The 69,807-nt window shown below is 48.2% G+C and overlaps 2 protein-coding genes and 2 long non-coding RNA genes across 12 annotated transcripts in view; 3 read left to right on the top strand and 1 right to left on the bottom strand.

Moving 5' to 3' along the window:
• Positions 1–1,069, top strand: part of ATP5IF1 (ATP synthase inhibitory factor subunit 1) — a 2,009-nt gene extending 940 nt beyond the window's left edge. Inside the window, exon 3 of one of the 2 annotated variants that reach the window (NM_001260663.1) lies at positions 805–1,069. In NM_001260663.1, the coding sequence (NP_001247592.1) occupies positions 805–946 (142 nt within the window). In that variant the 3' untranslated portion in view covers positions 947–1,069. Of the gene's footprint in view, positions 1–728 lie in introns of both variants that reach the window. The other variant, XM_077995257.1, reaches the window with a different exon arrangement.
• Positions 1,070–26,359: 25,290 nt separating this feature from the next.
• On the top strand, positions 26,360–68,659 carry SESN2 (sestrin 2). Of its 8 annotated transcripts, none has more exons than XR_013414724.1 (10): positions 26,360–26,880; positions 36,237–36,302; positions 39,038–39,235; positions 39,637–39,819; positions 39,934–40,146; positions 40,666–40,816; positions 41,349–41,467; positions 42,134–42,324; positions 47,304–47,752; positions 67,893–68,659. XR_013414724.1 is itself a non-coding variant. In NM_001261068.1 (10 exon segments), coding segments are annotated over 10 exon segments (1,443 nt in total). In that variant the 5' UTR covers positions 26,786–26,790; the 3' UTR covers positions 48,379–50,059.
• On the bottom strand, positions 26,463–30,784 carry LOC144334749 (uncharacterized). Its single transcript, XR_013404942.1, has 2 exons — positions 30,047–30,784; positions 26,463–28,266 (listed from the first exon to the last, which is right to left on the bottom strand). It is a non-coding gene; the product is annotated as an uncharacterized LOC144334749 (long non-coding RNA).
• On the top strand, positions 43,357–47,147 carry LOC144334759 (uncharacterized). Its single transcript, XR_013404953.1, has 3 exons — positions 43,357–44,317; positions 45,204–46,455; positions 47,022–47,147. It is a non-coding gene; the product is annotated as an uncharacterized LOC144334759 (long non-coding RNA).
• Positions 68,660–69,807: the final 1,148 nt, after the last annotated feature.

Here is a 69,807-nt window from a genome sequence, read left to right as displayed (position 1 = left end):
TGCTTAGAAGTATGGAGTGGGCTGGGCCTCCCTTTACCAGCCCTGAGTTATCTTTAACTGACTTCTGTCCACTCTGGAGAGCAGTGAGGAATTAATCTTGCTTTTGCTTGTCCTTTGGCCTTTCACTTCTGCCTTCTGTTGAGAATTATCACCATGACACCTGCCATACCGTATAGAGAGCCAAGGTACTGCTGTTAGAGACTATCTAATTGATCCCCTTCATTTTGTAGTTAAGGAAAACTGAGGCCTAAATGTGGCCAAACCAACATTGTAATCCAGTCCCTTCTTGGTACCTAAATTGAACTGCCAAATACTGCCCATGCAGGAGACCTTTTATTGGCCTTACAGCGGGCCATTCATTTCTATAGGCAAAGAAAGCTCTAGACAGATTGGAATAGGAAATGGATATTTGCCTTTTAACCACACCCCTTTGTCCCCATTTTGTTCCTTTTTTTTTCCCCCCCTAAAGGGGTTCCCTGGGTTGTTCCCCTCATAAGGTATTAGGGACTTGTGTCACATCTCTCTGGAGTTTTCTATTTTAAAGAGGAATCTGAAAGCAATAAGATCTTAATGATGGAATTTAAGCCACTAGCACCAGTGAAATCATTTTGGTCTTCTTAAGATGACTACACCTCAATTTAAGATGGGTTATTCTTTCACTAGTTGAGGAGTAGAAGAGGATGACCAGCCAGACTCCCATGGAACTGGGACTCCTATTCCTTGCTTAGACATTACGGGTTATGCTTAGAGATCTCTTTGGGGTGAAGGATTGAAATTAAACCCTGAGCCACCGTGTCCTTGTAGAGCACAGAGTAGAGAACAACTGGCAGCTTTGAAAAAACACCATGAAGAAGAAATCGTTCATCATAAGAAGGAGATTGAGCGTCTGCAGAAAGAAATTGAGCGGCATAAACAGAAGATCAAAACGCTAAAACATGATGATTAAGTGCACACAGTTCCCCATAGAATGGCACATGTCACTGCCCACTTCTGTGTAGACATGGTTCTGGTTTAATTAATATTTGTCTGTGTGCTACTAACAGATGATAATAAATTGTCATCAGTGAACTGTGTTTGATGCCTTCTTCTATCTGGAAGAGATAGACGGAAAGACACTAATGGACTGCTGAAATGGATTAGAGGGGTCCCTGCATCCAGGAGCCCACAGAAACGCACAGTGTGATAAGTGCTATGAAACAACATGAGTTGGGGGGATAGGTGTGACACAGACAAGGTACCCCCCCAGTCTAATTAGAGGTGTTCAGAGAAAGCTTCTTGAAGGATAAATCCCAATCTAAAGCATAAAGATCAGGAGGAGCCTGGAGATCCGAAGGAGTCATTGCTTCAAAAGATACAATTGGGCCAGGGGCGGTGGCTCATGCCTGTAATCCCAGCACTTTGGGAGGCCAAGGTGGGCGGATCACCTGAGGTCAGGAGTTCAAGACCAGCCTGGCCAAAATAGTAAAACCCCGTCTCTACTAAAAATACAAAAATTAGCCAGGTGTGGTGGCATGCACCTATAGTCCTAGCTACTCAGGAGGCTGAGGCAGGAAAATCAGTTGAACCTGGGAGGTGTAGGTTGCAGTGAGCTGAGACTGTGCCACTACACTCCAGTCTGGGTGACAAAATGAGACTCCGTCTCAAAAAAAAAAAAATACAATTGAAAGTACCATCAGTGGCCGGGCGCGGTGGCTCAAGCCTGTAATCCCAGCACTTTGGGAGGCCGAGACGGGCGGATCACGAGTTCAGGAGATCGAGACCATCCTGGCTAACACGGTGAAACCCCGTCTCTACTAAAATACAAAAAAAATTAGCCGGGCGAGGTGGCGGGCGCCTGTACTCCCAGCTACTCGGGAGGCTGAGGCAGGAGAATGGCGTGAACCCGGGAGGCGGGGCTTGCAGTGAGCTGAGATCCGGCCATTGCACTCCAGCCTGGGCAACAGAGCTAGACTCCGTCTCAAAAAAAAAAAAAAAAGAAAGTACCATCAGTTAAAACAGCATTTTGCATGTTTAAAATGGTTTAGAGGAACCTAATATGAGCTAGTCATCCATGTTCTAATTTTGTAGATTGAGAGAACTAGAATTAGAAATCATGTGATTTATACAGTCACTTAGCACCTTGGCAGTAAGACTTGTGTCCAGGTTTTTTGACTCCTAAACCAAGTCTGTTAATAGCAGTAAATCAGAATTATTTCTTAGGTTATATTTTGCTTTGCCAAGTGTGTTTTTGTTTCAAATTAGACTTGAGGGCCTAGTATGACTAAATTATTATACGAACTAGTTATGTAACTCCTCTAGGCAAAAAAATTTTAGGTGACATTTGGGCCATTAGCAAAACGTTTTCAGTTCACCAGTTCAGTAGAGTATTTGCCCAGGATTGTAATGAGTTATTTCTAAGACCCTATCTATCTCACAAGGGCCTCTAGGACCATTGAGTGATAAAAGCTTGGAGAAGTTGCATTGACCTTGTCCATACAGACAAAATACTAGATGATTTGACCTGCCCATGAAACTGAACACAGCCAGGTGTGGTGGTGTGTGCCTGTAGTTCAGCTACTTGGCAGTCTGAGGCAAGACGACTGCTTGAGCCCAGGAGTTCCAGACATGCCTGGGCAGCGTTTTAACCCCATCTGTTTTAAAAAAGAAAAAAAAAAAGAAACTCTAAACTTTGAATTATGATGATTATAATGTTGCTGAATCTCAGTTCTTACTGAGGCCTCAGGAGTGCCTTGCAAGTGGCCAGCAACAAAATAACCTGAAAAGATGAAGTTCAACAAACAATCATACTAAATCAAATGCCTTTTATTTTAACATTATTAACAGTACAACACTTGAAAAGTTTAAAAATTGGAAACAAGTATTAGCAAACATCCTTCATTTTGCATATTTGTAACCAAAAAAAGGTATACAAAATCCCCTAATTTGTACATGATAGTGTTTTTTTGACTTATAATCAACAATTGCCTTACTAAGAGTGATGTTCCTGAATTGTTTCTTCAGTAAAGGTGTACCATAGGCTGTGTGCGATGGCTCATGCCTATCATCCCAGCACTTTGAGAGGCTGAGGTGGGTGGATCACCTGAGGTCAGGAGTTCAAGACCAGCCTGGCCAACATGGCAAAACACCATCTCTACTAAAAAACAAAAATTAGCCGGGTGTGGTGGTGGGCACCTGTAATCCCTGCTGCTAGGGAGGCTGAGGCAGGAGAATCATGAACCTGAGAGGCAGAGGTTGCAGTGAGCTGAGATTGTGCCACTGTACTCCAGCCTGGGAGACAGAGTGAAACTCCATCTCAACAACAACCAAAAAAAGATTAAATAGGCTAATTTAAATATATCTGAACTTTGTGAAAATGGTAACTCATGAACTTTTTGTTATGATATACCTGTGGTTAATTTTTCTATCATGCTGCAGTAAAAGCAAGATGTAAATACTGAGTAATGTCACAAACATGTTGGAATCCTAAAAGAATTTATGTGACATGAGCCAGTAAGCACAGTAGGAATAGCACAGGTCATAGGTGGTTCTTAGAATCAGGATAATTTGGAAAGTACTACAGCAGTGGTTCCATAAGCCAGCAGTGTCAGCAGCACCTGGGAACTTGTTAGAAATGCAAATTCTCAGCGGGGCATGGTGGCTCATGCCTGTAATCCCAGCACTTTGAGAGGCTGAGGTGGGTGGATCACCTGAGGTCAGGAGTTCAAGACCAGCCTGGCCAATATGGCAAAACACCATCTCTACTAAAAATACAAAAATTAGCCGGGTGTGGTGGTGGGCACCTGTAATCCCAGCTACTCGGGAGGCTGAGGCAGAAGAATCGCTTGAACCTGGGAGGCGGAGGTTGCAGTGAGCGAAGATCACGCCATTGCACTCCAGTCTGGGCAACAGAGTGAGACTCCATCTAAAAAAAAAAAAGAAAAGAAATACAAATTATCAGGCCCCACCACAAACCTGCTGAAACTGGGGGGTTTGACTCAGCAATCCTTTAACAAGCCCTCCAGTTGGTTCTGTTACATATGCACTGAAGTTTGACAATAATTGTAGTACAGGTAGTTTCTCATGGAATCTGCTGGCATTTTTGGGTAAACACTTTTATAAAGACAGATTATTAGGTATAATAAAAGTAACTATATAGTTTAATGTAGTTCATAATATGATTGTGACTTTAGAATTTAGAAATAAATGGTTCTTGTATGGAGCTTGTTAACATTTGAGAACATAGCATTACACAGAATACAATTTGGGAAATACTTCACTTGTATAATATGTTTATGCCTTAGTCAAAATTATTTTTGTCCTCCACCTCCCACTGCTTCACTTGACTAGCCTAAAAAAATAAAAAATAAAATCCTCTTTGTTTACATGTAACAGAAACCAACAATCGCTGTCTAAAGGGGAAGAAAAAGAGTAATTTACTGTAAATTAAATTGTCTCACAGAATCTCAAGAAGACTTCTGCAAACTAGACTCAGGAAAGAAAGGGACCGCAGTAGTCAGAGGAGTTCTGTGAACTACAGAAGCAGGTCTGTCTAAGAAACTTCCAAACCCTCTGTGTCAGAATCGTGCTGTCTGGGCTTGGTGCAGTGGCTCCCCCTCTAATCCTAGCACTTTGGGAGGCCGAGGCAGATGGATCACTTGAGCCCAGGAGCTTAAGACCAGCCTGGGCAACATGACCAAACCCCGTCTCTGCAGGAAAAAAAAAAAAAAAAAAAGCCAGGAGTGGTGGTGCAGGCCTGCAGTCCTAGCTACCTGGGAGGCTGAGGTTGAAGTGAGCCATGATCACAGCACTGTATTCCAGCCTGGGCAACAGAGTGAGACCCTGTTTCCAAAAAAAGAAAAAAGAATCATTGGGGTGCTTTTTATATTTATATATATATATATTTGAAAGAGTTCTATAGGATTTTATGCAGTGAAGTTATTTAACAATCGCAGAATTAATGGAGCACTTTAAAATTATTTGTTCATTAAATCTCATATTTTTAGCAAATAAATCCATTCCATTAGTTTAATTTTATAACCAAAGTAACCGAAGCAGGGAATTGTGAAACAACTTTCACAAGGTCGTATGATCAGGTTTGCGCTGATCAAGGTCTTCAGTACTCTTGCTCCTACAACCTTGAGTTGCAGTTCCAATCCAGTGCTTCAGCTGCCTATTAGCTCTCTCCTCAATGTGGGGAAGTGGGAGGTACATGGCTACCAGGGGATGGGTGGTAAAGGCAAGGGCTCCTGGAAGTAAATATAGAAATGCCAGTGGTTGGTGTTGGCATTAGCTTTTTGGCTGTGACATAAACCCCATCAGCATGTCCATGCATGCCTAGATGATGCAAACACATGTTTGCAATAGAGCCTAGTTTGAGATTTTCACGACGGTAAGTTTAAAGTTGTAGTTCTCAGGCCGGGCACAATGTCTCATGTGTATAATACCAGCACTTTGGGAGACCGAGGCAGGCGGATCACCTGAGGTCAGGAGTTTGAGAGCAACCTAGCCAATGTGGTGAAACCCCATCTCTACTAAAAATACAAGAATTAGCCAGGCATGGTGGCACACACCTGTCCAGCTACTTGGGAGACTGAGGCAAAAGAATCACTTGAACCGGGGAGGTGGAGGTTGCAGTGAGCCGAGATTGCACCACTGCATTCCAGCTTGGGCGACAGGGAGACTCCAACTCAAAAACAAGTAAAATAAAATAAAATAACAAAGTTGTAGTTCTCAGCACAGGTGGCACATTGACATATGTGGAGAGCTTTAAAACCTCTGCAGCTGAGCGCGGTGGCTTACGCCTGTAATCCCAGCACTTAGGGAGGCTGAGGCGGGTGGATCACGCGGTCAAGAGATCAAGACCATCTTGGCTAACATGGAGAAACCCCGTCTCTACTAAAAATACAAAAATTGGCCGGGTGCGGTGGCTCAAGCTTGTAATCCCAGCACTTTGGGAGGCCGAGACGGGCGGATCACGAGGTCAGGAGATCGAGACCATCCTGGCTAACATGGTGCACGGTGAAACCCTGTCTCTACTAAAAAATACAAAAAAAAACTAGCCGGGGCCGGGCGCGGTGGCTCAAGCCTGTAATCCCAGCACTTTGGGAGGCCGAGACGGGCGGATCACGAGGTCAGGAGATCGAGACCATCCTGGCTAACACAGTGAAACCCCGTCTCTACTAAAAAAAAACTAGCCGGGCCGGCCGGGCGCGGTGGCTCAAGCCTGTAATCCCAGCACTTTGGGAGGCCGAGACGGGCGGATCACGAGGTCGGGAGATCGAGACCATCCTGTCTAACACGGTGAAACCCCGTCTCTACTAAAAATACAAAAAACTAGCCGGGCGTAGTGGCGGGCGCCTATAGTCCCAGCTACTCGGGAGGCTGAGGCAGGAGAATGGCGAGAACCCGGGAGGCGGAGCTTACAGTGAGCCGAGATCGCGCCACCGCACTGCAGCCTGGGTGACTGAGCAAGACTCCGTCTCAAAAAAAAAAAAAAAAAAAAAAAAAAAAAAAAACTAGCCGGGCGAGGTGGCGGGCGCCTGTAGTCCCAGCTACTCAGGAGGCTGAGGCAGGAGAATGGCGTAAATCCGGGAGGCGGAGCTTGCAGTGAGCCGAGATCCGGCCACTGCACTCCAGCCTGGGTGACAGAGCGAGACTCCGCCTCAAAAAAAAAAAAAAAAAAAAAAAAAAAAACTAGCCGGGCGAGGTGACAGGCGCCTGTAGTGCCAGCTACTCGGGAGGCTGAGGCAGGAGAATGGCGTAAACCCAGGAGGTGGAGCTTGCAGTGAGCTGAGATCTGGCCACTGCACCGCAGCCTGGGCGACAGAGCGAGACTCTGTCTCAAAAAAAAAAAAAAAAAAAAAAATTAGCCAGGCATGGTGGCACGCGCCTGTAGTCCCAGCTACTCAGGAGGCTGAGGCAGGAGAATTGTTTAAACCTGGGAGGCAGAGGTTGCAGAGAGCCAAGATCATGCCACTGCATTCCAGCCTGGGAGACAGAGTGAGACTGTCTCAAAAACAAAACAAAACAAAAACCTCTTCTGCTTCCCAGAAATGTAAAAAATAAACAAAACCTCGAGAGCAACTAAATCCAAATCTCCAAGAGTGAGGCCTGGGCATTGGTGTGAACATACTTTGTTTCATAGTGCTTCATTTTATTGAGCTTCACAAATACTGCCTTTTATAAAATTGAAGGTTTGTGGCAGCCTTACATCGAGCAAGTCTATTGGTGCCATTTTTCTTTTTTTTTTCTTTTTTTTTTTTTTTTTTTTTTTTGAGACGGAGTCTCGCTCTGTCGCCCAGGCTGGAGTGCAGTGGCACTATCTCGGCTCACTGCAAACTCCGCCTCCCGGGTTCACGCCATTCTCCTGCCTCAGCCTCCCGAGTAGCTGGGACTACAGGGGCCCGCCACCTCGCCCGGCTAATTTTTTTGTATTTTTAGTAGAGACGGGGTTTCATTGTGTTAGCCAGGATGGTCTCGATCTCCTGACCTCGTGATCCGCCCGTCTCGGCCTCCCAAAGTGCTGGGATTACAGGCTTGAGCCACCGCGCCCGGCCTGGTGCCATTTTTCTAACACTATATGCTCACTTCATGCCTCAATGTCATATTTTGGCAATTCTCTCAATATTTCAGACTTTCCCCCTATTATCTATTAGGGTGATTTGTTTTTTTTTTTTTTTTTTTTTTTTTTTTGAGACGGAGTCTCGCTCTGTCGCCCAGGCTGGAGTACAGTGGCCGGATCTCAGCTCACTGCAAGCTCCGCCTCCCAGGTTCATGCCATTCTCCTGCCTCAGCCTCCCGAGTAACTGGGACTACAGGCGCCCGCCACCTCGCCCGGCTAGTTTTTTTGTATTTTTTAGTAGAGACGGGGTTTCACTGTGCTAGCCAGGATGGTCTCGATCTCCTGACCTCGTGATCCGCCCGTCTCGGCCTCCCAAAGTGCTGGGATTACAGGCGTGAGCCACCGCGCCCAGCCAGGGTGATTTGTGATCAGTGATTTTTGATGTTACTTTTGTAATTGTTTTGGGGTCATGAACTTAATCGATAAATGTTTTTGTGTTCTGACTGTGACACCAACCTGCCATTTCCCTGTCTCTCTCCCTCTCCTTGGGCCTTCCTATTCCCTGAGACACAACAGTATTAGGCTAATTAATAACCCAACAGCAGGCTCTAAGTGTTTAGATGAAAGGAGTCATTTGTCTCCCTCTTTTTTGGGTGCTCTCACTTCTAAGTCAAAACCTAGAAATGAGTAAGCATAGTGAGGAAGGCATGTTGAAAGCAGAACTAGGCCAGGCACAGTGGCTCATACCTGTAATCCCTGCACTTTGGGAGGCCAAGGCAGGAGGATCACTTGAGACCAGGAGTTTGAGACCAGCCTGGGCAACAGAGCGAGACTTTGTCTCTACTAAAAAAAAAAAAAGGAAAAAAAAGGCCAGGCGCGGTGGCTCAAGCCTGTAATCCCAGCACTTTGGGAGGCTGAAGCGGGCGGATCACGAGGTCAGGAGATCGAGATCATCCTGGCTAACATGGTGAAACCCCGTCTCTACTAAAAAATACAAAAACATCAGCTGGGCGTGGTGGCGGGCGCCTACAGTCCCAGCTACTCGGGAGGCTGAGGCAGGAGAATGGCGTGAACCCGGGAAGTGGAGCTGGCAGTGAGCCAAGATCACGCCACCACTGCGCTCCAGCCTGGGCCACAGAGCGAGACTCTGTCTCAAAAGAAAAGAAAAAAGAAAAGAAAAGAAAGAAAGAAAAAAGAAAGCAGAAATAGGCCAAAAGCTAGGCCTCTTGCACCAGTCAAGTTGTGAATACAAAGAAAAAGTTCTTGAAGGACATTAAAAGTGCTATTCCAGTGAACATACAAATGATAAGAAAGCAAAACAACCTTATTGCTGATACGGAGAAAGTTTGAGTTATCTGGATAGATGATCAAGCCAGCCACAACATTCCCTTAAGGCAAAACCTAATATGGAGAAAAGCCCTAAATCTCTTCAATTCTAAGAAGGCTAAGAGAGGTGAGGAGGCTGCACAAGAAAAGTCTGAAGCTGACCAGGTACAGTGGCTCACGCCTGTAATGCCAATACTTCAGGAGATGAAGGCGGGAGGATCCCTTGAGCTCAGGAGTTCGGTCATGCCACTGCACTCCAGCCTTTATTGCAGTAGCGTTTTTAATGCTACACGAATGATAAGAAAGCAAAACAGCCTTATTGCTGATAGGAAGAAAGTTTGAGTGATCTCAAACTTTGATAAAAGATCAAACCATCCACAATATTCCCTTAAGCCAAAACCTAACCCTGAGCTCAACCGAAACACCTGCCTCAGTCTCCCAAAGTGTTGGGATTACAGGTGTGAGCCTGTAATTTTTAACTTTTTTTTTTTTTTGAGACGGAGTTTCACTCTTGTTGCCCAGGCTGGAGTGCAATGGTGTGATCTCGGCTCACTGCAACCTCTGCCTCCCAAGTTCAAGTGATTCTCTTGCCTCAGCCTCCTAAGTAGCTGGGATTACAGGCATGCGCCAACACGCCCGGCTAATTTTGTATTTTCAGTAGAGACGGGGTTTCTTCATGTTGGTCAGGCTGTTCTTGAACTCTTGACCTCAAGTGATCCGCCTGCCTCGGCCTCGCAAAGTGCTGCGATTACAGGCGTGAGCCACTGCGCCCGGCCTAAAAAAATATTATTATTATTATTATTTTTGAAACAGAGTCTCAGTCGCAGCTCACTGCAAGCTCCGCCTCCCGGGTTCATGCCATTCTCCGCCTCAGCCTCCTTGGTAGCTGGGACTCCAGGCGCCCGGCACCACGCCCGGCTAATTTTTTTTGTAGTAGAGACGGAGTTTCACGGTGTTAGCCAGGATGGTCTCTATCTCCTGACCTCGTGATCCGCCCGCCTCAGCCTCCCAAAGTGCTGGGATTACAGGCATGAGCCACTGCACCCGGCCTTAAAAAAATTTTTTTTAAGTAGCTAGACATGATGGCACTCATATGTGGTCCCAGCTACTCCAAAGGCTGAGGCAGGAGTATAACCTGAGCCCAGAAGTTTGAGGTTACAGTGAACTATGATTGCACAACTGCACACCAGCCTAGGCAACAAAGCAAGAACCTGTCTAAAATAAGAAATAAAAGAAAAGCACAGTGACCAGTATAGCTGGAGCAGAGTGAGCAAGGGGGAGAGACATAGGAAATAAGGGGCAAGAGGTGTATGTGAAGCTGCACACCCTGTAGCAAAATTTCTACCTCCGGACATTCCATTCCATTTGGTTTGATCCAATTGGCTGACTTTGGCCTGGTCTTATCAAGAAAAATAAATGCCTCAAGTTAATGAGTGAAGAAGCAAATGTGTTAGTTAAGAGAGGCTGGATATTGAGATAAGAAATGCTGGTTGTAAGTCTCATTCTGCCACTGCCTTATACTTTTACCTTGAGGAAGTGTGTGTGTGAGCAAGGGTGAGCAAGAGTGGAAGGAAGCAAAGATGAAAGGGGGAAAGCACAAGACTGTCATGGAGCTTTTTTTTTTTTTTTTTTTTTTTTGAGACGGAGTCTTGCTCTATCCCCCAGGCTGGAGTGCAGTGGCATGATCTCGGCTCACTGCAAGCTCCACCTCCTGGGTTCACGCCATTCTGCTATCTCAGCCTCCAGAGTAGCTGGGACTACAGGGGCCTGCCACCACGCCTGGCTAATTTTTTTGTATTTTTAGTAGAGACGGGGTTTCACCGTGTTAGCCAGGATGGTCTGGATCTCCTGACCTCGTGATCCGCCCGTCTTGGCCTCCCAAAGTGCTGGGATTACAGGCGTGAGCCATCGTACCTGGCCTTTTTCCTTTTTTTCTGAGACAGAGTCTCGCCCTGTCACCCAGGCTAGAGTGCAGTGGCACGATCTCAGCTCACTTCAACCTCTACCTCCTGGGTTCAAGCAATTCTCCTGCCTCAGCCTCCTGAATAGCTGGGACTACAGGCATCTGCCACCACGCCCAGCTAATTTTTTTGTATTTTGAGTAGAGAGGGGGTTTCACCATGTTGGCCAGGCTGATCTCGAAGCCCTGACATCAAGTGGTCCTCCCATCTCGGCCTCCCAAAGTGGTGGGATTACAGGTGTGAGCCACCGCACCTAGCCAGTCATGGAGCTTTGAATACCATGTTAAGGAATCTTGACCCTGTCCAAGAGTTTTGAACTCAAGTTGCTACAGGGACCAGGCAGGTAATGTAAATGATCAAGTCTTCCATTGGTTACTGTTACGGAAAGTGAGAAACCAAGTCTGGTTTGTGGGACCCTCGAATGCAGTCTCAGTGTTGCCACATCTTCCTGTTTTCGAAGGGAAATGATAAATTGGAGATTTTAAAATCTTGGTAAATTCTTCAAACCCCGAGGACTGAATAATATATATTAAGTAAACCAAATTCTGACCCATCGCATGTCCAAGTACAACCAGGACAATGCAAGGCAGAAAGAGTTTTGTGCCTGGAAGTGTCTGGGTCAGAGTATTTTTGGATGTCTTTACTTATCTGAGCTATTTATATTTGCCTCTCTTTGTCACCTGTCTGATCCTGGCAGCCAGATTTTGGCCACTACTCAACTCTGTTCTCACCCGCGCCACCACCCCCACAAGGATAGCACCAGGCCCATCTTAGGCATCAATAATGTTCACAGAAACAAACTTTTTTTTTCTTTTTTTTTTTTTTTTTTTTTGAGACCAAGTCTCGCTCTGTCACCCAGGCTGGAGTGCAGTAGCCGGATCTCAGCTCACTGCAAGCTCGGCCTCCCAGGTTTATGCCATTCTCCTGCCTCAGCCTCCCGAGTAGCTGGGACTATAGGCGCCCGCCACCTTGCCCAGCTAGTTTTTTGTATTTTTCAGTAGAGATGGGGTTTCACCATGTTAGCCAGGATGGTCTCGATCTCCTGACCTCATGATCCGCCTGTCTCGGCCTCCCAAAGTTCTGGGATTACAGGCTTGAGCCACCGTGCCCAGCTACAGAAACAAACTTTTAAAAGTTTTGGCCGGGCACGGTGGCTCACGCCTGTAATCCCAGCACTTTGGGAGGCCGAGGCAGGCGATCACGAGGTCAGGAGATCAAGATCATCCTGGCTAACATGGTGAAACCCCTCACTACTAAAAATACAAAAAATTAGCCGGGCTTAGTGGCATGTGCCTGTAGTCCCAGCTACTCGGGAGGCTGAGGCAGGAGAATCACTAGAACTCGGAAGGTGGAGGTTGCAGTGAGCGGAGATCACGCCACTGCACTCCAGCCTGGGCGACAGAGGGAGACTCCATCTCAAAAAAAAAAAAGTTTTACAATTAGTATTAAGAGTCTTTTGTTGTCCGGACGCGGTGGCTCACGCCTGTAATCCCAGCACTTTGGGAGGCCGAGGCGGGCGGATCACGAGGTCAGGAGATCGAGACCATCCTGGCGAACACAGTGAAACCCCATCTCTACTAAAAATACAAAAAATTAGCCGGGCATGGTGGTGGGCGCCTGTAGTCCCAGCTACTCTGGAGGCTGAGGCAGGAGTATGGCGTGAATCCGGGAGGTGGAGCTTGCAGTGAGCCGAGATGGCGCCACTGCACTCCAGCCTCGGCAGCAGAGCAAGACTCTGTCCCCCTCCCAAAAAAAAAGTCTTTTGTGTTTTGTTTTTGTTTTGTTTTGTTTGGAGATGGAATTTTGCTCTTATAGACCAGGCTGATCCGCCCGCCTCAGCCTCCCAAAGTGTTAGGATTACAGGTGTGAGCCTCTGTGCCCAGCCCAAGAGTCTTAAATAAAATCTGGCACAGTGGCCTGTTTTACGCTTTTACAATACATCCATGAACAGCAGTAACGCCAGCTCAAGACAGAAAGCCTGAAAAACTTGAAAAACACAGAGAGGAAAACACACACACACACACACACACACACACACACACACACACACACACACACAGAGGGGGAAATATAATTTTGGGTTATTTCACTTTCACCTTTATACTTTTTTATATTCCACATTTTTTGCAATAAATATAAATTTGGAAGTAAAAGCATAAAACGAAAACCAAATGATTGATTGATTGATTGATTGATTGACTGATTGATTGATTGACTGAGACGGAGTTTCATTCTAGTCGTCCAGGCTGCGGTGCAGTGGTGCGATCTCGGCTCACTGCAACCTCCGCCTCCCGGATTCAAGCGATTCTCCTGCCTCAGCCTCCCAAGTAGCTGGGATTACAGGCGTCCGCCACCACGCCTGGCTAATTTCCAAACGTATATTTAAAACAAGAAAAAGGAAAAGGAGGGGGGGAAACAAAGAAATGAAAAGCATATGGGGCAGTCCAGCCTCTTCTCGCGGAGGCGGGGCTAGGCGGAGTCAGGGGCGGGCCGCCACAGTCTGCACCAATCAGGACCCGGTTGATAGGCAGAGCCTGGAGACTTCCAAGACACACACACCCGTCAAAGAGCCACGGGGATTCGTTTCCGTATGCAGCCTGTAAACCAGTCTAGGCCTATCCTGCCGCCGCTGCGGGCTACTATTGGCTGCCAAGAAACCCCGCCCGTCTTCCTGCTCATTGGCCGGTGCGGTTTACGTAAGAGGAGCCTGTTGCTGAGCGAAAAGTCTGTTCTGCAGTTTTCGCTAAGGTGTTAACGCTGAAACCGCACTGGGCGTCCTGGGGTCAAAAAAAACAGTACTGACCACAGTTTGTTGTTGTTGTTGTTGTTTTTGAGACGGAGTCTCGCTCTGTCGCCCAGGCTGGAGTGCAGTAGCGTGATCTCGGCTCACTGCAACCTCCACCTCCTTGGTTCAAGCAATTCTCTGCCTCAGCCTCCCGAGTAGCTGAGATTACAGGCGCCCGCCACCACGCCCAGCTAATTTTTATATTTTTAGTAGAGACAGGGTTTCCCCATTTTGGCCAGCCTGGTCTTGAACTCCTGACCTCGTGATCCGCCCACCTCGGCCTCCCAAAGTGCTGGGATTACAGGCGTGAGCCACCGCACCTGGCCCGCCACAGTTTATTAAGCTGCTACTAAATGCCAGGCTATGTGCGCCAAACTTTTAATATTAATGGTTGTAGTCACCTTTCTTGAACACCCACCACTACCAGCCAGTCACTGAGCCAGATCCTTCAAAATAATAGTAAAAATGTAGATAATCTACAGTTTATTGAGCACTCCATCTGCATCAAGCCTTGTTAAGGGGTTTCCATGAGTAAGCTCTCATTCTCACAACAGAACGGTGGAGGTAAACTATTGCCCCATTTGACATTTAACACGCAGTCCTGCAGACCCAGCTATTCGGGAGGCTGAGGTGGGAGGACCCAGGAACTCCAAACTTAAGTGAGTTATGATCGCGCCACTGCACTCCAGCCTGGGCAACAGAACGAGACCTGTCTCAAAAAAACAAAAACATAATAAAACAAAACAATAAAACAGGAAACAGGTTCAGAGAAGTGAAGTGACTTGCTGAGGTTCACAAAGAAAGGGTTGAAACTGGAACCTTCAACTCCGATATCCTGATTCCAAGTGTGGCCTTTTTAGGGAGGGGGTCGGGGTTCAGAATTCCGCTGGGGATACGCAGAGGTAGGACAGGATGGGAGCGGGCCAGAGGCGTTGCTCCGGGGACAAGCCTCAGGGTGAGAATAGGATGTATAGAGCCTCTAGGAGTGGAGGGTTGGGGAAGGAAGGGAGACCAGAGGAAAGGGAGAAGTTGTTCTTTCTGAAAATGTGAGGCTCCTCTCCTGGGGCAGCCTATTAAGGCGTAGGTAGCCCTGGACCTCGAGATTCTAGTCTCCACTCCGTGGCCAACTTTCTAGGGGACCTTGAGTAAATTCCTTCCTCTCTCTCGACCTGAGGCTTCCTGCCTTGTAGGAGAGGTAGTGAGCCAAAGCAATGGGAAGTGCATTCAGGCTGTGAAGTATTTTAGGGCTCTGGTCCTTGCTGGCAGCAGGGGGAATATTCAGCAACCACAAGACCTTTACTTAGCTGTTGCCTGGCCTCTTTTCAAGACCTTCAGGCGGTTACATGGACCCTGACAATCCTATAAACTCAAAACGGTTTGGGCCAGCCCTTTCCCATTCCATTCTGACTGAGCTATAGCAGGATCTGGCCTGCAGGGGGCGTTGAGGAACCACTCGGCCGACAAAACTGAACTAAACTAAGCAATTTGCCCAAAAGCACCCAGTGCGTTACTTTTTGCATTTTATTTAAGAAGGGTAAACGTTTCCAAACCTGAAGATTTCTGTCCTCAGTATGCAATCCAGGAAGACGAATTCTATGCACTGCCAGTTCTCTGTGGCACCAGTTCTCTCCATAGAGGCTCTGGAAGGTTAGAGCTAATTTCTATTTCTTTGTTTTACAGATAGGGAAACAGATTCTTAGAGCTGGAAAAAAAAAATTCGGTTTGGGTTACTTGGCTAAAAGCTGGCACCTGGGTTGCCTGACTCCTGGGAAGTGCTCTTAGGAGATAGTTGGCTTTGTTTCTGGGAGTCCGTGGTTGAGTACAACAAGCCTGCTAATGCACAACTCCAGAGGACAATTTTGGTTGTGTAGCTTGGCAGCTCCGCACCTGTCAGCTCTGTGCAGGAAGGACCTCCCTCCCCACCTAGCATAATGCCTGCTTCATGAGTAATTGAATTAATGTGTGACTAAGCCTTGAAGGGTGGGTCTCCTTTGGCTTTATCAAAACAATTGGAGTGGAACTTCTTTCCTGAAAGTTCCCCCTGGGCAGGAATTGTATCGGACATTAGCCGGTGGTGGAGGAAAACAATAAGAGCTCAGAAAATGACATCTGGGGTGATAAATCACAGCCCCCAGAATGATCCCATCACAAGGTCATTATAGTAAAGTGATCTCAGAATTTGAGACTAGAAAACTGCTTCAGGAAGAATGAATACAGAACAGATGAGAATCATATTAGGGTCATAATCTGAAAAAGGATCTAAGGCTGAAGACATCTCAAAAACATTTCAAATCCAGTCTAGGCAGGTGTATCTCTGGGACTGGAAGGTGACTGAGGAATAAAAATAGCTGACCAATCAGTGTCCTCAACATAGCTGATGCAAGAGTTGAGAGTGTGGCAACAGAAGAAGAAGATCTTTACCCAACCAAAAATACAAGGCAGTGGGGAGGGGAGGAATGTGCCCAGCCAGTGGCACCCTGCCATGGCCCTGCTGGGCTGCTAGCTTCACCACTGGATTTCCCAGAGCCAGGCACAGTGCCTGGTACAGACAAGAAGGTAAATAAATATTTACTGAATGAAAGAGGGAAGGAAGGAAGGAACTGGAGCCTCGATCAGCAGACACTTGCTGAGTAGAGCAGTTCAATAATTCGTCTTTTCACTTGCTCAGATTCCAGCTGCCTTAGCCACCTTCAGATGATAAGTTTGGCTTTCAGTAAAAGCTCTACTACAAAGAGGAATGCCCTGGCCTCTCAATTACAGGTCGCTTGACAGTTATGTTTCTCACTCCCAATTAATATATCTGCTTTAAGCATCAGTTCCTATTGCCAGTCTGCTTCTTACATATTCATGTGCTTGTCTCATCAATGGAGTGGTGGAGTTTCTGCATAGGAGTCATTCCTGCCTGGGTTGGAATCCTTACTCAGCATATTACTATGCTAGCCGACCTTGGCCCACACGTGTTACCTCTTGAGCCTCAGTTTTCTCATCAGTCAAATGGAGACACAATAGCCTATTTCACAACATTGTGGTGAGAATTACCGGAGACAGTGATGTATCCTGAATTCTTGCTGGAGCTCAGTAACTCTTAATGTCTGTGCTTCTTCCTGGCTTTTCTTTCTTGGAGACCAGGTCACAAAAGATAATATCAAGGCTGGGCGTGGTGGCTCACACCTGTAATCCCAGCACTTTGGGAGGCCGAGATGGGCAGATTGCTTGAGCTCAGGAGTTCAATAGCAGCCTGGGCAACATGGTGAACCGCCCCCCCACCCCCTACCTCGTCTCTACAAAAAAATACAAAAATTAGCCAGGTGTGGTAGTGTGCACCTATAGTCCCAGCTACTTGGATGGCTGAGGTGGGAGAATCACCTGAGCCTGGGAAGTTGAAGCTGCAGTAAACAGTGATTGTTGGCCGGGCGTGGTGGCTCACGCCTGTGATCCCAGCACTTTGTGAGGCCGAGGCGGATGGATCATGAGGTCAGGAGATCAAAACCATCCCGGCTAACACAGTGAAACCCCGTCTCTACTAAAAATACAAATTAGCCGGGTGTGGTGGCGGGTGCCTGTAGTCCCAGCTACTCGGGAGGCTGAGGCAGGAGAATGGTGTGAACCTGGGAGGCGGAGCTTGCAGTGAGCCGAGATAGTGCCACTGCACTCCAGCCTGGGCAACATAGCGAGACTATGTCTCAAAACAAACAAACAAACAAAAAAAAAAACAAAAAAACAGTGATTGTACCATGTAAAACAAAACAAAACAAAACAAAGCCGGGCGCGGTGGCTCATGCTTATAATCCCAGCACTTTGGGAGGCTGAGCCTGGGAGGTTGAGGCTGCAGTAAACAGTGATTGTACCACTGTACTCCAGGCTGGGAGACAGACTGAGACCCTACGTTAAAAAAAAAAAAAAAAAAGGCCGGGCGCGGTGGCTCAAGCCTGTAATCCCAGCACTTTGGGAGGCCGAGACGGGCGGATCACGAGGTCGGGAGATCGAGACCATCCTGGCTAACACGGTGAAACCCCGTCTCTACTAAAAAAATACAAAAAACTAGCCGGGCGAGGTGGTGGGCGCCTGTAGTCCCAGCTACTCGGGAGGCTGAGGCAGGAGAATGGCGTAAGCCCGGGAGGCGGAGCTTGCAGTGAGCTGAGATCCGGCCTCTGCACTCCAGCCTGGGCGACAGAGCGAGACTCCGTCTCAAAAAAAAAAAAAAAAAAAAAAAAAAAAAAAAAAAAAAAGCCGGGCACAGTGACGCATGCCTGTAATCCCAGCACTTTGGGTGGATTACCTGTGGCCAGGAATTCGAGACCAGCCTGGCCAACATGGTGAAACCCCGTCTCCACTAAAAATACAAAAATTAGCTGGGCCTGGTGGCATGTGCCTGTAGTCCCAACTACTCAGGAGGCTGAGATAGGAGAATTGCTTGAATCCAGGAAGCAGTGGCTGCAGTGAGCCAAGATTGCACCACTGCACTCCAGCCTGGGCAACAGAGCAAGACTCTGTCTCAAAAAAAAAAAAAAAAATAGAATTTTGGGTCAGATTCAGTGGCTCACACCCGTAATCCCAGCATTTTAGGAAGTTGAGACTGGGAATTTGAGACCAGCCTGGGTAACATGCTGAGACTCCTGTCTCTGCAAAAAATAAAAAGAAATTGGCCGGACAGCATAGTGCACACCTGTAGCTACTTGGGAGGATAGTTTGAGCACAAGAGTCTGAGGTTACAGTCAGCTATAATCACACCACTGCACTCCAGCCTGGGTGACAGAGTGAGTACAGGGAGACTGTCTCAAAAAAGAAAAAAAAAATTCCAAGAATTTTTTGCTTTTTCTTCTCACAAAGTTACTATGTAAGTGAAGCTTTGGGAATGATTTAGTGCCTTAAAGATTCTAAGGAGTTATTCAACAGAGGAGAGTAACTGATACACATTCATTCAAAAATATTCACTAAGGGACTCACTACAGGTGTATCTTGTTTTTTTGTCTTTTTGTTTTGAGACGGAGTCTTGCTCTGTCACCAGGCTGGAGTGCAGTGACACAATCTTGGCTCACTGCAACCTCAGACTCTCTGGTTCAAGCGATTCTCCTGCCTCAGCCTTCTGAGTAGCTGGGATTACAGGCATACGCCACCACGCCCAACTAATTTTTTTTTTTGTATTTTTAGTAGAGACGGGGTTCACCATGTTGGCCAGGATGGTCTCGATCTCAACCTTGTGATCCACCTGCCTCGGCCGGCCTCACAAAGTGCTGGGATTACAGGCGTGAGCCACTGCGCTTGGCCAGCATATCTCGTTTTATTGCGCTGCACTTTATCATGCTTTGTAGATAGTGCATTTTTTTTTTTTTTTTTTTTTTTTTAGACAGAGTCTTACTCTGTCTCCCAGACTGGAGTGCATTGCTTGAGCAATCAATCAAGCCCGGCCCACTTTATTTATTTATTTATTTATTTATTTATTTTAGACAGAGTGTCGCTCTGTCGCTCAGGCTGGAGTGCCTTCCTCAAGCAATCCTCCTGCTTCAGCTTTCCAAGTAGCTGGGATTACAGACATGCATCACCATGCCCAGCTAATTTTCTTTTTTTTTTTTTTTTGAGTCAGAGTCTCGCTCTGTCCCCCAGGGTGGAGTGCGATGGCACAATCTTTGGCTCACTGCAACCTCTGCTCCCGGGTTCAAGCAATTCTCCTGCCTCAGCTTCCCGAGTAGCTGAGATTACAGGAGCCCACCACCACACCCAGATAATTTTTGTATTTTTAGTAGAGATGGGGTTTCATCAAATTTGCCAGGCTGGTCTCTTGGCCAGGCTGGTCTTGAACTCCTGTCCTCGTGATCCACCCTCCTCGGCCTCCCAAAGTGCTGGGATTACAGGTGTGAGCCACTGCACCCGGCCAATTTTCTTATTTTTTGTAGAGACAGAGTCTCGCTATGTTGTCCAGGCTGATCTCAAACTCCTGGGCTCAAGCGGTCCTCCTGCCGTGGCCCCTCAAAGTGTTGGGATTGTAGGCATAAGCCACTAAGCCCAGCTACATGTCTTTCACTTTAAATCAAAACCTAGAAATCATTAAGCTTAGTGAAGAACGCATGCCGAAAGCCAACACAGGCCAAAAGCTAGGTCTCTTGAGCCAAATAGCCAAGTTGTGAATGCAAAGGAAACATTCTTAAAGAACAATTTTAAATGCTACTCCCATAAACACACGAATGATAAGAAAGCAAACAGCCTTATTGCTGATAGGAAGAAAGTTTGAGCGGTCTCAAACTTTGATAGAAGATCAAACCATCCACAATATTCTCTTAAACCAAAACCTATTCCAGAGCAAGGCCCTAACTCTCCTCAATTCTAGGAAAGCTGAGAGACATGAGGAAGCTGCAGTACAAAAGTTTAAACCTAGCATAGTTTGCTTCATGAGGTTGAAAGAAAGAAACCTTCTCAATAACAGAAAAATGCAAGGCGAAGCAGCACAGGCTTATGGAGAAGCTGCTGCAGTGAGTTATCCGGAAGAGCTAGCTAAGATAACTGATGAAGGTGGATACACTAAACAACAGATTTGCCATGTAGACAAACAGCCTTCTATTGGAAGAAGATGCCATCTAAGACTTTCATAGCTAAAGAGAAGCCAGGGCCGGGCGCAGTGGCTCATGCCTGTAATCCCAGCACTTTGGGAGGCCAAGGCAGGTGGATCAGGAGGTCAGGAGATTGAGACCATCCTGGTTAACACGGTGAAACCCTGTCTCTACTACAAAAATACAAAAAATTGGCCAGGCTTGGTGGCAGGCACCTGTAGTCCCAGCTACTCGGGAGGCTGAGGCAGGAGAATGGCATGAACCTGGGAGGCGGAGCTTGCAGTGAGCTGAGATCGTGCCACTGCACTCCAGCCTGGGTGACAGCGAGACTCCGTCTCAAAAAAAAAAAAAAAAAAAAAAGCCTGGCCTGGAGCAGTGGCTTATGCCTGTTATCCCAGGACTTTGGGAGGCTGAGACACGTGGATCACGAGGTCAAGAGATCAAGACCATCCTGCCCAACATAGTGAAACCCCATCTCTACTAAAAATACAAAAATTAGCTGAGCGTGTTGCATGTGCCTGTAGTCCCAGCTACTCGGGAGGCTGAGGCAGGAGACTCGCTTGAACCCGGGAGGTGGAGGTTGCAGTGAGCTGAGATCATGCCATTGCACTCCAGCCTGGTGACAGAGCGAGACTTCATCTCAAAAAAAAATAAAATAAAAGAGAGAAGCCAATACCTGGTTTCCAAGTTTCAAAGCACAGACTGACTCTCTTGTTAGGGGCAAATGCAGCTGGTGACTGTAAGTTGAAGCCAGTGCTCATTGACTATTCTGAAAATCCTAAGGCCTTTAAGAATTATGCTAAATTTACTCTACCTGCACTCACAAATGGAACAGGCCGGGAGTGGTAGCTCATGCCTGTAATCTCAGCACTTTGGGAGGCCGAGGTGGGTGGATTACTTGAGGTCAGGAGTTTAAGACCAGCCTGGCCAACATGGCAAAACCCCATCTCTACTAAAAATACAAAAATTAGCCAGGCACGGTGGTGCGCACCATTAATCCCAGCTACATGGGGAACTGAGGCAGGAGAATCACTTGAACCTGGGAGGCGGAGGCTACAGTGAGCCAAGATCATGCCATTACACTCCAGCCTGGGCCACAGAGTGAGACTCTGCTTCAAAAAACAAACAAACAAAAAATGTGATCCATAGAAGGAGGCAAAAAAATCAACATAAACAGGAGTTTGAAAGAAGCTGATTTCACTCTCATGGATGACTTTGAGGTGGTTCAAGACTTCAGTGTAGGAAGTAACTGTAGGTGTGTTCAAAACAGCAAGAGAACAGCCTGGCCAACATAGCAAAACCCCGTCTGTACTAAAAATATAAAAATTAGCCAGGCATGGTGGCACATCTCTGTAATCCTAGCTACTTGGGAGGCTGAGGCAGGAGAAACACTTGAACCTGGGAGGCAGGGGTTGCAGTGAGCTGAGATCTCACTACTGCACTCCAGCCTGGGCATCAGAGCAAGACTCTGTCTCCAAAAAGAAATAACAAGAGAAGTAGAATTAGAAATAAAGCCTGAAGATATGACTGAATTGTTGCAATCTCAGGATAAAACTCAAATGGATGAGGAGTTGCTTCTTCTTTTTATTCTTTTTTTTTCCTTTATTCTTTTGTTTTGTTTTGTTTTTTTATTTGACATGGAGTTTCGCTCTCGTTGCCCAGGCTGGAGTGCAGTGGTACAATCTCAGCTCACTTCAACATCCACCTCTCAGATTCAAGTGATTCTCCTGCCTCAGCCTCCCGAGTAGCTGGGATTACAGGCACCCACCACCATGCCCGACTAATTTTTTGTATTTTAGGTAGAAATGGGGGTTCACCATCTTCGCCAGGCTGGTCTTGAACTCCTGTCCTCATGATCTACCTGCCTCAGCCTCCCAAAGAGCTGGGATTACAGGCGTGAGCCACCGCACCTGGCCAATTTTTGTATTTTTAGTAGAGACGGGGTTTCCCCATGTTGGCCAGGCTGGTTTTTTCTTTTTTTGTTTCTTTGAGGAGTTGCTTCTTATGGCTGAGCAAAGAAAGTGGTTTCTTGAGATGGAGTCTACTCCTGTGAAGACACTCTGATCATTGTTGAAATGACAACAAAGGATTTAGAATATTACATAAGCTTAGTTGATAAAGCAGCAGCAGGGTTTGAGAAGATTGGCTCCAATTTTGAAAGAAGTTCTGCTGTAGGTAATATGTTACCAAACAGCATCACATGCTACAGAGAAATCTTTCATGCAAGGAAAAGTGGATCCTTGTGGCCAACTTTATTGTTGTCTTATATTAAGAAATTGCCATAGCCAGCTGGGAACGGTGGCTCACGCCTGTAATCCCAGCACTTTGGGAGGCCAAGGCTGGTGGGTCACCTGAGGTCAGGAGTTGGAGACCAGCCTAACAAACATAGAGAAACCCCATCTCTATTAAAAATACAAAATTAGCCGGGCATGGTGGTGCGTGCCTGTAATCCCAGCTACTTGGGAGGCGGAGGCAGGAGAATCGCTTGAACCTAGAAGACGGAGGTTGCGGTGAGCTGAGATCACGCCATTGCACTCCAGCCTGGGCAACAAGAGCGAAACTTCGTCTCACAGAAAACAAAAAACAAACAAACAAAAATGCTCTAACACAGCCTTGTGCAGTCAAAAGAAGATACTGTGTGACGCTGATAAGCAATTTTTGTTTTTATTTTTATTGTTATTTTTATTTTTATTTTTATTTTTTTGATGCAATGGTGCAATCTGCAACCTCCATCTCCCAGGTTCAAGCTATTCCCTTGCCTCAGCCTGTCTAGTAGCTGGGATTACAGGTGCTCGCACCACACCCAGCTAATTTTTGTGTTTTTAGTAGAGATGGGATTTCACCATGTTGGCCAACCTCCCAAGTAGATGGGATTATAGGCACATGCCACCACACCCTGCTGATTTTTGTAGTTTTTATGACTACAGGATTTCTCCATGTTGACCAGGCTGGTCTTGAACTCTTGGGCTCAAGGAATCCTCCCTTTTGGCCTCCCCAAATGCTGGGATTACAGATGTTAGCCACTATGCCTGGCCAATTTTACCTTTCTGAGCTCAAGTTTCCTCAGTTTGCACACGTGGTCAATAAGAGATTTTATCATCAGTTGGAGGGAAGTGGTGAGATATATACACATGATATCAAGCATACACCAAGTTTGGAGATCAGTGGTAGAAAGAGATAAAAAGAATGTGTTGAAGGTGTTGAGGACTGGGTGAGATTACTTTCAGCTGAACTTTCTGGAGGCTGTGTCATTTAAAGTCTTGCTTCAGGCCACAAACAGGAATAAAGGCATTGAATGATGGCTACTATTTCAATGGGTAGAGATTTGCAAGGAAGAGTTCTGAAAGAAAGACTTTAAGGCCAAACAAGAAACATGGATGTTGCAGGTGATAAGAATGGGAGGGTGAATTAAGGTGCATCTTGGCAAACCTTGAATGTTAAGATAGGAGTTTGATCTTTTCGTTTGTTTGTTTTTTGAGACAGAGTTTCGCTCTGACACCCAGGCTGTAGTGCAGTAGCACAATCTCAGCTCACTGCAACCTCTGCCTCCCAGGTTCAAGTGATTCTCCTGCCCCAGCTTCTCGAGTAGCTGGGACTACAGGTGTGCACCACCATGCTTAGCTAATTTTTGTATTTTTAGTAGAGATAGGGTTTCACCATGTTGGCCCGGATGATCTTGAACTCCTGACCTCAGGTGATCCGCCTGCCTTGGCCTCCCAAAGTGCTAGGATTACAGGCATGAGCCACCATGCCCGCCGAAGGAGTTTGATCTTAATTCTGTAGCTGATGAAATACCAGTAAAGCCTATTGATCTGGACTTTGACATTACATAGTAAATTTTTCAAATGAAAACTGAAGCTGACACAGGGTAGTTTAGAGGGTAAGTTAATGCAAAGGAAGATTCGGTGACCAAAGGCATATGATTGACAGGACATTTTGCTAGGTGACATAGGGCAGGAGATGGATGTCAAGATGTAGACCCTGCGGGCTCACACCTGTAATGTCAGCACTTTGGGAGGCCGAGGCGGGCAGAACACGAGGTCAGGAGTTTGAGAGCAGCCTGACCAACATGTTGAAACCCCGTCTCTACTAAAAATACAAAAATTAGCCGGGCATGGTGGCACTTGCCTGTAATCCCAGCTACTCGGGAGGCTGAGGCAGGAGAATTGCTTGAATCCAGGAGGCAGAGGTTGCAGTGAGCCAAGATTGGGCCACTGCACTCCAGCCTGGGCGACAGAGTGAGACTCTGTTTCAAAAAAAAAAACAAAAGATGTACACTCTGCCCTCAAGGAGTTTATTTTTTTTTTTTTTTTTTTTTTTTTTTTTTTTTTTTGAGACAGAGTCTCGCTATGTCGCCCAGGGTGGAGTGCAGTGGCCGGATCTCAGCTCACTGCAAGCTCCGCCTCCCGGGTTTTTACGCCATTCTCCTGCCTCAGCCTCCCGAGTAGCCGGGACTACAGGCGCCCACCACCTCGCCCGGCTAGTTTTTTGTATTTTTTAGTAGAGACGGGGTTTCACCGTGTTAGCCAGGATGGTCTCGAACTCCTGACCTCGTGATCCGCCCGTCTCGGCCTCCCAAAGTGCTGGGATTACAGGCTTGAGCCACCGCGCCCGGCAGGAGTTTATAATTAAAAAGATCAGATAAGCCAGACTCAGTAGTGCACACCTGTAACCCCAGTGACTGATTTGGGGGGCTCAGGAGGGAATATCGCTTGAGCCCAGGAATTCGAAGCTGCAGTGTTCTAAGATCATGCCAGTGTACTCCAGTTTGGGTGACAGAGCTACACCCCATCTCTAAAAAACAATACTAATAAAAAGAAAAAAGGGTCAGATAAAACATGTACATAGAAAATTACAATACAAGGTAGAATGTGGCCGGGCATGGTAGCTCATGCCTATAATCCTAGCACTCTAGGAGGCTGAGGTGAGAGAATCGCTTGAGCTCAGGAGTTTGAGACCAGCCTGGGCAACATATTGAGACATATGTCTCTATTTACCAAAAAAAAAAAAAAAAAAAAAAAAAAAAAAAAAAACAAAAAAACAAAAAAACAAAAAAAAAAAAACTAGGTAGAATGTGATACATGTTAAAAGAGATCCAGCTCAAGTGCCTTGGGAGCTCAGGGGAAGGTGAGATGAATCTCCTTTCCCCAAGAAGCTGGAGGCAGGAGACGGAGTCTCACTCTGTTGCCCAGGCTGGAGTGCAATGGCCCGATCTTGATTTCGTCTTTGGAATTGTAAGGCTAGACTTAGAAGTCTCAGAGGGAGACTTGGGGGTCTTATCCACCCTCACCCCTGACAGGATTCCCTGTCTAGAATAAACAATAACTTTAAAATGGAAACAAGAAAAAAGGAGGTCCGAAGGAAAACTGTGACAGAAGAGGCTCCGTTTGAAATGAATAGAAAATGAATTTAGCTTGGAGGTGCTGAGGTATTGGTAGAGGCAACTTTCTGGCAAGAGACGAGTTGAAGGCCAGGAAGTGGATGAGATCAGGGAGAGTGTCTGGAGGGAAGAGGGATAAAAACAGAAACTGGGGAAGCACCCACGTTTTAGGGAGTGGGTAGCGAAAGAGGAGTCAGAGAAGGAGTGGCCAGAGGGAGAGGTGAGCAAAGATCCAGCAGAACACCTTGTTACAAAGTTTCGAGGAGGGTGGCAGGGGTGGAAGCCAGGACTGGTAGCAGAAGGAAGAAAACTTTCAGCAATAGGGATTGAGGTTCGACACAAAGTTACCAATGACATTTCAAGGCATGAAGGCTTTTCCTGAGGCTCCACAAATACGGTGAATCCCCTGTGTCTGGCATCTTTGGAGCTTCCCCGAGACTAGGGGGAGCAGGGTTGTGCCCTCTGACCTCTAAACATCTGGGGTTCAGTTCTATAATTAGCAGCACCGGATAGGACGGGAGCCAAACCTCTCCTAACCCAAACCAGTCCCTCCAGGAACTGAAAAGATGAAGAATTGATTTAGGAGATTTCACACTCGCCTGTTTGGCCTAGCCCAGTGAAGTCCCTTTTCATCACGCAACCCTAATGACTCTTCTGGCTGTCACTACTGTCTGGTATTGCCAGCGATCTGACTAAACCGTCTTGCAAAAGTTTGCAACATTCGCCCGAGGCGGACTACAACTCCCACAATTCCGGGCTCTTCCCGGTGCTGATTGGCGGAGCCACCGACTCCAGGGGGCGGAGCTTCCCCCACCTCCCCGAGGGAACAGACCTCTGATTGGCTGGACCGCAGGGCTTTTGTGTCCCCGCCCTCCCCCGGGGACCGCAGCGGGCTGAGCCGCTGGTGTCAGAGCCCGGCGAGCGCTGGCAGTTCCGCGGCGGGGATGCTGAGGAGCGGTGGGTCCGCGAGCAACCTTGGCCCCTGCGGACTTCCGAGGCCGTGAAAACCCCTGCGCTGCGGCCCTTCCCCGGCCCCCGAGGCCGTTCGCCGTTCCCAAAGCCCGACTCGGGGAAGAGTCCAGCACCGCAGCGGCGGTTCTCGGATTCCGGAGCATTCTGGAGCCCCGAGAGACGCCCGGGGGTTCTAGAAGCTCCCCGGCGGCGACCAGTCCCGGCTTCCTTCGGGCGTCCGTCCGAAACCCGCTCGGGTGCACGGGTCGTCGGCGAGCCGCGACCGGGTCCTGGCGCGCACCATGATCGTGGCGGACTCTGAGTGCCGCGCGGAGCTCAAGGACTACCTGCGGTTCGCCCCGGGCGGCGTCGGCGACTCGGGCCCCGGAGAGGTAAGCGGCGGCCGCGCGACGCCCCTCTTCCCCGAAACCCCGAGCCGCGACTGAGCCGCAGGCTGTCCGGAGCTGAGTCGGTGTGTCCCGGGCTCGGGGAGGGAAAACCGAGCGCGTAACCCGGGACCCCGGTTGCATCAACTGGCAGCCGCGGCCCTCGACACCCCTCCCCCCTCCCCCGCCCCCTCCCTCTCCCTCTCCCTCTCCCCTTCCCTCTCGCCCTCCCTCCTCCCCCCCGGGGCCGCGGATCCTTCCTCGTCTCCCTCGGACTCCTGGCCAATGAGGGAGAAGCCTTCTGGAGGCTCTCCGGGCTTTGGGCTCCTGAACGTCTTCAAGTCCAGGCAAATCCCGGCCGGAGCGGCCCGACCACTCCTCCTCCCCGCCCCCTTCCGCGGAGTCCCTTCCTCTTCGCGGGGGCCGGCGGGCAGAGGACCCTTCCTGGGGTGCGTCTCGGCTCCTGTCCCCCAGTGCGGGGCGTAGGCACCTGGGACTGGCCAGCGAAAGTCGACCTCATCCCCTGTCCCCAGCACTCCTGCTTTGGAGGGAGAGCGCAGGGGCTCTGGGGGCTTGGCTGACCGCCCGGTACGCGGCGGCGGCAGCCAAAGCTCGGGAGAGAGGGGACAACCCCCTTCGCGGCTTCCGAAGCCAAGCGCGGGTTAGGCTGCGCCCTGCTAAGTAAGTCGTCTGAGGGCCCAGAAGTTTGTTTTCCAGAAATTCCTCCCCCGCCCTCCCTTCGCGCCGTTCCCCCCCGCCCCCCCGCCTTCGCACCCGGGCATAGCCCGCAGGGGCTTTGCAGGGAGGCCGGGAATTAGGCTGGACCTAACCAGACTGACAATTCGCACTCCTCCACCACCAGCAGCAGCGATAATGGACATCTTATCATTTATTATGCACCTACTAGATACTAGGCTCTGAGTTTTTTTCGCCTTTAATCTAAGTCTTCAGGACTAAACCAGCAAAATACAAGCTAGGCTATAGCCCCATTTTACAGGAAGAGCTTTGAGGCCCACGATGGGCTCAGAGGCTTTCTTCACCAACCCCAGTGGATAGCTTGTTCTTTGGCCTTATGATTTCGGAGATTGCATGGCACTGTGAGCTTCTAGTTGCTTTAGTTTACAGGCCTAGAGTGTGGTGGAGGTTGTATTCTGGACCTGGGATTTGGTGGAGTGCTGTGTGACCCCAGGAAAATCCCTGCTGTTCTCTGAGTAAAGTGGTTTCTGGGGATCCTACCTCCGTCAGTACATGGTTTGTGCCCTGGTTTTTGTTAGCTTGCTTACCCTTCCCTGCCATGATTTAGGAGCGCCATGTGGAGGAATGGCTCTTCTGCAGCTTCTCAGCGGTGTGACGACTTTGGAAAGATGGAAATGATGTTACTATTGAGAACACCTGGACAGTAGAGAGCAAGCGGGCTGGGTTCGTGTCCCAGCCCTCCTGCTAACTTGCTGTGTGTGGCTTAGCCAGTAATCACTTCTCTGATCTGTAGTTTCTTCCCATGGGGATTTTACAGTGTCTCCAAGGGATTGTAGGGAGAATTAACTCAGAATACAAGCAAAGGCTGAAGCACCGTGACTGGAACATAGTAACTGCATGAAACTTGCTTGCTATTATCAGAATGTGGCCATTGCATGCACAGCTTTCTCCAGAGTGTCTCACAAGGGGGTGCCCGGGCCTGTTCCTGAGATCAGACACTGTACACCCCTCTCTGGGACAGTGCCTGGGAACTGGTCTAGGGAGAGAAGGCTTTGAGGGAGGGATCTTTACACAGAAGCCATGTTTCCTCAGTGGAGAAAACTGGTGCTGTCTGGGAGGTTTTTCTTTTTCTTTTTTTTTTTTTTTTTTTTTGAGATGGAATCTTGCTCTGTTGCCCAGGCTGGAGTGCAGTGGCATGATCTTAGCTCACTGCAACCTCCATCTCCCAGGTTCAAGCAATTCTCCTGCCTCAGCCTCCCTAGTAGTTGGGATTACAGGCACGTGCCACCACGCCCAGCTAATTTTTGTATTTTTAGTAGAAACAGTTTCACCATGTTGGCCAGGCTGATCTCGAACTCCTGACCTCAGGTGATCCACCTGCCTTGGCCTCCCAAAGTGCTGAGATTACAGGCATGAGCCACCTCACCTGGCATATCTGGGAGGTTTCTGTGTGTTCCTCTCTCTTGAAAAAAGAGGACCTTGGGATGGTTTCTGCTTTGAGTGGCATCCTTAGAAGACAGCAGGGTGCCGATCTTTGAGTCAGGTGTCCGAGGCCCAAGAGACGACCCAGGCGTGCAGCTCCCTTAACTCCCTGTCACTTCACCACACACTCCCTTTCAGGAGCTCATTGCCTTCAGATGTGTGTATCTTCAGAAAGTTCCAAGGACTTCACTCTAGTACTGGTAGTATTAGGCTCCAGAATAACTTTCTTGGCCAGATGCAGTGGCTCATGCCTGTAATACTAACACTTTAGGAGGCTGAGGCAGATGGATTGCTTGAGCCCGGGAGTTCAAAACCAGCCTGGACAACATGGTGAAACCCCGTCTCTACAAAATATACAAAAGTTAGCCAGGCATAGTGGTGTGTGCCAACTACTTGGAAGGCTGAGGTGGGACGATTGCTTGAGCCTGGGAGGCAGAGGTTGCAGTGAACCGTGATCATGCCACCGCACTCCAGCTTGGGTGACAGAGCAAGACTCTGTCTCCAAAAAAAAATAAAACAGGCTGGGTGCAGTGGCTCACACCTGTAATTTGAGCACTTTGAGAGACTGAGGTAGGTGGATCATGAGGTCAGGAGATCGAGACCATCCTAGCTAACACGGTGAAATCCCGTCTCTACTAAAAATACAAAAAATTAACCCTATGTGGTGGCACACACCTGTAGTCTCAGCTACTTAGGAGGCTGAGGTAGGAGAATTGCTTGAACCTGGGAGGCAGAGGTTGCAGTGAGCTGAGATTGCTCCACTGCACTCCAGCCTGTGTGACAGAGTGAAACTCCGTCTCAAAACAAAACAAAACAAACTTTCTCAGACATCATTTCTTCTTCAGGGAAGCCCTTCCTCCCCCACTAGATAAGTCCCCTTGCACACCCTCCTCCAGTCCCCCTTCTCCATGTAGGAGCTTTGGTCCCAATGATGTGAAACAGTCCCTTGCTGGAGATACCCTGCAGGTCTCATCCCCAGCGCTGCTCTTTGCACCTAGTAAGTGTTCGTGACTAGTTGCCCCTTGTTGGCTTAGCTGACTCTTGTGAACTCTTCCAGCCATGGAGTCAGATCTGAATTGTGCCCATTTGGAAGAGGACCTTTCTGAGCCTCCCTGCCCTGTCTCCAAAGAAGAAACTATTTCTCCCTGGGTGGTTGGGAGGAACTGGCACAATCAGATGTGTAAAGCACTTAGCGTGGTGCCCAGCTCATGATGGGCAGACAAGTGTATGGCACCACTCACTCACACCCCCTCCACCCTGCCCACTCCAAGGCTGGAGGTCCAGGGCTGCTTGGGCTATATTTCTGTATCGTCTTCTCAGGTGTAAACCCAAGGAAATATCTGAATTCAGCTGGGGGCAGGCAAAGGAGAAATAGTGTCTGTTCCTTCCCAGCTGGCAGAGTGGGTAACCAGGTGTCTGTAGCTGAGTCGAGGTATAGGCTCTATAAAGGATAATATAGGGTAACCAAGAATAAAGTCTGGGGCTTCTCCAAGAAGAGGATATGGGTAGTGGACCGAATCCTTGGAAGCCAGACTGAGCTGGGTTCAACTCTCCAAGGCTGGGACCGTTTCCCAAAGCTGTTATTGTGAAGTGGAATGGACCTTAGAAGCCAGAGAGCCCTGGGTTCAGATCTCAGATTGGCCACTTGTCAGCTGGTGCCTAACCTTTGAACCCTTAATCTTTCCTTGTGTGCAAAGTAGAGACTCTGCCGCCACCCAAAAACAAATGAAAATTAGATGGAGCCTGCGCGCAAGTACCTGAGCTAATTTAAAAGTTAACATATAGTAAGTGCTTAAATTATGATCCATGCCAGTCATGGTGGCTCATGCCTGTAATCCCAGCACTTTGGGAGGCTGAGGCAGCAAGATCACTTGAGCCCAGGAGTCTGAGACCAGCCTGGGCAACACAGTGAGACTTCATCTCTATTTAAAAAAAAAAAAAGGCCGGGCATGGTGGCTCACGCCTGTAATCCCAGCACTTTGGGAGGCCGAGGTGGGCAGATCATGTCTCTACTAAAAATACAAAAATTAGCTGGGCGTGGTAGTGCACCCCTATAATCCTAGCTACTTAGGAGGCTGAGGCAGGAGAATTGCCTGAACCCGGGGGGCGGAGGCTGCAGTGAGCTGAGATCGCGCCACTGCACTCCAGCCTGGGTGACAAAGTGAGACTCCGTATCAAGAAAAAATAAAAAAATAGGAACCAGGCACAGGTTTGGGGCCATTATCCTCTTTTTACAGTCTGCCCTAAAGTACAGGTAGTGCATGTGAAATTAATGCTTAGCCAGTGGTAACCAGCCTTGTTACGTACCACTATTATTACTGACTCCCCACTCCAGGGAATTGGGGCAGGGTGGGCTGACTTGGAGGGGTCATTTCTTGGCAGCGGTACGCTGCCCTGCCTGCTTCCTCTGTCAGGTTCGGGGAAGCATTCAAGGTATTGGAGCCATGGATTCAAATCTACTTGGTCTTGGCTTTAGGGCTTTATACTATCTGTTCCCTCTGGCTGGAATGCTGGTCCCCCTAGTTTTTGGGGTGTTTGTTTTGAGACGGAGTTTCACTCTTGTTGCCCGGGCTGGAGTGCAATGGCGCGATCTCAGCTCACCGCAACCTCTGCCTCCTGGGTTCAAGCAATTCTGCGTCAGCCCCCCGAGTAGCTGGGGTTCAGGCATGCACCACCATGCCTGGCTAATTTTTTGTATTTCTAGTAGAGACGGGGTTTCTCCATGTTGGTCAGGCTGGTCTTGAACTCCCGACCTCTGGTGATCCACCCGCCTCGGCCTCTCAAAGTGCTGGGATTACAGGCGTGAGCCACTGCACCCGGCCTGTTTGTTTTTTAAGAGAGGGTGTCTTACTGTGTTGCCCAGGCTGGTCTCAAATTCCTAGCCTCAGGTGATCCTCCCCCACCAAGCCTTCCAAAGTACCAGGGTTACAGGTGTGAGCCACACCCCCTAAGCCCCCTAAATCTTTACAGGCCTTGCCGCCTTCTCATCATTTAAATAACAGCTCAAAGACCACCTCCTCAATGACTTTTCCTGTCTAGTTACACTAAAATATTGCACACTCTCCCTCCCCATCATACAGTTACTGGATTATTTCACTCACTTTATAGAATCTGTGCTTTGAAATCCTATTTATCAGATTCTGAATTTTATGAAGGCCGAGGGCTTTGTCTTTTTATTGCTGCTTGCAATGTAGCCATCAAAAATATTTGTTGAGTGAACAAATTAATTCTGTTTCCACCTAGAAAGCACTTAGCATAGTGCCTTATACTTGAGAAAGTGATCAATAAATGGTGTAAACAATGGTCCTCACCCTAGCTGTTATGCTGAGGCCCCACCCCAGACAACTGAATTAGAATTGTGGGAGGTGGGACCTTGGCGTTGTTTTTGTAAAGCTTCTCAAAGGATTCTGATGTACTGCTTGGGTTGAGAAGCCCTTGTTTGATACAGTAAGGAAGTTAATGATACCTAACGTTTATTAAGTGCTTATTGTGATGGAGGTATTGAGGTAAGCTACACAGTGTTATCTCATGAAATCCTCATCACTAGCCAGTGAAAGTAGGTACTATTATCCCCATTATTTGGTAAGGAAACTGAGGCTCATAAAGCTAAGGGATAGCAGGTGGTGGAGCTGTCATTTGAGCTCATACAATTTGTGTCAAGAGCCCCATCTTTTTTTTTTCTTTTTTTTTTTTGAGACAGGGTCTTGCCTGTTGCTCAGGCTAGAATGCCGTGGTACGATCATAGCTTGCTGTAACCTCAAACTCCTGGGCTCAGGCAATCCTCCTGTCTCAGCAGCCTCCTGAGTAGCTGGGATTACAGGTTGTGTGCCACCATGCCCAGCTAATGTACTATTTGTAGAGACAGGGGTCTCACTGTGTTGGCCAGGCTGGTCTCAAATTCCTGGCCTCAAGGGATCCTCCTGCCTCAGCCTCCCAAGGTGCTGGAATGAGCTGCTGTGTCAGCCAAGGGCCCCTATCTTTTTTTTTTTTTTTTTTTGAGACAGAGTCTCGCTCTGCCGCCCAGGCTGGAGTGCAGTGGCCGGATCTCAGCTCACTGCAAGCTCCGCCTCCTGGGTTTACGCCATTCTCCTGCCTCAGCCTCCTGAGTAGCTGGGACTACAGGCGCCCGCCACCTCGCCAGGCTAGTTTTTTGTATTTTTTAGTAGAGACGGGGTTTCACCGTGTTAGCCAGGATGGTCTTAATCTCCTGACCTCATGATCCGCCCGTCTCGGCCTCCCAAAGTGCTGGGATTACAGGCTTGAGCCACCGCGCCCAGCCGGGCCCCTATCTTTTAACTGCACTGTATATTGTTGTTATTGCTGAAAATGTTGATGGATCGAGACCCATGTCTTAGAGCTCCTTCTTTTGACAATTCCTGGGTCAGATTTTGGAGTGAGTTGGGATTCCCAAGGCTATTCCTGTCCTTCCCTAGCACCCCTGATGGGCCCTCTCTGCCTCCCCCAGTTCTGCTCCACCCTACCCTGCTGTGGCTTGCTGTTCTGTCCTCAGGTCCCCTGAGGTGGAGGCCCAGTTTGTGGAGTCAGCAATCCTTATCTCCTTTACAGAGCTGTGGGGCTTTTTCTTTGGTGAGGGGGGAGGGAAGCTCCAAAGGGGAGTGTTTAGGGATTGTGGTGGTTACTACGCTGAACTTGGACCAGCCTGGCCGGGAAGTTCCCAGAAGTGTGGGCCTGCACAGTCAGCTCAACTCTCTTTTTGAAGGTAGCGGGGCTACTTTACCTACCAGGATTAAGGCCTAGAGAGTTTAGGCCTTTAACTTTCCCAGAGCCACATAGCAAGTTAGTTGCAGAATTGGTACCTACTCCAGAGACTTTGTAGTCTTCTGGAGTCCCAGAGCTCTGCCTCCTCACTGGGCTTTTGGCCATCTGAGAAGGAAGGTTCAATTTTAGTTTTTAGTTCCCAGATACGTGAGGGCTGGTACTAAGTCTACATCTTAATGGGGAGGGGAGAACTGGGCGCCTCCTATCCCTGTCCAGTGAGGGCATGGCTCTGATTTGGGTAAACTGTAACCAAGGCCAGTGCTGAGAGCCGCTTCCACTCTCAGATTAACAAAATAAATGAATACGTAGAGCATCCTTCCTGAACCCCATCTCTAGGACTAGGAGAAGCAGATGTAGTGAGTACATGATTTTAGTGGTTTCTAAAGAGGCTCCAGCATATACAGGTCAAAATGGTTGCTTCCATCAGCCTTGGACACCCTGCTTGGATTCCCTCCATGCCTTTCGGCTTTCTCTGTCTTCATTCACAGGCTAGTATGAATGGCCTGGCACTGCTGTCCACTAAATGTGATCTGGTAGCAGGGAAACAAAACAGACAATTTGATGACAGTGTTTTTAGAAGCAAAAACCCTGGGAATTTTGGGGTCATAGGTGAGGGGTTCCTAGATGCCATGGTTTAGCTTTGCAAAAGGAGTGACCAGTAGGACTGGGCCAGTAATTTTATCTGGAAGCCCATGGGAAGGGGAGGTAGGATTTTAAGTCAGCTGATCAGATTTATATTCAGAAAGTTAATGTGGCTACTGGGTAGAGGATGGATAGGAAAGGCCAGGGCTGAGGAGGCCGGAGGACAACTGGTGAGGCTCTGAGTAGTGGTCCAGACAAGAGAGGGTGTTAGTTGATGAGGTGTTGGTGGTGGGAGGACAGATAAGCAGCCAGGCATGATGGCTCTCATCTGTAATCCCAGTGCTTTGGGAGGCCAAGGCAGGAGGATCCATTGAGCCCAGCAGTTTGAGGCTATAGTAAGCTATGACTGCATCACTAAAGAAGAAGGGGCCAGTTGCAGTGGCTCATTCCTGTAATCCCAGCACTTTGGGTGGCTGAGGTGGGCGGATCACCTGAGGTCGGGGGTTTGAGACCAGCCTGGCCAACATGGAGAAACCCTGTCTCTACTAAAAATAAAAAATTATGGCCGGGCACGGTGGCTCAAGCCTGTAATCCCAGCACTTTCGGAGGCCGAGACGGGCGGATCACAAGATCAGGAGGTCGAGACCATCCTGGCTAACACGGTGAAACCCCGTCTCTACTAAAAAAATACACAAAAACTAGCTGGGCTAGGTGGCGGGCGCCTGTAGTCCCAGCTAATGTAGTCCCAGCTACTCGGGAGGCTGAGGCAGGAGAATGGCATAAACCCGGGAAGCGGAGCTTGCAGTGAGCTGAGATCCGGCCACTGCACTCCAGCCTGGGCGACAGAGCGAGACTCTGTCTCAAAATAAATAAATAAATAAATAAAAATAATAAAAATAAAAATAAAAAATTAGGCGAGGGCAGTGGCGCATGCCTGTAATCCCAGCTACTTGGGAGGCGGAGGCAGGAGAATCGCTTGACCCAGGAGGTAGAGATTGCAGTGAGCCAAGATCACGCCATCGCACTCCAGCCTGGGCAACAAGAGCGATACTCCGTCTCAAAAAAAAAAAAACAGAAGAAGAAGAAAGAAATGAATGAACATGTGAGAGAAATTGAAGCTGCTTCTGAGGCATCTGGGGTACTTGGCTACCTGGCTTCGGGGTGCAAACTGTGGGGTGTTCTTGTTTTTTTTTTTTTTTTTTTTTTGAGACGGAGTCTCGCTCTGTCGCCCAGGCTGGAGTGCAGTGGCGCGATCTCGGCTCACTGCAAGCTCCGCCTCCCGGGTTCACGCCATTCTCCTGCCTCAGCCTCCTGAGTAGCTGGGACTACAGGCGCCCGCCACCGCGCCCGGCTAATTTTTTGTATTTTTAGTAGAGACGGGGTTTCACTGTGGTCTCGATCTCCTGACCTTGTGATCCGCCCGCCTCGGCCTCCCAAAGTGCTGGGATTACAGGCGTGAGCCACCGCGCCCGGCCTGGGGTGTTCTTGTATAAGTTCTCTGGGACCACTGAGAAGGTGGCCTCCTGGAGATGTGCAGCATGGTGGCTATATAGTTCCTTCTCCAGGACCCTCCCATCCCACATGCTGGGATTCCTGGGTCCCAGCCCAGTTCCTGAAGAACTCAGCCTGGAGTGAGCCCTCTTTCTTGCTTACCCTTCCAAACGTGCATTTATCTCCCACCTGGCTCCGCCATCCAAAGGATGCTAGAAAGGTGGGTTTAACAGTTCAGTGGAGCCCCTTGGATAGGAGGAAGAAGCTGGATAGGTAATAATCCTCTTTATTCTCCCTTCTACTGCGGACTGACCTCCATGTGTTCCCCCCAGGAGCAGAGGGAGAGTCGGGCTCGGCGAGGCCCTCGAGGGCCCAGCGCCTTCATCCCCGTGGAGGAGGTAAGCTTGGAAGGGATTAGGGATCTTTTTTCCCTAGGAAGAAAGGACATGGCATATTGGTGGGCAGGCGTCTTTTCTTGTTCCTTAAATTACAGCTTTTAAACTATTCCTTTCTGATTTCTGATTCATTTAATTCACAAAACGGCTCTGTGAAGCAGGCACTATGAACTTCATTTTACTGGGAAGAAACAGGCTGAAAGAAATCAAGTGCTAATAGCCAGGTAGTGGCCAAACTTTTTTTTTTTTTTGCATGGCCAAACTTTCGATTCCTAGATCAGTGCCTGTTTCCCTTAAGAAGATAGAACTATCTGTGTTTATCTTCTCATCCGTGACTGTACATGTTCTTTTCTGTTTCAAAAGTAATATATGTTTATTATTTTTAAAATTTCCATTGTTTCAGAAAGCTCTGATCTCCTGTATCTTCCTACACCCTCCAGAGATTATCACTGTTAACCATTTGCCACTGTTTACTGTGCTTTGTTCAAGCCAATACTTACTTTCAGTACAGAACCAAGGTGATAGTTTACAACTTGTTTTTTTTTGTTTTTCACTTAATACAAGAAAGACATCCTTCATCTACTGAGTCAGTTCATTCATTCATTTACTTAACATATCTATTGAATGATTAATCTGTGTGAGGCACTGTTCTGGTTGCTTGGGATACAGCAGTGAACAAGACAAAAATCTTTGCCATTATGGAGCTTATATTCTAGTGTGTTGGGATAGCGGAGGTACCTTCAAAACATGCAGAAAAAGGTAAAACTAGTTTCCTCATTTTCTTTGGCCTTCAGTGAACAAGGACAAATTTTTTGTTTCACTGGGCGCGGTGGCTCACGCCTGTAATCCCAGCACTTTGGGGGGCCGAGGCGGGCAGATCACGAGGTCAGGAGATCGAGACCATCCTGGCTAACACAGTGAAACCTCATCTCTGCCAAAAATACAAAAAATTAGCCAGGCGTGGTGGTGGGCACCTGTAATCCCAGCTACTTGGGAGGCTGAGGCAGGAGAATGGCGTGAACCCGGGAGGCAGAGCTTGCAGTGAGCCGAGATTGCACCACTGCACTTCAGCCTGGGCAACAGAGTGAGACTCAGTCTCAAAAAAGAAAAATTTTGTTTCCTCTCCTCTTTGCTTTCCCTGAATGTGTAGGGCGAGTAGTTAATGAGGTAACAAACGTTTAACCTCCCTCTAAACCCCCCTGTTCCTCCACTCCTTGGTAAATGTAAGGTGAACAACCACTTGCTGATTATTTATGTCTGTGGCCCATAATTCCAAGCTCAGGTATTGCTCTTGTGTTTTATTTTTTCATTTATAAATGACCACTCTTTTTTTTTTCTTTTTTTTGAGACGAAGTTTCGTTCTTGTTGCCCAGGCTGGAGTGCAGTGGCGCGATCTCGGCTCACCGCAACCTCTGCCTCCCAGGTTCAAGCAATTCTCCTGCCTCAGCCTTCTGAGCAGCTGGGATTACAGGCATGCGCCACCACGCCCAGCTAATTTTGTATTTTTAGTAGAGATAGGGTTTCTCCATGTTAATCAGGCTGGTCTCGAACTCTGGACCTTGGGCGATCTGCCCATCTCTGCCTCCCAGTGTCCTGGGATTACAGGTGTGAGCCACCGTGCCTGGTCCACTCTTTTATAATAAAGAAAAGAAACAGGCAGCCAGGTGCAGTAGCTCACACCTGTAATCCCAGCACTTTGGGACGCCAAGGTAGAGGGATCACTTGAGCCCAGGAGTTCGAGACCAGCCTGGACAACATAGTGGGACTCTGTCTGTATTTAAAAAAGAAGAACCAAATAGGCTTTGGAGTTCATCTGAATTTGAATCTGATTCTGTCATTTGTAAGATCTGTGACTTTGAGCAAGGAACAAAACGTCCTGGTTTCCTCATCTGGCAAAGTGGGGGAAATAATAGTATTCACCTCACAGGCTTATTGGCAAGATCCCATGACATCATGCAGAGAAAACCGTAAGCTCAGAGATGGCATGGAGACAGCACTCAGGAAATGTGAACTATTTTGCACCCGCCCCCATGGTTATATGCATTTGCGGTGTTAGAATAGACGCTCCTGCCGGGCGCGGTGGCTCACACCTGTAATCCCAGCACTTTGGGAAGCTGAGGCAGGTGGATCACAAGATCAAGAGATCGAGACCATCTTGGCTAACACGGTGAAACCCCATCACTACTAAAAATACAAAAAATTAGCCAGGTGTGGCGATGTGTGCCTGTAGTCCCAGCTGCTGGGGAGGCTGAGGCAGGAGAATGGTGTGAACCTGGGAGGCAGAGCTTGCAGTGAGCCAAGATTGCACCACTGCACTCCAGCCTGGGTGACAAAATGAGACTCTATCTCAAAAAAAAAAAAAAAGAAAAAATAGATGCTCCATGAAGGGAGGAGAAACCGTACTTTTACTCTCTGTACCCGAGTTTTCCTACCTAAAAATGGAGAAACAGAACTCCAGTTTTGTTGTTGTGAGAGTTAAATAAGTTAAAATATGCATGCTTGAACAGTACTTGGCACATAGCATCGTATGTGTAAGTACTGGCCGTTATTATATGAGGTACGTAACAAGTATTCATTGAGTGACTTATTAAAATATCTGATTCTTCCCATTGTTTCTTTTTGGACATGGTGGTGGTTTTTACTTTCTTGCCATTAGAAACCCACTGGAATAATACGCTGGTCTCTTTGATGAGTGGGGCAGGAGGGAAACCCATGCTGTCCTCCCCTTTGCTTGGCAGGTCCTTCGGGAGGGGACCGAGAGCCTCGAGCAGCACCTGGGGCTGGAGGCACTGATGTCCTCTGGGCGAGTGGACAACCTGGCAGTGGTGATGGGCCTGCACCCTGACTACTTTACCAGCTTCTGGCGCCTGCACTACCTGCTGCTGCACACGGATGGTCCCTTGGCCAGCTCCTGGCGCCACTACATTGCCATCATGGTGAGCCTCTCTGGGCCTGACACTTGGAGAGGTGGCTTTGTGGAGGGTTCTGTCCTTTGATCTCTTTTCTGGGAGCTTTGTGAACTGATTCCATAGACAAGGAGGGAAGGCGGCATAGAGCAGGGAAAGCCCTGGCTTTCTATAACTGTAGAGTTTTTGGTTTTTTCTTGGAAGGAAAATTTTAGGTTTTGAAGAAAGGCATCATTAGTGCTTGCAAACTGAGGTGCAAAAAGGAATCAGGTGGCCTGCAAGCTGGTGGCAGAGCTGGGGTTACTTAGAACTTAGGTTTCCTGCCTCTTGGGCAACAGTGAGCCCTACAACCTCTCCCCTGATGGGGTACCCACCCTGAGCCAGGCACCAAGGGAGGAGGGTGACTCAGGCTCTGTCCACTACCTCCGCAGGCTGCCGCCCGCCATCAGTGTTCTTACCTGGTAGGCTCCCACATGGCCGAGTTTCTGCAGACCGGTGGTGACCCTGAGTGGCTGCTGGGCCTCCACCGGGTGCCCAAGAAGCTGCGCAAGCTCAGCGAGATCAACAAGTTGCTGGCGCATCGGCCATGGCTCATCACCAAGGAGCACATCCAGGTGCAGGGGGCAGAGAGACGGGTGTCTGAGGGAGCACAGAGGCCTGGCTGGTGCCTGGTGGGTAGCCCAGGGCAGGCACTGAGCAGCTCTAACCTCCCGTTCTGTCCCCTCCAGGCCTTGCTGAAGACCGGCGAGCACACCTGGTCCCTGGCCGAGCTCATTCAGGCTCTGGTCCTGCTCACCCACTGCCACTCGCTCTCGTCCTTTGTGTTTGGCTGTGGCATCCTCCCTGAGGGGGATGCAGATGGCAGCCCTGCCCCCCAGGCACCTACACCCCCCAGTGAGCAGAGCAGTCCCCCGAGCAGGGACCCGTTGAACAACTCTGGGGTAAGTCATGGGCCTGGGTCTTGATCGGGGAGGAAGCAGGCATGACCTCTGGTCCTTAGGTAGAAGCTACTGCTTCCCAATCTTTGGTGCCTGCACTACCTGCTGCTGTGAGAGACCATAGAAAAGTTATTTGACTTTGAAGCTCAGTTTCCTCATCTGTGAAATGGGGAGATAAGACCCTCTACTCACACTGGGCTGTGAGGCTCAAAGGCTGTTGGTTTTAGCACTTTCAAACTACAAAGTTTACCTTTCACTGAATAATGTGGCCTTGTTTGTTTTAATACAAAAATACAGACACTTTAAAAATTTCCTCTCAGGGAAGTTGTGTCTATTCTGTAGCTTCATAAATGTCACTTTAGGAAGCACAGACCCATGCGCTGTCCAGCACAGTGGCTGGCACAGGGGATGCCCTAGGCCTTTGTGAGCATTAGGAAGGCCTGGCCTGTGGGAAGGATGTGTGGAGCTTCCCAGAGGCCGAAGGAGGAGGAGTAGCTGGTCACCACTGGCCCTCTCCTGCAGGGCTTTGAGTCTGCCCGTGAAGTGGAGGCACTGATGGAGCGCATGCGGCAGCTGCAGGAGAGCCTGCTGCGGGATGAGGGGACGTCCCAGGAGGAGATGGAGAGCCGCTTTGAGCTGGAGAAGTCAGAGAGCCTGCTGGTGACCCCCTCAGGTACAGGATCACAGGCATCCAGGCTCCTGGGGCTGCTCCTTCTTAGGCTATCTCTGGTCAGGAGGAGCTGCCTCCTGTGTTCTAGAGGCAGCCGCTTCTCAGCTTCCCGTCCAAGAGGTTCTGAGCCTGGGCCTTGAGCTCAGACCTTGCTTTGAATCCTGAACTGCTAGCCTTTCTGGCTGTGCGACCACTGACGAGTCACTTCCTATCTCAGGGCTTCAGGATTGCTATGTGGGGTTAGTGGGGCAGTAGAAGCAAAGATCTTAGCACAGAGCCTGGCCCAGGGGGAACCAATCCATAAATAACTTCCACTTAAGTTATTGTTACCAGGGGCCTCACTTCACGGGTCCATGGGCCTGATCCACCCCCTCCACAAGGCCGGGCTCCAGCTGAGGTCTTGCCCACTCACTATAGCAAGGGGCTTTTTTGGCCCTCTATTCTGCCTTCCCCTCCCCCGTTTGGTGATTAATCAGGAGTGGACGCCTGCATGCCCCATGCCCCAGCCTCACTGTGACCTCTTTCTGGTCCTCAGCTGACATCCTGGAGCCCTCTCCACACCCAGACATGCTGTGCTTTGTGGAAGATCCTACTTTTGGATATGAGGACTTCACCCGGAGAGGGGCTCAGGCGCCCCCAACCTTCCGGGCCCAGGTGGGGCTCTCTCTACTACTCTTGGCCATTGCTCCACATTTACGAACATGCAGTGGGTGGATAGTTTGAGTAGTTATAGAGTTAGGTACCCAGCTGGGCATGGTAGCTCACACCTGTAATCCCAGCACTTTGGGAAGCCAGGGTGGGAGGATTGCTTGAGCCCAGGAGCTTGAGACTAGCCTGGACAACATGGCGAAACCCCGTCCCTACAAAGACATTTAAAAATTAGCTGGAAGGTGGTGCATGCCTATAGTCCCAGCTACTTGAATGGCTGAGGTGGGAGGATCACTTGAGCTAGGAGGTCAAGGACGCAGTGAGCTGTGATTGCACTACTGCGCTCCAGCCTGGGTGACAGCAAGACCCTGTCTCAAAAAAAAAAAAAATAGAGTTGGGTACGTTATTTCCCTCAAGATTCCACGAGGGCAGTGGGGTCCCTGTGAATCCTTAAGGAACCCATCTATACCCTAAGCTCAGGGGTTGGTGATCGTAAGGAGAAGGTCATCACCAAAGTGTACCTTCCTTGACATCTGAGGCCCAGAGCAAGCAGCACATTAGGTTTATGGCACCAGGAAGGAGAACTATGGAGATCCAAGGTACAGAGGAAGGGGGTCTCTCTGGCTGGTCTTGGGCTCCAAAGACTCACCAATCCCTTCCCACCTACCTAAGGATTATACTTGGGAAGACCATGGCTACTCACTGATCCAGCGGCTCTACCCTGAGGGTGGGCAGCTGCTGGACGAGAAGTTCCAGGCAGCCTATAGCCTCACCTACAATACCATCGCCATGCACAGCGGGGTGGACACCTCCGTGCTCCGCAGGGCCATCTGGAACTACATCCACTGCGTCTTTGGTATCAGGTGAGCCCATGTCCCTTCACCTGGGGCACATGTGCACTGCGAGTCTTCATTCCGGGTTCACGGTTGTTTCCGTTTTCGTTTTGTTTTTGTTTTTTTTCTTTTCCTTTCTTCTTGCCTATACTATTTTTCAAATCAAATTGTGATTTTGAAAGATGATAGTACTCATTGTTTGAACGTTGTAAATGAAACTCTTTAATTGCACTCCCAGAGGTAACTATTGTTTGATATGTATGTACATATATATACACACACACACGTATATACACATATACATACATATACACATACACACTATATATATATATGTAGAGAGAGTTGTGTTTGTATTTCCATTCCAAGTAGTAATTCTTCTCTCATAATAAATAAGGATAACATAAATGCTCAGTAGGGGACTTTAAATAATGATACATCTATTCAGTGAAATATTATGCAGCTATTACAAATTACAATAGGCCGGGCGCAGTGGCTCACGCTTGTAATCCCAGCACTTTGGGAAGCCAAGGCAGGCAGGTCATGAGATTAGGAGTTCGAGACCAGCCTGACCAACATGGTGAAACCCTGTTCTACTAAAAAATACAAAAATTAGCTGGGTGTGGTGGTACGCATTTGTAATCCCAGCTACTCAAGAGGCTGAGGCAGGAGAATCGCTTGAACCCAGGAGGCAGAGGCTAAAGTAAGCCAGGATCGCGCCACTGCACTCCTCCAGCCTGGGTGACAGAGCAAGACTCTGTCTCAAAAAAAAAAAAAAAAAATTACAATAGAGGCCAGGCTTGGTGGCTCATGCCTGTAATCCCGCACTTTGGGAGGGCATTGTGAAAGGATTGCTTGAGAAACAGGAGTTCAAGACTAGCCTGGGCAACATAATGCAACCTCCATCTCTACAAAAAATTAAAACATTTGCCTGTGTGGTGGCATGCACCTATAGTCTCAGCTACTTGGAAGGCTGAGGTGGGAGGATCTCTTGAGCTCAGGAGGTCAAAGCTTCAATGAGCCATCATTATACCACTGTACTTCAGTCTGGACGACAGAGCAAGACCCTGTCTCAAAAAAAAAAAAAAAATAGATGTCTATTTGTATTTCCGTGGGAAAATATTCAGATTGTATTGAGAGAAAAGAAAGCTAATTACCAACAGAAATCTTCTTTATGTTCTTTTGTATATTAAACAGTTTGTGCATGCATGGAAAATGTATGGAAGGCTATACACTAAAATACTGTTTAGTGGTGATATCTCTGCATACTATTATATGATGAATTACATTTTCATCTTTTTGCTTGTTAAATCTTTTCTGATTTTTGTAAGGTGATGGGATCAGATTTGACATGTCCTGTAATTTTCTCTATCTGGGAACTACCTTATCAGCACGAATAGATATTTTATTATTATTATTATTTTTTTTTAAAGAGACAGGGTCTTGCTCTATTGCCCAGGCTGGTCTTGAAGTCCTGGGCTCAAGCAATTCTCCTGCCTCGGCTTCCCAAAGTGCTGGGATTGCAAGCATGAACCACTGTACTCAGCCTGTTTTATGCTTTTAACCACTGCATGGTATCTGTGAGCATGGATGTATTGTGATCATTCAGTCATTTCCCTATTATTGGATATTTAGGTTGTTTGCAGATTTTCACTATTACAAACACCATGTACGCATCTATGCATAAGTCCTTGTAGATAAATCCTAGATGTGAAATTACTTGTCAAGCATATATGTAGAACAATTAATTGTTTATTTAAAATAAAACAGCTGGGAGTGGTGGCTTGAACAATTAATTTTTTATTTAAAATAAAAACTCTCAGCTGGGAGTGGTGACCTACACCTATAACCCCAGCGCTTTGGGAGACTGATGCGGGTGGATCACTGGAGTCCAGGAGTTCGAGACCAACCTGAACTACATGGTGAAACCCCATCTCTACAAAAAATAACAAAAATTGACTAATTTATTATTGACTCCTGTAGGTCCAGCTACTTGGGAAGCTGAGGCAGGAGGATCCCTTGAGCCCGGGAGGCAGAGGTTTCAGTGAGCTGAGATCATGCCACTGTGCTCCAGCCTGGGCAACAGAGCAAGACGCTATCTCAAAATAAATAAAATTGAAAAACACAGATAACAAAAAAGAAAATAAAGGCTGGGTGCAGTGGCTCACACCTGCAATCCCAGCATTTTGGGAGGCTGTAGCAGGAGGATTACATGAGGCCAGGAGTTTGTGCCTCAGCCTGGGCAACATAATTAAGACCTATCTCTACAAAAAAATAAAAATTAGCTGAGTGAGGTGGTACATGCCTATAGTCTCAGGTATTCTAGAGGCTGAGACAGGAGGATCACTTGTGTCCAAGAGCTCAAGGCTATAGTGAGCCATGATTGCACCACTGCACTCCAGCCTGGGCAACACAGCAAAAAATAAAATAAAATAAAAATTATCCATTATACTATCTGTTCTTATTGTTATCAGTTATCTCCTTCTTATCTTTTCTTTTCTTTTTTGAGATGGTGTTTCACTCTTGTTGCCCAGGCTGGAGTGCAATGGCGTGATCTTGGCTCACTGCAACCTCTGCCTCCCGGATTCAAGTGATTCTCCCGCCTCAGCCTCCTGAGTAACTGGGATTACAGGCATGTGCCACCATGCCCGGCTAATTTTGTATTTTTAGTAGAGATGGGGTTTCTCCATGTTGGCCAGGCTGGTCTCGAACTTCTCATTTCAGGTGATCTGCCCGCCTCAGCATCCCAAAGTGCTGGGGTTACAGGCATGAGCCACCCATGCCCAGCTTTTTTTTTTTTTTTTAAATTAATTAATTAATTGATTGATTTTTGAGACGGAGTCTCGCTCTGTTGCCCAGGCTGGAGTGCAGTGGTGCAGTCTCTGCTCACTGCAACCTCCGCCTCCCAGGTTCAAGCAATTCTCCCTGCCTCAGCCTCCTGAGTAGCTGGGAGGGATTACAGGTGCCCGCCACCATGCCCAGGTAATTTTTTGTATTTTTAGTAGAGATGGGATTTCACCCTTTTAGCCAGGATGGTCTTGATCTCCTGACCTTGTGATCTGCCCACCTCGGCCTCCCAAAGAGCTGGGGATTACAACTTGAGCCACCGTGTTCGGCAATTTTTTTTTTTTTTTTTAAAAGACAAGAGTCTTACTCTGTCGCCCAGGCTGGAGTGTAGTGGAGTGATCTCAGCTCACTGCACCCTCCAACTCCTGGGCTCAGGTGATCCTTCTGCCTCATCTCCTTAGTAACTGGAACTACAGGTGGGTGCCACCATGCCCAGCTAATTTTTGCATTTTTAGTAGAGATGGTGCTTCACTGTGTTGTTCAGGCTGGTCTCAAACTCCTGAGCTCAAGTGATCTGCCTGCCTTGGCCTCCCAGGGTGCTGGGATTATAGGCATGAGCCACCACACCTGGCACCTTTCTTTTTCTATGCACAAGTAACAAAAGCATATATAATTTACAAAAACAAAATAAGTTGCCATTTCTTTCCCTACTCATTTCAATTATTTTATTCATTTACTCAAACATGAGCATGTTTTAGTGAACACGTGAATTTTTTTTCCTGCCTTTCTCACTTAACAGTTTATACCAAACACCAAAAAATTACCCCCCGTTTTAAAAAAGGTACGTGTTCCTTATAGAAAGTTTGTGTTTCTGTGTATTACTAGCTGTAAATCATATTTCACTGAATGGGTTGAGCTATACTTAATGAACCATCCTCTTACTCTAGTCACTAGTAGGTTTCCAACTCATGGCTGGCCAAGGACAGGCTGCTTAGAATGTGGCTTAGGCTGGTTTCCGCTCAGCCCTCAGGTCCAGGCTTCTCCGCTCTCCAACATGGTCCTTGCTCCTATTTCTTTGTCTTCCGAATCTGGCCTCCAGTTTTCAGCCAGTCATTCCTCCATCTACACTGATCTGTTTTGACATTGGCTCCCCTTGCTCACTAGACTGGGGATGACTAAGTGGCTTCTAGACTCATCACCAACTTGCTTTTTGGCTTTGAAGAAGTTAGTCATCTTCTCCAGGGCTTAGGTTGCCCATTTGTAGTATGAGTACAAGCTCCTTATCCTCTTCCTTCTCCACTGACTTTCCTCCTCTACCTTCCATGGCCTTTACTATAGAGTAGTGGATATGACCCCTGAGCTAGGCAGAGCTGGGTTAAAAACCCATTCCCGGCCAGGCATGGCGGCTCACGCCTGTAATCCCAGCTACTTGGGAGGCTGAGGCAGGAGAATTGCTTGAACCCAGGAGGCTGAGGTTGCGGTGAACTGAGATCATGCCATTGCACTCCAGCCTGTGCGACAGAGTGAGACTCCATCTCAAAAAAAACACCATTCCTTGCTGTATTAACTAGGGCAAGTGACTTCCTTTCTCTGATTCTGTTTCCTCATCTATAACGTGGAGTTGATGAATGTAGTAGATTGCGTACACCATCCCGTCCTATACACAATAGTGTAGAGTAGTTTTGAGGATTCCACGTGGCGCATAGTTGGTATTCAATACAGCATGCTCATTCTCTGTATTCCTTGAAGTGGTCCCCTGCCAATGCGGCCTGTGATACATGATATCAGCTGTTTCTCCTGACTTTTCTTTTCTTTGTTTTTTTTTGAGATGGAGTTTCGCTTTTGTTGCCCAGGCTAGAGTACAATGGTGTGATCTCGGCTCACCACAACCTCCGCCTCCTGGGTTCAAGCGATTCTCCTGCCTCAGCCTTCCAGAGTAGCTGGGATTACAGGCATGGGCCACCACACCCAGCCAATTTTGTATTTTTAGTAGAGATGGGGTTTCTCCATGTTGGCCAGGCTGGTCTTGAACTTCTCACCTCAGGTGATTTGCCCGCCTCAGCCTCCCAAAGTGCTGGGATTCCAGGCGTGAGCCACCGCGCCCGGCCTACCTTCTGACTTTTCTCAACGCTCTCTTCTTCCCTCTATAGGGTGGGACTGGGGGGAGGGAGCTGCCTCTTGGAGGAGAGCATGAGTAATGCTGCTGGGACCTTTCCATCCAGATATGATGACTATGATTATGGGGAGGTGAACCAGCTCCTGGAGCGGAACCTCAAAGTCTATATCAAGACAGTGGCCTGCTACCCAGAGAAGACTACCCGAAGAATGTACAACCTCTTCTGGAGGCACTTCCGCCACTCAGAGAAGGTATGACCTATACCGGCAGGGCAGGATGGAAGTAGACAAGCCCAGCCAATGGAGAGGGCAAGGGGTTAGGACCCAGTGAGGGTCCCCAGACTGAGTCTGTCCTGCTAGGTGGGACACCTGGGCCCGTTGTTCTGGATTGAAGTCCTATTCCACTGTATGATTTCAGAGTCTGTTTACTCACCTGTAAAATGGGAACGTGGGTGCCTGCTTCACATTAGTGGTAACTTGGTGGACCTGGGTTCAAATCATAACACTATCTCTTGATAGCAATGTGACTTTCGGCAAGTCACATTATCTCGCTGAGGTTTTTTTGTTTTGTTTTGTTTGTTTGTTTGTTTGTTTGTTTGTTTGAGGTGGAGTCTCCCTCTGTTGCCCAGGCTGGAGTGCAGTGGCACAATCTTGGCTCACTGCAACCTCCGCCTCCTGGGTTAAAGCGATTCTCCTGCCTCAGCCTCCTGAATAGCTGGAACTACAGGTGCGCGCCACCACCCCCAGCTAATTTTTTGTATTTTTAGTAGAGATGGGGTTTCACTATGTTGGCTGGGCTGGTCTCAAACTCCTGACCTCGAGATCCACCCGCCTCGGCCTCCTAAAGTGCTGGAATTACAGGAATGAGCCACTGCGCCCGGTTGTTTTAGCTTTAAGGAATACAGAGCTTAGTCATGATAGGAATGAATGTGCTTGTCCTTGTACTAAACTGCTCAGAGCCTTAGCAGAGGCCAGGGCAGCTCTGTAGGAAAGGAAATGGTGAGGTAAGTGGGTCAGGGATCGAGGCAGTCTGGGAGGGGTGTGGGGGGGTGAGGAGTGACATCAGTTGCCAACGTGCCCTCCTCTGTGCCCCAGGTTCACGTGAACTTGCTGCTCCTGGAGGCGCGCATGCAAGCCGCTCTGCTGTACGCCCTCCGTGCCATCACCCGCTACATGACCTGACGCCCGAGCAGGGCCTGGGCCCGGACCAGCTCCCCACAAGGACTTCTCTGTCTGGAGACAGCCCCAGACCCTTTTGTGTCCCATGCCCACCCTCCCCACGCTGGAGTGGGCTTGTGTGTGATGTGCAGTCCCCAAGCCACACCCTCCCTTTTCCTCATTGGAATGGACCATTCATTGCACTGACTCTGGGATCTCAGCCCTGTTCCTGGGAGCTGGAAGAGCACTAGGAGATCCCAAGGGACCACACCCTTCCTCCTTCTCCTGCCCCCAGAGGCAGAGGGCACAGGAAAGAAGACGGGCCAAGCTCAGACATAATATGCCACAAGTGTTGTGGCCTTCCTTAACTGGGAAGTCCCTGGCTGGCCCCCAAGGGAGAGGGCAAATGCCTCCGGGACTGACACTCCAGGCAGGTTTGCCTTCTCTCCCCTGTCATTCCCAGATTTCATTACCTCCCACTTGCCACTCACCCATCAATGTGAAAGTCAGGGTCACAGCTGGTCTGTGTGTCTAGTTCCCTAAAAGCCCGTTCTGTTGGGCAGGCTGAGGCTGTTGCCCAAATCCTAGTTCAGTTTTTTGACTTCCTTTGCCCTTTTTTCCTTTTCTCCATGCTTGATGGTGTGAGGCCTCAGGAGAGAGGCCAAGTACATAAAAAAAAAAGCAGATTATCTTGAGAGAGTTTGAGCCTTTGCTGGTCCCATTGCCTTCTGAAGAGGAGAGAGTATTAGATTATAAATCCTCTTTACTTTGGTTCTTTATGCTTGAGGTTCCAACCTAGAGCCACAGTCAGCATGTGAGAGGAGGAGGAGGAGGGAGAATTCTGTTCTCCCAGAGCTGCACCTGCCTCACAGAGGCCAGCACCTCACTCGCCTGCCTCCAGTGGCTCTGCTGCAGATGTTTGCCAAAAAGTTGAGCCTTTCTAGATGGCTTAGGTGGCACCATGACTCAGTAGGAGGGGCAGGAGGCACCAGGGTTCTTGTTTGGACCCTGCCCCTAGGCCATGGCCAGGTGACCATGGCTACATTGCCAAACCTCTGACTGCCATAGCTGCAGACTGAGAGGGTGGGTCTGAGTCCCCACAATGTCTGAAGCTGCCCCTGGGATTCTCAGGCTAACCTGCCAACAGCAAGTGGATTTTCTTGCAAGATCTTGAAGGCCTCCAGAGACCCCACTTCTGTAGCCAGTGTCTCCTGGGTGCCTTCTGAGGACTCCCACCCCCATACCAGTATCTCATCTGTCCCCTCTCCTGGGGCTTAAGTGGATTTCTTGGAGGCAGAAGCAGCCAAGGACTGATCCCAGTCACTTTCTGTAGCAAACGACTGTGAATTACAACTTTTCTTGCCCTTCTAGCAATCTGTGCCTCCTCTCTGACCAGTTTGGAGGGCAATGAAGACAGGCAAGGGCCATGCTGCTGCTGTGCAAGGCAGGAGAGGAGCCTGGCCAGCGTGCCACATTTCATACCCGTGCAGGCGCGGAGAAGCAACTGGCACCCCCCTCAGGCCTGAAAGTTCTCCCTGCAAGAAGGTGTGCAGGAGAGAAGAGGCCCCGGCATGGGGCTTTGGGTTCTACAGGGGATGTGATGACTGTAAATGTGCACTGGCTGAGTGGGGAGTGGTATCCAGTGTTCAAGTGCAGAAATCTTTGGCTTTGCTACCAGTTCCATATGATGAGAAATAAACGTTCGCTGAGGTTTTGTTTCATACTCCTTCTTTATGGACTGTTTTTGCAATTTCCTGAAGGTCATGGTTCACCTTGTAGCATAGGCAGAGAGCTGCGATTGCATCATGGGCCTGACCTGATAGCCCCTGCCCTGCCAAGAACTTGTGCCCAGTGACTGTAGGTTGGGACTGTTGGCACTGAAAGTCTACTTGTCCCTTGGACATCCAGTCCTGTCACCCTTCTGTGGCTGCCCTGGCATTGTGGAGTAATAATGACCATGGTACTTTGCTAAGCCTGGCCATGGGCTGGGTACTTGGAGACCATTCCTCTGAATCTGCAGCAATCCTGCAAGAGAATTGATACAGGTGAAGTGACATTGTTGAGGCCACATAGCTAATCGGTGGGGGAGCCAGAACTGCCCCCTGCTCTGCTTGACCCTGAGGCCTTGACATTTTATCTGCTGTTCTGTCCACCACTGGACTTCCCCTGTGACAGAGGCTGTTTGAATCTGGAAGGACCCCCTCGTGTCCCCAACCCCACCGCATTATGATTGCCTGCTTCTCATCCTTCCCCCTCCAGCACCAAGGAGACAACGCCAGGAACAAAGAGTTAGATGCAGCCCCCAAGCTGTGTCAGTGCCGTTTATGGCTGTGTGACCTTGGCCAAGCTGCTTCTCTGGGCACCAGGAACTAGTTAGCTTATCAGGAAAACCACATCATATAAGAGCTGAGACCACTCCTGCAGGCTTCCTACTTCCTCTAAATACTGCTGTCAGAAAACTAGGTCTCTTCCACGCAGCCTCCCCTGCTGGACTTTGTGTTCCCCTTTCCCTTGAGATACGTGTTCATTTTTGCAGGATTCCTATACACTTAGACTTCCTCTAGAGTCATTTGAGAGGGTGTGGGAGAAAGTGAATCACACTTGGAGTACAAAACTTGGATTCTGGTTCTGATTGAGCCACTCACTATATCGCTGGGGAGATTGATTAATTTCACTGTGCCTCAAGTTTCCTCGGCCATAGAAATGGGGATAAAAGTTTTCCATTTCTTTTCCAGTTGGCATGCATTGGGTGTTTGTTTGAGATGGAGTCTTGGTCTGTCACCCAGGCTGGAGTGCAGTGGCACAATCTCGGCTCACTGCAACCTCCGTCTCCCGGGTTCTAGCACTTCACCCTCCTCAGCCTTCCTCGTAGCTGGGATTACAGGTACATACCACCAAGCCCAGCTAATTTTGTTATTTTTAGTAGAGACAAGGTTTCACCAAGTTGGCGAGGCTGGTCTCGAACTCGAACTCCTGAACTCAAGTGATCCACCTGCCTCAGCCTCCCAAAGTGCTGGGATTACAGGCACTGGGCCCAGCCTACGTGGCATGCATTGAGTGTGACTGTTGCTAAATGTTTTCAAATTTAATCTCCTAATCTTCACAACAACCTTGTGAGGAAAGGGGCTGTTCCCTTTCTATAGATGTGGAAATGGAACCTCAAATGAGAATCTGGGGAACAGCAATTTAACAGACAGAATCAATTCAAATTCCAGCTTTGACATTTCATGTCTGCCTGATCATGAGCAAGTTGCTTCAATACTCCCTCCTCAATTTCCTTACCTATGGGATGGGATTAATACCTAAGGTTACAGGAGGGTTGTGAGGATTAAATAATGCATAAAAACCACCTAGCACAGTTCAGGTACCTGGCACCTAGCATTCGTGAGCTGTTCAGGATTCAGAAATTTGCCCAAGGTCATACAACTGAGGTAGAACTTCAATCCTTGTCATTCCGATTCCAGAGTTCTTTGTATTGCTTTTTTTTTTTTTTTTTTTTTTGAGACGGAGCTGGAGTGCATTGGTGTGATCTCAGTTCACTGCAACCTCCCCAAGTTCAAGTGATTCTCCTGCCTCACCCTCCCCATGTTACCGAGGGTGGTCTTGAACTTCTGGGCTCAAGCGATCTGCCCGCCTCAGCCTCCCAAAGTGCTGGGATTACAGGTGTGAGCCACCATGCCCAACCCTGTATTGCATTATTTTTGTCTCCAAAGTGCCTAAATCCTCAGTATGCATTTAAAAAAAAAAATCATGGCAGGTGCGGTGGCTCAAGCCTGTAATCCCAGCACTTTGGGAGGCCGAGGCGGGTGGATCACGAGGTCAGGAGATTGAGACCATCCTGGCTAACACAGTGAAACCCTGTCTCTACTAAAAAAAAAAAAAGGCCGGGCGCGGTGGCTCAAGCCTGTAATCCCAGCACTTTGGGAGGCCGAGACGGGCGGATCATGAGGTCAGGAGATCGAGACCATCCTGGCTAACACGGTGAAACCCCGTCTCTACTAAAAAATACAAAAAACTAGCCGGGCGAGGTGGCGGGCGCCTGTAGTCCCAGCTACTCGGGAGGCTGAGGCAGGAGAATGGCGTAAACCCGGGAGGCGGAGCTTGCAGTGAGCCGAGATCGCGCCACTGCACTCTAGCCTGGGTGACAGAGCCAGACTCCGTCTCAAAAAAAAAAAAAAAAAAAAAAAAAAAATTTAGCCAGGCGTGGTGGCAGGCGCCTGTAGTCCCAGCTACTCGAGAGGCTGAGGCAGGAGAATGGCGTGAACCCGGGAGGTGGAGCCTGCAGTGAGCCAAGATTGCGCCACTGCACTCCAGCCTGGGCGACAGACAGCAAGACTCAGTCTCAAAAAAAAAAAAAAAACATGTTTTTTAGGCTGGACCTGATGGCTGACGCCTGTAATCCCAGTACTTTGGGAGTCCAAGGCAGGCGGATCATTTGAGGTGAGGAATTCGAAACCAGCCTGATGGTGAAATCCTGTCTCTACTCAAAATACAAAAATTAGCCGGGTGTGATGGTGGGCGCCCATAATCCCAGCTACTCAGGAGGCTGAGGTCTGAGAATTGCTTGAGCCCGGGAGGCAGAGGTTGCAGTAAGCAGAGATTGCGCCACTGCACTCCAGCCTGGGTGATAGAGTGAAACTCTGTCTAATAAATAAATAAATAAATATTTCAAAAATCATTTTAAATTTTCACATGGAATTGAAAACTCAGCTTTAGACTGAATATAATGAATCTATTTTAGACTTCTATAGCCTTCAACTCAAGACTTGTGCACATCTACCCAGGTTGGAATTTGCAGGAAGTTGTTGGTAGCTCAATTATTTTTCTTTTGTTTTTCTGTTTGCTTGTTTGTTTTTGTTTTTGTTTTGAGACAGAGTCGCATGCTTGGTTTGAGAACTGGTGAGAGTGAGTAGAAAAAGAAGCTGGGGCCGGGCGTGGTGGCTCACGCCTGTAATCCCAACACTTTGGGAGGCCAAGGCAGGCGGATCACCTGAGGTCAGGAGTTTGAGACCAGCCTGACCAACATGGTGAAACCCCATCTCTACTAAAAATGCAAAATTTAGCTGGATATGGTGGTGCATGCCTGTAATCCCAGCTACTCAGGAGGCTGAGAGAGGAGAATCGCTTGAACCTGGGAGGTAGAGGTTGCAGTGAGCCGAGATATCGTGCCATTGCACTCCAGCCTGGGCAACATGAGTGAAACTCCTTCCCCCAGCACACACACACACACACACACACACACCCGAGTCTCCAGCAAGTTGCAAACATTCACCAGTGCCCTACAGCAGGTGGATTAGAGAAGTAGTTCACAGACTGTTTTGTGCCTTAGAATCTCCTTAGAGAAACAGTGATTGGAGGCAGAGCTCAGCAATCTGCATCATAACAGTATGAGTTCTTCGAACTGATATTGTGGTTCTTTGAACTGATATTGTGGTTCTAATGTGTCACATGTCCTGGAGACTTAGCAGCAGAGATAGACATGGTTCCTGCTTTCTTGGGATTTACTGTCAAGTGGAAGAGACAGACCTTAGACTGTTACACAACTAATTATTATTATTATTATTATTATTATTATTGAGATGGTGTCTCACTCTGTCACCCAGGCTGGAGTGCAGTGGTGTGATCTTGGCTCATTGCAGCCTCCGCCTCCTGGGTTCAAACGATTCTCCTGCTTCAGCCTCCTGAGTAGCTGGGATTACAGACATGTACCACCATGCCTGGCTAATTTGTGTATTTTTAGTAGAGACAGGATTTTACTATGTTGGCCAGGCTGGTCTTGAACTCCTGACCTCAGGTGATCCACCCACTTCAGCCTCCCAAGGTGCTGGGATTACAGGTGTGAACCACCATGCCTGGACGAATTATTTAAATTACAATTTTGATTGGCACCTCAAAGGGAAAATATGGGGTGCTGCGAGGGCATTCACCACCTAGCAGGAGAGCCTTTTCTTCCAAGGAGATATGTTGGGACTTTCGCAGAAGCTCCAACACATTCAAGAAAAGCAATTTCCCACCCACTGAAGCACCTTCTTGAAACCTCAGGGCTCCATGGAACAGATTCAAAAACTGCTCATTCACATTCCTCTTTAGTGGATGCTGTCGTGTGCTACCCAGACTGTGGCACTCATTTTCCCACATCCCCCACTCCATCAAGTGGCTGAAGAATTTCAGCTGAGTCTCTCTCTGGGCACTATCCTGAGTGGAAAGGAGCCACTGAGCTCATGGTTACGCCTCCTCCCAGCAGTCTGCCTCCAGTGACTGGTTCATGGGAGAGAAGAGTACAAAGGCCTGGCCCCTCAGCGTCCATTTGAAACAACTCTGAAAGATTATCCCAGCTTTATTGTCCCCCTTAGGATCAGATGAGCCTTATGTTGCAGTGGCATTGCAGCCCAACTTCTGCCCAGTTATGCTTCTAACTGTCATGTAATATGATTCCCCAATAAACCCTCTGTAGGCAAATCTCCATCTCAGTCTCCTTAAAAGAGTGCTTGAACTAAAACACCCTCATTACAGATGGTGAAAATAAAGACCAGAGTGGGGAAATGACCTGCCTGAGGTCTCACAAGCCTGAACCTTCAGATCCTCTTCAGAGTCTGTCACCACCCTGTGCCACAGTCCTACAACTTCCGGCCTTGACTTTCCCTTCCTGAGGCTAGAGGCAACAGCTGTAATGGCCAGAATAGGTTCTCACTCCAATGGCTGGAGACCTCGGACAAGTGAATTCCCCTCTCTGGGGAGGTTAAGTATTGCCCGAGTGCAACATCCTCTCTCAAGTCTACCTCTGTGCAATGCGCCTGGTCCTGAGAAAAACCACGTCTCAGCTGGTGATGGCAGCAGAAATTCCTTCCTCCCATGTCCAAATCACCTCTGACCTCATAGTTGGATTCTATTTGGAGTGGTGGTGGGGAACCTTGAGCTCTGTCCCATTTCTGAGTTTCCAAACTCACATTTCAAGAAGGAACCTCTTTTCTTTTTTCTTTTTTGAGACAGAGTCTCGCTCTGACACCCAGACTGGAGTGCAGTGGCGAGATCTCGGCTCACTGCAACCTCTGCCTCCCAGGTTCAAGCAATTCTCCTGCTTCAGCCTCCTGAGTAGTTGGGATTGCAGGCGTGTGCTACCACGCTCGGCTAATTTTTGTATTTTTAGTAAAGACAGGGTTTCACCATGTTGGCCAGGCTGGTCTCAAACTCCTGACCTCGTGGTCCACCCACCTCGGCCTCCCAAAGTCCTGGAATTACAGGCGTGAGCCACTGCGCCCGGCAGGAAGCTCTTTTCTTTGTTCATGCCGCCATTATCAAGTGCTTTACTATGTCCCAGCTGCTGCTCATGCTGGCAGGACAGCAGTGAATGAGACACAATTGTGGTCCTCATGGGCCTTTCAACCCCAGTGGGAAAAATGAACAGCACACAAATTCTTTGGTGTTTTGTTTGTTTGTTTGTTTGTTTGTTTTTGAGACGAAGATTCACTCTGTCACCTAGGCTTGAGGGCAGTGGCACAATCTCTTCTCACTGCAACCTCTGCCTCCTGGGTTCAAGCGATCCTCCCACTTCAGCCTCCTAAGTACCTGGGATTACAGACACATGCCACCATGTCCAGCTAGCTTTTTTTTTTTTTTTTTTTTTTTTTGAGATGGAGTCTTGCTGTGTCTCCCAGGCTGGAGTGCAGTGGCGCCATCTCGGCTCACTGCAAGCTCCGCCTCCCGGGTTCACGCCATTCTCCCGCCTCAGCCTCCCGAGTAGCTGGGACTACAGGCGCCCGCCACCACGCCCAGCTAGTTTTTTGTATTTTTAGTAGAGACGGGGTTTCACCATGTCAGCCAGGATAGTCTCGATCTCCTGACCTCGTGATCCACCCGCCTTGGCCTCCCAAAGTGCTGGGATTACAGGCTTCAGCCACCGCGCCCGGCGCTTTTTGTATTTTTAGTAGAGGTGAGGTTTTTGGCCTGGCTGATCCTGACCTCAAGTGATTCGCCTGCCTTGGCCTCCCAGAGTGCTGGGATTACAGGCGTGAGTCACCATGTCCAGCTCATCACACAAATTCTTGTGATAAGCCCTGGGGAAAGAAAGAGCACAGGGAGCTGTGAGGGAGTACAGCCTACCCTGGACTTGAAGGATAAGAAAGGATCGGCCAAGGATGGGAGGGGAGAAAAGAGCATGGAGCAAAGATGACTTCTAGCAGAGGAAACAGCATGGGAGAAGATTTGAAGCAGGGAGGAGAAGGCAGCCTTGTAGGGGCAGAGGGAGCTGGGAGAACATAAGAAAGGCTGAGGCTGGAGAAGAAAGCCCCAGGGCCGATCTAGCAGGACCTCACAGGGCACGTCGGGAATTCTGGACTTTATCCTATGGGCAATGGGAAGTCTTCAAAGGAAATTTTGCTGTTTATTACAAAATAGATTATATTTATTAGAAGAAGGAGGGGAGAAAGTAGTAAGGCTTATTTAGGACCTTCTTTGTGCCAAGTATCCCAGGAAGTACATCACAGGCATGTTTTTCATTTTTGTTTTTGTGTTTTTTTGAGACAGGGTCTCTCTCAGTGGCACCATCACAGCTCACTGTAGCCTCGATCTCCTGGGCTCAAGCCATCCTCTTGCCTTAGCCTCTGAGGAGCTGGGACTACAGGTGCAAACCACCATGCCTGGCTAATTTTTTATTTACTTTTTGTAGAGACGTGGGTCTTGCTATGTTGCCCAGACCAATCTTGAACTCCTGTGCTCAAGCAGTCCTCCTGCCTTCTCCTCCCAAAGTGCTGGGATTACAGGCATGAGGCACCACACCCAGCCCGGCAGCAGGATCTTATTTAATTTTCACTGCAGCACTAGATAGTAGAGCCCACTATTAGCTCCATTTTTATTTTTTTTTCCCAGATGGAGTCTTGCTTTGTTGCCCAGGCTGGAGTGCAGTGGAGCAATCTCAGCTACCTCCCCGTCCCAGGTTCAAGCAATTCTCCTGCCTCAGCTTCCCGAGTAGCCAGGATTATACCCACCACCACGCCCAGCTAATTTTTGTATCTCTTAGTAGAGATGGGGTTTCGCCATGTTGGCCAGGCTGGTCTTGAAACTTCTGACCTCAGGTGATCTGCCCAACTCGGCCTCCCAAAGTGCTGGGATTATAGGCATGAGCCATCATGCCCGACTTTTGTTTTGTTTTGTTTTGTTTGAGACCGAGTTTTGCTCTTGTTGCCCACACTAGAGTGCAATGGCATGATCTTGGCTCACCACCACCTCTGCCTCCTGGGTTCAAGGGATTCTTGTGCCTCATCCTCCTGAGTAGCTGGGATTACAGACATGCACCACCACCCCCTGCTAATTTTTGTATTTTTTAGTAGACACCAGGTTTCACCATGTTGCCCAAGCTGGTCTTGAACTCCTGAGCTCAAGAGATCCACCCACCTCGGCCTCCCACAGTGCTGGGATTACAGGTATGAGCCACCGTGCTCAGCCTATTATTTCCTTTTTAAAGTGGATCCCAAACACCACCCAGAGGATCCATCTTCCTTCTTTAACCCTTACAAAGTGCTTCTGTTTTCTGAGGCATTTTTTTTTTCCTAAAATTATAATCATTCGTGTGGCTCTGTCATCTCCCATTCGATTGGGGGCCCCACGAAGGCAGGGATTTTTGTCTGGTATATTCTCTACTGCATTTATCTCCAGAGCCTAGCACAGGGCCTGACCTGTAGCAGGGGTTGGAGAAATAGGTGTGGAACATATGCTTGTATCCACCAGGATGCTTGGGCTAGTGCTGGGCCCGGGTGGCAGTGCTCAAGAAATAATAGCCTCCTGATGCTGTGGGCCTGGCCTCTGCTCTGGCTATCTCTCCCTTCCTGGTTGTCTGTTAAATGGCCACCTCTCAGACACTCAGCATCAGTCTAGTGTCAGGGAAAAGAGCTTGGACTTTGGAACCAGACAAATGAGGCTCAAATCTGAGCGCAAATCCATCTGGAATGAGGCAGAGTTTAAATAAACAAAACCAAGTACCCTTATGACTCTTGGTAACTTCCTTTAATTTCCTCATCTATAAAATGGGAACATTACCATCTACATAAAAAAAATTATTGCTGGGCGCAGTGGCTCATGCCTATAATACCAGCACTTTGGGAGGCTAAGGCAGGTGGATCACTTGAGGTCAGGAGTTTGAGACCAGCCTGGCCAACACGGTGAAACCCTGTCTCTATTAAAAATACAAAAATTAGCTGGACTTGGTGGCAGGCACCTGTAGTCCCAGCTACTTGGGAGTCTGAGGTGGGAGAATAGCTTGAACTTGGGAGGTGGAGGTTGCAGTGAGCTGAGATGGCACCATTGCACTCCACCCTTGGCAACAGAGTGAGACTGCCTCAAAAAAAAAAAAAAAAATTATTGTCAGGATCAAATGAGAAAATGTTGGATTCCATAGGCCGGGCTTTAAAAAGAGAAAGAGAAAATGATTATAAAGTGCCTGTTTAGTTAAGTTCTTTTTCAGCAGAAGACAGAGTCAATGCCATTTTCTTAGATTCAAAGCCACAGTTTCCTCATCTATGAAATGGGAGTTGTGAGATAAAAGATAATATAGAATTCCCATAACCTGGAATGCTCCTTTCCAGACAAGCTCTTTCTAAACCTGCAGTTTTCACCTTTAACAATGTCTCATCAGAGAGTTCGGACCTGACCCCTGTTTCTCCACCTCACCCTGCCCCTTCCCATTTCTTCTCTCTTCAACACGTTTCATAATCTTTATTGTTTCTTGCCTGTCTCCATGTTCGCTGTCGTATCCCAGTGTCTACCATATGCTAGCATAAGTGCTCAACAAATGTTCGTTGTTTTCATTACATTTCTTTTTCTTTCCAACTTTATTTTAGGTTCAAGGAGTCATTAAATATTTTGGCGGCAGAGTGGGGTGGCTCACACTCATAATCCCAGCACTTTGGAAGGCTGAGGTGGGAGGATCGCTTGAGCCCAGGGGTTTAAGACCAGCCTAGGTAACATAATGAGACTCAGACTCTACAAAACATAGAAAAATTAGCTGGGTGTGGAGGCACGCACCTGTAGTCCCAGCTACTTGAGGGACTGAGGTGGGAGGCTCACTTGAGCCTGGGAGGTCGAGGCTGCAGTGAGCTGTGATTGTACCACTGCACTCCAGCCTGAGTGATGGAGTGAGAACATGTCTAAATATCTAAATATGCATATACATATATAAATAGAAACACATATATATGTGTGTGTATATATATATATATTTTTTTTTGAGATGGAGTCTCGCTCTGTCGCCCAGGCTGGAGTGCAGTGGCACTATCTCAGCTCACTGCAAGCTCCGCCTCCCGGGTTCAAGCCATTCTCCTGCCTCAGCCTCCCAAGTAGCTGGGACTACAGGCACCCGCCACCAGGCCTGGCTAATTTTTTGTATTTTTAGTAGAGACGGGGTTTCACCTTGTTAGCCAGTATGGTCTCGATCTCCTGACCTCATGATCCGCCCATCTCAGCCTCCCAAAGTGCTGGGATTACAGGCGTGAGCCACTGCACCCGGCCTATATATATATATATATTTTTTTTTTTTTTTTTTTTTTGAGACGGAGTCTTGCTCTGTCACCCAGGCTGGAGTGCAGTGGCCGGATCTCAGCTCACTGCAAGCTCCGCCTCCCGGGTTTACACCATTCTCCTGCCTCAGCCTCCCAAGTAGCTGGGACTACAGGCGCCCGCCACCTCGCCCGGCTAGTTTTTTGTATTTTTTAGTAGAGACGGGGTTTCACCGTGTTAGCCAGGATGGTTTCGATCTCCTGACCTCATGATCCGCCCGTCTCGGCCTCCCAAAGTGCTGGGATTACAGGCTTGAGCCACCGCGCCCGGCCTATATTTTTAAAAATAATGTATGAGCCAAGACTGTTCTAGGCAATCCTAACCACAATCATGAGACACAGGCAAGGTGAAGATTTTACCAGTCTTTAGCTGTGAAAGCTGAGGTCTAGCAATATTAACATTGCCCAGACATGTCCCAAGCAAATTAGCAGGAGTTCTAGACTCTCCAGAAAGTGCTCTTTCCACCCACCCTTCCACTGCCTTCCAAGGGAAGGAGCACTGCGGGCCCAGGTACTAGTCCAGGCACTGTCTTAATTTGTGGCTTTAAGATGTAAGCAAGTCACTTCTTTCCCTGAAGGAAAATGTTAGTTTCCCCATCTCTAAACTGGGGAGAATCTTTGACCTGATCAGTGGTTAAGAATCAGCTGAGTTGACTGAAATGTTGTGGTAAATTAAAAAAAAAAACATACTCTTTTTTTTTTTTTTTTTTTTTTTTGAGACGGAGTCTTGCTCTGTCCCCCAGGCTGGAGTGCAGTGGCTGGATCTCAGCTCACTGCAAGCTCCACCTCCCGGGTTCACGCCATTCTCCTGCCTCAGCCTCCTGAGTAGCTGGGACTACAGGCGCCCGCCACCGCTCCCGGCTAATTTTTGTATTTTTTTAGTAGAGACGGGGTTTCACGTGTTAGCCAGGATGGTCTCGATCTCCTGACCTCGTGATCCGCCCATCTCGGCCTCCCAAAGTGCTGGGATTACAGGCTTGAGCCACCGCGCCCGGCCCATACTTTTTTTTTTTTTAAAGAATCAGTTGAAATAATAGGTTGAAAGCATTTAATAAACTGAAAAGCACTCACTTAAGGAGGAGGTTTGTTTGTTTGTTTTTGAGGCAGGGTCTCGTTCTGTCGCCAAGGCTGGAGTGCAGTGGCATGATCTCCTCTCACTGCAGCTTCTGCGTCCCGGGTTCAAGCAATCTCAAGCTTCAGCCTCCCAAGTAGCTGGGATTACAGGTGTGCGCCATCATGCTCTACTAATTTTATATATTTAGTAGAGACAGGGTTTCACCATGTTGGCCAGGCTGGTCTTGAACCCCTGATCTCAAGAGATCCACCCACCTTGGCCTCCGAAAGTGCTGGGATTACAAGCATGAGCCACTGCACCCTGCCTGTGAAGGAATTTTTAAATGTTAATATGCAGAATGAACATTCTTCCCAGAAGACACTGTGGGCTGGGGAAGCAGGGAAGTTTCCTAGAAGTGGTGGCATTTCATCTGGGCCTCCAGTGCTCCTGGGTAAGAATTTTGGGAAACAAAGCTCAGAGCCAAAGTCACTGACCAACCAAAGAAGAACCCTCTAAGCCTCTCTGAGTTTTACTTTTTTTCCTGTTTCACTTTGATATCTTCTTCCAATCTGCATTTCCCTGCTGCAATTTATTTTTTCCTTTCAAACCAAATTTAGAGTAGAATCTGCATATAATAAAATGCACACTTTTTTTTTTTTTTTTTGAGACAGTCTCACTCTTGTCACCCAAGCTGGAGTGCAGTGGCACGATTTTGGCTCAGTACAACCTCTGCCTCCTGAGTTCAAGCGATTCTCCTGCCTCAGCCTCCCGAGTAGCTGGGATGACAGGTGACCGCCACCACGCCCGTCTAATTTTTTGTATTGTTAGTAAAGACGGGGTTATACCATGTTGCCCAGGCTGGTTTCAAACTCCTGAGCTCAGGCAATCCGCCCGCCTCAGCTTCCCAAAGTGCTGGGATAAAAGGCGTGAGCCACCGAACCCGGCCAAAACGCACACATTTAAATGCAGACATTTCCATGAGTTTTGACAAAAGCACATGCCTATGCAACTACCACTCAAATCTAATTTCCTTGTGCTCCTTTGCAGTGAATATCCCATCCTGCTTTCTGGCCCCAGGCACCCACTATCAGCTTTCTGTCATTACAAATTAGTTTTGTTTTTGTTTTTGTTCTTGTTATTCTTTATTTTATTTTATTTTTTTTAGACGGAGTCTCGCTCTGTCGCCCAGGCTGGAGTGCAGTGGCGCATCTCGGCTCACTGCAAGCTCCGCCTCCCGGGTGCACGCCATTCTCCTGCCTCAGCCTCCAGAGTAGCTGGGACTACAGGCGCCCGCCACCGCGCCCGGCTAGTTTTTTGTATTCTTTTTAGTAGGGACGGGGTTTCACCGTGTTAGCCAGGATGGTCTTGATCTCCTGACCTCGTGATCCGCCCGTCTTGGCCTCCCAAAGTGCTGGGATTACAGGCTTGAGCCACCGTCCCCGGCCTGTTCTTGTTATTCTTAATCCATTTAATTATTTAGCAGATGACAAAGTTTTGCATTGAAAAATTAGCTTTTTAGTTTAGAACACAAATATAAATGCAACAAAATGTATTAATTCACTAGTCTTAAGACAATATTTTCATTCTAGAGTGTTTGCTAATGAATGCAGAGGTCATTAGATAAATTGACAGTAACCTATTGAAGAAAAGAACTATGATAATCATAATTTACCCATTTACTGAAGAGAGTTTGACCATTAATAAAAATTATACCTGGCCGGGCGCGGTGGCTCAAGCCTGTAATCCCAGCACTTTGGGAGGCCGAGGTGGGCGGATCACAAGGTCAGGAGATCGAGACCACAGTGAAACCCCGTCTCTACTAAAAATACAAAAAATTAGCCAGGCGCGGTGGCGGGCGCCTGTAGTCCCAGCTACTCAGGAGGCTGAGGCAGGAGAATGGCGTGAACCCAGGAGGCGGAGCTTGCAGTGAGCCGAGATCGCGCCACTGCACTCCAGCCTGGGCAATAGCGTGAGACTCCGTCTCAAAAAAAAATAAATAAAATAAAATAAAATAAAATAAAAATTATACCTACACATCAGGTGTGGTGGTTTACATCTGCAATCCCAACTACTAAGGAAGCCAAGGTGGGAAAACTGAAGCTGAGCCCAGGAGTTCCAGAAAAGCCTGGGCAATGTTGCAGGATTCCATCTCAAAAAAATTATACCTCATTTTGGGAGGCCAAGGCGGGTGGATCGCCTGAGTTTGGGAGTTCGAGACCAGCCTGACCAACATGGAGAAATCCTGTCTCTACTAAAAATATAAAATTAGTCGGCTGCGGTGGCACATGCTTGTAATCCCAGCTACTCGGGAGGCTGAGCCAGGAGAATCGCTTGAACCCAGGAGGCAGAGGTTGCGGTGAGCCGAGATCATGCCACTGCACTCCAGCCTGGGCAACAAGAGCAAAACTCTGTCTTAAAAAAAAAAAAAAAAAAAAACCTACAAAACTTGAAATAAGTACATAGATAACTCAATCACTTCTTGAGAAATTATGACATATAAATGACAATATTTTCAATGAACAAATATTTGTTATTATTCTTATTTTTTGAGACAGGGTCTCACTCCACTGCCCAGGCTTGAGTGCAGTGGCATGATCATGGCTCACTGCAGCCTCAACCTCCCAAGCTCAAGTGATCCGCCCACCTTGGCCTCCCAAAGTGCTGGGATTACAGGCCTGAGCCACCGCACCTGGCCTCATTGTGTAATCTTTTGTGTTTGTCTTCTTCGTTACCATAAAGCTTTTGAAGCTAATTCATGTTGTTGTGTGTATCCACAGTTCATTCCTTTCTGCTGCTGCGCACAATACTATTGTATGGATATATTACAATTCATTTATTCATTCATGAGTTGATAAACATTTGAGTTGTTTCCAATTTTGGCTATTATGAGTAAACCTGCTATTTCTGTGAACACACCCCGCTATTTTTATTTTTTATTTTTTGTAGAGATGAGGGTCTCCCTATGTTACCCAGACTGGTCTAGAACTCCTGGGCTCCAGTGATCCTCCTGCCTCAACCTCCCAAAGTGCTGGGGCTACAGAGATGAGCTGCTGCACCCAGCTCCAGTTCCAGTTGCTCTGCATCTTTGCCAACACTTGGTATTGTCAGTCTTTTGACAGTCTTGTTGACATTGGTCTAGTGATTAAAAGCCTGTGCACTGGAGTCAGAGTTCAAATTCCAGGTCTACCATTTGTTATATGACTTTAGGGGAGTCACTTGACCTCTGTTAGTCTCAGTTTACTCTTCTGGGAAAAGGGATAATAGTTCATAAGGGCCGGGCGCGGTGGCTCAAGCCTGTAATCCCAGCACTTTGGGAGGCCGAGATGGGCGGATCACGAGGTCAGGAGATCGAGACCATCCTGGCTAACACAGTGAAACCCTGTCTCTACTAAAAATACAAAAAACTAGCCGGGCGAGGTGGCGGCGCCTGTAGTCCCAGCTACTCGGGAGGCTGAGGCAGGAGAATGGCGTAAACCCGGGAGGCGGAGCTTGCAGTGAGCTGAGATCTGGCCACTGCACTCCAGCTCGGGCGACAGAGCCAGACTCCGTCTCAAAAAAAAAAAAAAAAAAAAAATAGTTCATAAGGTCCTTATGTCTATTCAGTTAAATCAGTGGTTCTTACTTAGGGATGACTTTGTCCTCACAGGACATTTGGCAAAGTCTGGAGACATTTTTGGCTGTTACGGGGTGCCTCTGGCATCTAGTGGGTAGAGGCCAGGGATGCTGCTAAACATCCTCCAATGCACACGGCAGTCCCTTTGAATGCAGAGTTATCCAGTCCAAAAAGTCAATGGCCCTGAGTTTGAGAAATTCCGAATTATATAATGCATGTAATGTGTTCAATACAACACTTGGCACATATCAACTGCTTAGTAAATGGAAAACAAACAGACTTTGGGGAAAAACATGTTTTCAGGAGCAGGAATATGAGTCTGATGGATCCAAATCGTCATGGTCCTTTTCCCAAATATCTCTACCACAAGGCTGTTATGACGTGAGGAGGCTCGCAACAAAGAACAACTGGTTTTATCACCTAAATACCTCGGAAACCAAAAAGTGAGCAATATGTTCAAGACAGCAGACCTGCAGCCTTGGACCTTGGACTCCTCTGTGTGGGGGAGGATGGGAATGCTTGCACGTTCCATGCCTCCTCCCCCGCCAGGCAACATCTCCCCTGGCCTGAGTTCCAGCTATAGTCTGGGTCAGCGCAAACAAAGACCTTTGGGCTGCCCAAGATCCAGAATTTACAGCCCACAGACTCCTCCCAGTTTACCGGAGTGTTTGGAAGACATTCCAGGTCAGCAGGAATTAAGTAGGGCCCCCAAGGGGAGTATGTGTCACGTGGTCTGATGACACAGCCAGGATGAACTGGAGAAGGGCAAAGCATAGTCCAGAGGAAAATGCAGTCAAAGCAGAACTGATTCAATTCAACAGAGTCAAGCATTTAGCAACATTCGTGGTGCGCTTACTGTGCCAGCCTCTCTCTCTCCTACGTGGGAGGCCCTTTGGAATAGAGGTTAGGAGGACAGTCTCTATGTAGAGAAGGACATTTGAATCCCAGCTCTGACAGCACTAGGTGTGTGTCCTTTGCAAGGCACATCACCTCTCTGAAACACATGGCATATATGCAATAAATTATGTGTGTACGTATGTCTCAGTCCTCACAAAAATAAATTTATGGTAAGAACTACTACCATTCATATTTTACAAAAGAATAAACCAAGGCTCAAAGAGGTGAAGGACTTTGTCCAATGTCATAGGACTAATTAAGTAGCAGAGGATCACTGTGACAGGCTTTTAGGGAGATGGAAAGATGAGTAAGATGGAGTCCCTGACTTCAACAAGCTTGGGGTCTCATAGAGGAGATAAAGGCAGGTAAAAGTCTAATTTCCAGCAAAGAGACAATGAGAGGTGCTAATAAAGAGCATTCAGCGGCCAGGTGCAGTGGCTCATACCTGTAATCCCAGCACTTTGGGAGCCCGAGGCCGGTGAATCACGAGGTCAAGAGATCAAGACCATCGTGGCCAACATGGTGAAACCCCATTTCTACTAAAAATACAAAAATTAGCTGGGCATGGTGGCACACACCTGTAGTCCCAGCTACTTGGGAGGCTGAGGCAGGAGAATCGCTTGAACCAGGGAGGCGGAGGTTGCAGTGAGCTGAGATTGCACCACTGCGCTCCAGCCTGGCAACAGAGAGAGTCTCTGTCTCAATAATAATAATAATAATAACAATAATAATAATAATAATAAAGAGCATTCAGGTGTGGTTATGGTAGGACTGAGGTCAATTCCAGGTGAGGGCAATTAGGAAGGCTTCACAGAGGAAGTGATGGCTCAGCTGGTCTTTGAAGGTGAGTCAGACTGAAAGCACAGTCAGAGACCCAAGTTCTAAGAAGTGTGACCATTGTGTTGGGCCATAGGATGTGTACATGTCAGGGTGGTCACAGATCTGGCAGGGAAAGTTGATAAATGGGGCCAAGATTATTTGGTGAAAATGGGCTGGGATTACAGGCATGAGCCACCGTGCCAGACCCGATTCTTTTTTTTTTTTTTTTTTTGAGACGGAGTCTGGCTCTGTCACCCAGGCTGGAGTGCAGTGGCGCAATCTCGGCTCACTGCAAGCTCCGCCTCCCGGGTTTACGCCATTCTCCTGCCTCAGCCTCCCGAGTAGCTGGGACTACAGGCGCCGCCACCTCGCCCGGCTAGTTTTTTGTATTTTTTAGTAGAGACGGGGTTTCACCGTGTTAGCCAGGATGGTCTCGATCTCCTGACCTCGTGATCCGCCCGTCTCGGCCTCCCAAAGTGCTGGAATTACAGGCTTGAGCCACCACGCCCGGCCCCGATTCTTTATAATAGTATTTGAGTCTCGCTGGGCTTGGTGGCTCACGCCTGTAATACCAGCGCTTTAGGAGGCCGAGGTGGGCAGATCACCTGATGTCAGGAGCTCGAGGCCATCCTGGCCAACATGGCAAAACCCCATCTCTACTAAAAATACAAAAATTAACTGGGCATAGTGGCGTGTGCCTGTAATCCCAGCTACTCTGGAGGCTGAGGCAGGAGAATCGCTTGAACTCAGGAGGCAGAAGTTGCAGTGAGCCAAGATCATGCCACTGCACTCTAGCCTAGGCAACAAGAGCAAAACTCCATCTCAAAAAATAATAAAATAAAAATAAAAATAATATTTGAGTCTCTAGATCCAGCAATGCCTGAAATCTTCACCTATGCTCTTCAATTCCATAAGCAAAACATTCTCTTTTATGAGTAAGACAGGTTGAGTTGGGTTTTTCGTCATTTGCACCTGGAATAATGCTGACTGATACAGATTCTCAAATCTCACCCTAAGGAACTCTACATAGGTTCTAGAAAGACATGAAAGGGAGAGGAGAAAATAGCCAATGAGAAGGAAAAAGATGTGACAATTACTGAAACAAGCTCCCTAGAGGGCAGAAAGAATTCGAAGTGAAAGTAGAAGAGAGGGCAGGCCAGGCACGGTGGCTCATGCCTGTAATCCCAGCACTTTAGGAGGTCAAGGTGGGCGGATCACTTGAGCTCAGGAGTTCGAGAACAGCCTGGCCAACATGGTGAAACCCTGTCTCTACTAAAAATACAAAAATTAGCAGGGTGTAGTGGCTCACACGTGTAGTCCCAGCTACTTGGGAAGCTGAGGTAGGAGGATTGCTTGAGGCCAAGAGTTTGAGACCAGCATGGATAACACTCCATCTCTACAAAAACAAAAAAATTAACTCAGCGGCCGGGCGCGGTGGCTCAAGCCTGTAATCCCAGCACTTTGGGAGGCCGAGACAGGCGGATCACGAGGTCAGGAGATCGAGACCATCCTGGCTAACACGGTGAAACCCCGTCTCTACTAAAAAATACAAAAAACTAGCCGGGCGAGGTGGCGGGCGCCTGTAGTCCCAGCTACTCTGGAGGCTGAGGCAGGAGAATAGCGTAAACCCGGGAGGTGGAGCTTGCAGTGAGCTGAGATCCGGCCACTGCACTCCAGTCTGGGCGACAGAGCGAGACTCCGTCTCAAAAAAAAAAAAAAAAAAAAAAAAAAAAAATTAACTCAGCATGGTGTTGTCCACATGTTGTTCCAACTATTCAGGAGGCTGAAGCTAAAGTGGAAGGATTGCTTGGACCTGTGAAGTCCACGCAGCAGTGACCTGTGATTGCGCCACTACACTCCAGCCTGGGCAACAGAGTGAGACTCTGTCTCAAAAAATATATATATAATAAAATCATGTTATCAGTGAATAGTATGAGTATGGAAAGATAGATCCAGCCTATTGTTTAGTGATAAATCAAGTTACAAAACAGTATGGACTATACAATTTCTTTCTTTCTTTTTTTTTTTTTTTTTTTTTTTTGAGATAAGAGTCTCACTCTGTCACCCAGGTTGGAGTGTAGGGGCACCATCACAGCTCACTGCAGCCTCGACCTCATGGGCTTAGGTGATCTTCCCACTTCAGCTCCTGAGTAGCTGGCAGGCACCACCACATCCAGCTAATTTTTTGTATCTTTTTGTAGAGATGGGGTTTCGCCTTGTTGCCCAGGCTCAAACTTCTGGCTCAAGTCATCTGCCTGGGCTGGCCCAGTATGATTTCTTTTGTTTGTTTAAAAATATACGTATTCAGTTAATAGGGTTGATAATAAAGAAAATAAAAAAATAAGAAAAAACAAAAATAAATACATAAAAAATAAAAATAGATTTATATGTAGAACCAGGATGGTGGCACAGACCTGTAGCCCCAGCTACTCAGGAGGCTGAGGTGGGAGGATCACTTGGGTCCAGATGTTTGAGTCCAGCCTGGTCAACATAACAAGACCATGTCTCTAAATACAATATATATTATATTTATATTTTTAAATGTCTGTAAGAAAAATACCCAAAAGACATTGAAACAGAGTATCATTACCTCTTTCTCCTTTCTTCTTTGTTCATTAACCCTCAAGTTTGTTTAGGTATTCACCTTTCAGAAAAGGTGACCACAGCCAGAGGTTAAGCTGGAGGCTTGATTCTAAGTCAGTCAAGGTAATGCCAGGGACTGGGATAGGGGCTGTCACGTGATAGAGTTCTGGCCAATGAGATGGGAAAGGGAGTCCGCTGGGAAGCTTGAGGGAAAAGTTTCTTTTTTTTTTTTTTTTTTTTTTTTTTTTTGAGACGGAGTCTCACGCTGTTGCCCAGGCTGGAGTGCAGTGGCGCGATCTCGGCTCACTGCAAGCTCCGCCTCCTGGGTTCCCGCCATTCTCCTGCCTCAGCCTCCTGAGTAGCTGGGACTACAGGCGCCCGCCACCGCGCCCGGCTAATTTTTTTTGTATTTTTAGTAGAGACGGGGTTTCACTGTGGTCTCGATCTCCTGACCTTGTGATCCGCCCGCCTCGGCCTCCCAAAGTGCTGGGATTACAGGCTTGAGCCACCGCGCCCGGCCAAAAGTTTCTTTTAAAAAACAACAAAGAGGCCGGGCGGCGGTGGCTCACGCCTGTAATCCCAGCCCTTTGGGAGGCCGAGGCAGGCGGATCACAAAGTCACAAGTTCAAGACCAGTCTGGCCAACAGAGTGAAACCCCGTCTCTACTAAAAATACAAAAAATTAGCCGGGTGTGGTGGTGGGCACCTTTAATCCCAGCTACTTGGGAGGCTGAGGCAGGAGAATCGCGTGAACCTGGGAGGCGGAGCTTGCAGTGAGCTGGGATTGCGCCATTGCTCATCAGCCAGGGTGACAGTGCGAGACTCTGTCTCAAAAACAACAACAACAACAACAACAACAACAACAAAGAGGCGGGGCACGGTGGCTCACGCCTGTAATCCCAGCACGTTAGGAGACCGAGCCAGGCAGATCATCTGAGGTTG

This window comes from Macaca mulatta, chromosome 1 (genome assembly GCF_049350105.2).
Source record: "Macaca mulatta isolate MMU2019108-1 chromosome 1, T2T-MMU8v2.0, whole genome shotgun sequence".
Classification (NCBI taxonomy): Eukaryota; Metazoa; Chordata; class Mammalia; order Primates; family Cercopithecidae; genus Macaca; species Macaca mulatta.
Note: the sequence above shows the minus strand (reverse complement) of the source record. Positions and strands in the feature narration are given on the sequence as shown.

Excerpts from the sequence above, each read along its gene's own strand:
- SESN2 (XM_077995270.1), top strand. The coding sequence starts at position 26,791 with ATGATCGTGGCGGACTCTGAGTGCCGCGCGGAGCTCAAGGACTACCTG. Across the intron at positions 39,236-39,636 it reads GCCACTACATTGCCATCATG|GCTGCCGCCCGCCATCAGTG; the intron begins GTGAGCCTCTCT and ends CTACCTCCGCAG. Across the intron at positions 40,147-40,665 it reads ACCCGTTGAACAACTCTGGG|GGCTTTGAGTCTGCCCGTGA; the intron begins GTAAGTCATGGG and ends CCTCTCCTGCAG.